Here is a 72089-nt window from a genome sequence, read left to right as displayed (position 1 = left end):
ATGTGTACAATAACTTCCTGCTGGTCCCTCTCCCTCTTTGAGAACATCTGCACCCTTTCTGAAACATCCTTGATCCTGCCACCAGAGAGGCAACACACCATTCTGATTTTTTACTGCTTGCAGCAGAAACATCTATTTGTGCTTCTGACGAGAGAATCCCCTATCACAATTGATTACTTGGAACCCGACATACTCCTCATTGCATTTGAGCCTGTCCCAATACCAAAAACTTAGCTGTTCAGGCTACATTCCCCTGAGAATCCATCACCCCCTACATCTTCCAAAACAGCATATTTGTTTGAAATGGGGCTAGCCGCAGAAGATTCCTGCACTACCTGCCTACCCGTCCTACCATTCCTTGAGCTAATTCATCCATGGCTTTTCTCCCTTCCTATAACTGCCATCTATCACACCCCCAACTCTTGTAAATTACTTATTGTCTCTAACTGTTGCGCCAATGAATCCATGTGATATGATAGGATTCAAAGCCAAACACACTTATTGCAGACATAATCATCACAAACATAACAACTCTCCCTAAACTCCCACATCCAACAGAAAAAGCTTATCACTCTACTAAAAGCTATCATTGCTCCTTCACAATCTACAGACCCAGAAATCAGCACCGGCTTTTTGCTCTAAAAAACAATGCTCCAGTCCAGCTTAATACTTATGGTTTATATTTTGAAAATTTAATCAAGAGTCTGATCTCAATAAAACATAAAATCAAGACCCCCCCTCCCCCCATTCACTACTGTAGACTTACAGTAAGGTTACACATTAAAAACTATGCACTTGTGTGTTCCTGTGCTGTGAGCTCTCCCACACGAGTTCCTCCAAGATCAGATGTGAATTTTGATATTTGTTCAATTTTTTCTAGATGCACTTTGATGTCCAGGGATACATGAACCCAAACAGCAAAGGCAATAATTGCAGATTCATTGCTGTGTCAGTTAGCACAGCAATGCTTTTGTCTGTTTTTGTTCTTTTTAAAAATGCCATTTTGACATTTTTCCCCAAAGTTCCAAAACAATGTCACAGCATATAAAACAGTAATTGCTGCTCCTGAAATTTGAGGAAATCATCTCCAACGCCTATAATATCTCAAAAACATAGCAGTTCTCACAGCCATACTCTTTTTCCCATCCTCCATCTTGCATTAGCCAGAATCCATGTTCCTTTAAAAGAAATTCTGGGATTTACATATTAATGAACTGAAACCTGCAACCCATTCTAAAAGATGAAAGGCTTAACAATAATTAAGAGTCTGATCTCAATAAAACATATAATCAAGACATTTGTTAAATATATCATTTTACTTACATGACACTGTAATCTTTTGCTATGAAACCTGTGTCTTATAGTACTACTCCACAATCACCTGAAGGAAGAGCAGGGCTCCAAAAGCTAGTGCTTCCAAATAAACCTGTTGGATTATAACCTGGTGTTGTGTGATTTTAACTGTCTGTGTAGAATTTGCACATTCTTCCTGCATCTGAGTGGGTTTCCACTGGGCACTCTGGTTTCTTCACATGGTCCGAAGATGTACAGGGTAGGTGGATTAGCCATGTAAATTGCCTATCGTGTTCTGGGATGTTAGGGTAGGTAGAATAGCCAAGGGAAATGCAGAGTGACAGGGTTGGTGTAGGTTGGGTGGGATGCTCTTCTGAGGTCCGATGTCGATTTAGTGGACTGAATGCCCTGCTTCAACACTGTGGGAATTCTAGGATCTATGAATGGTGATGAAAATGGCTGCAAACACACCAAGAGTGGGTGGGGTGAGTATTTTGTTCTGTTGGGGAGGGGGCTTAAACTTCAAGAGACGTGAGACCCTTCAAAGGGCTACAGCATGAACAGACACAGAAACAGCCACCTCCTATATGTGAAAAACAATTTAAGAGATAAGTGTTTTTACAATTCTGACTCATTTAACTAGTTTTGTTTCTATTTGGGAAAATAGTAATTTCAGTTCAAATGGCATTATGGTCACTGTAAATATAGATGAGATATTCAACTTAGAGTCATAGAGGTGTGCAGCATGGAAACAGACCCTTCGGTCCAACTCATCCATGCTGACCAGATATCCCAACCTAATCTAGTCCCACCTGCCAGCACCCGGCCCATATCCCTCCAAACCCTTCCTATTCATATATCCATCCAGATGCCTTTTTAATGTTGCAATTGTACCAGCCTCCACCACTTCCTCTGGCAGCTCATTCCATACACATGCATCCTCTGCATGAAAAAGTTGCCCCTTAGGTCTCTTTTATATTTTTCCCCTCTCACCCTAAACCTACGCTCTCTAGTTCTGGACTCCACCACCCCAGAGAAAAGACCTTGTCTATTTATCCTAGCCATGCCCCTCATGCTTTTATAAACCTCTATAAGGTCACTCTTCAGCCTCTGAAGCTCCAGGGAACACAGTCTCAGCCAATTCAACCTCTCCTTATAGCTCAAATCCTTCAATCCTGGCAACATCCTTGTAAATCTTTTCTAAACCCTTTCAAGCTTCATAACATCCTTCAATAGGAAGACCAGAATTGGCCTAACCAATATCCTGTACAGCTGCAACATGACCTCCCAAACTCCGACACTCAATACTCTGCCCAATAAAGGAAAGCATACCAATGCCTTCTTCACTATCCTATCTACCTGCAACTCTACTTTCAAGATACAATTAACCTGTACTCCAAGGTCTCTTTGTTCAGCAACACTCCCTATAACCTAACCATTAAGTGGATACGTTCTGTTAAAGTTTGCTTTCCCAAAATGCAGCACCTCGCATTTATCTAAATTAAACTCCATTTGCCACTCCTCAGCCCATTTCGCCCATGTGATCAAAATCCCGTTGTAATCTTCGTTGTGCACTACAGCTCCAATTTTGGTGTCAACTGCAAACTTACTAACTATACGCCTGATGCTCACATCCAAATCATTTATATAAATGACGAAAAGTAGAAGACCCAGCACCGATCCTTGTGGAACTCCACTGGTCACAGGCCTCCAGTCTGAAAAACAATCCTCCACCACCACCCTCTGTCTTCTACCATCAAACCAGTTCTGTATCCAAATGGGTAGTTCTCCCTGTATTCCATGAGATCTAACCTCGCTAACCAGTCTCCCATGGGGAACCCTGTCAAACGACTTATTGAAGTTCATATAGATCATGTCCACCACTCTGCCCTCATCAATCCTCTTTGTTCCTTCTTCAAAACACTCAATCAAGTTCGTGAGATATGATTTCCCACACACAAGCCATGTTGACTATCCCTAATCAGTCCTTGCCTTTCCAAATACATGTACATACTGTCCCCTGGATTCACTCCAACAACTTCCCCACCACTGACGTTGGGCTCACTGGTCTATAGTTCCCTTGCTTGTCCTTACCATCCTTCTTAAACAGTGGCCCACGTTAGTCAACTTCCAGCCTTCTGGCACCTCACCTGTGACTATCGATGATACAAATATCTCAGCAAGGTGCTGAGCAATTACTTCCCTAGCTTCCCACAGAGTTCTGGGATACACCTGATCAGGTCCTGGGGATTTATCCACTTTTGTGCATTTCAAGACATCCAGCATTTCCTCCTCTGTAATACGGACATTTTTAAAGATGTCACCATCTATTTCTCTACATTCTATATCTTCCATGTCCTTTTCCACAGTAAATACTGATGCAAAATACTCGTTTAGTATGATCCCCATCTCCTGCGGCTCCACACAAAGGCCAACTTGCTGATCTTTGTATTCTCTCCCTAGTTACCCTTTTGTCCTTGATGTATTTGTAAAAGCCCTTTGGATTCGCCTTAACTCTATTTGCCACGCTACCTCATGTCCCCTTTTAGCCCTCCTGATTTCCCTCTTAAGTATACTCCTACTGCCTTTATACTCTTCTAAACATTCACTCAATCTATCCTGTCTATACCTGACACCTGCTTCCTTCTTCTTCTCAACCAAACCCTCAATTTCTCTAGTCATCCAGCATTGCCTACAACTACCAGCCTTTCCTTTCATGCTAATAGGAATATACTGTCTGTGGACTCTTGTTATCTCATTTCTGAAGGCTTCCCATTTTCCAGTTGTCCCTTTACCTGCAAATATATGGTCCTAATCAGCTTTTGAAAGTTCTTGCCTAATACTGTCAAAATTGGCCTTTCTCCAATTTAGAACTTCAACTTTTAGATCTGGTCTATCCTTTTCCATCACTATTTTAGAACTAATAGAATTATGGTCGCTGGCCCCAAAGTGCTCCCGCACTGACACTTCAGTCACCTGCCCTACCTTATTTCCCAAGAATAGGTCAAGTTTTACACCTTCCACATACTGAATCAGAAATTTTTCTTGTACACACTAACAAATTCCTCTCCATCTAAACCCTTAACACTATGGCAGTCCCACTCTATGTTTGGAAAATTAAAACCCCTACCATAACCATCCTATTATTCTTACAGATAGCTGAGATCTCCTTACAAATTTGTTTCTCAATTTCCTGCTGACTATTAGGGGGTCTATAATACAATCCCAATAAGGTGATCATCCTTTTCTTATTTCTCAGTTCCACCCAAATAACTTCCCTGGATGTATTTCCAGGAATATCCTCCCTTAGTACGGGCTACGGGGAGAATGCGGGTAAGTGGAGTTAAAATGCCCATCAGCCATGATTGAATGGCGGAGTGGACTCGATGGGCCGAATGGCTTTACTTCCGCTCCTATGTCTTATGGTCTTATAGTACAACTGCAACACTATCCCATATCAAAAATGCCACTCCCCCTCCTCTCTTGCCTCCCTTTCTATCCTTCCTGTATCATTTGTATCCTGGAACATTCAGCTGCCAGTCCTGTCCATCCCTGAGCCACGTTTCTATAATTGCTATGATACCACAGTCCCATGTTCCTAACAATGCCCTGAGTTCATCTGCCTTCCCTGTTAGGCCTCTTGCATTGAAATAAATGCAGTTTAATTTATCAGTCCTTGTTCTCTGCTTTGTCCCTGCCCTGACTGTTTGACTCGCTTCTTTTCTCAACTGTACCAGTCACAGATTGATCACTTTCCTCACTATCTCCCTGGGTCTCACACCCCCACCTTACTAGTTTAAATCCTCCTAAGCAGCTCTAGCAAATCCCCCTGCCAGTATATTAGTCCCCTTCCAATTCAGGTGCAATACATCCTTCTTGTACAGGTCACTTCTACCCCAGAAGAGATTCTAATGATCCAAAAACGTGAATCATTCTCCCATACACCAGCTCCTCAGCCATGCATTCAACTGCTCTATCCTCCTATTCCTACCCTCACTAGCTCGTAGCACCAGAAGTAATCCAGATATTACTACTCTCATCAGTCTCCTTTGTAAATTCCTGCCTAACTCTCTATATTCTCCGTCAGAATCTCATCCTTTTCCCTTCCTATGTTGTTGGTTCCAATGTGGACAATGACCTCCTGCTGGGCCCTCCCCTGCTTTAGAACATTCTGCACCACCTTTCAGACATCTTTGATCCTGGCACCAGGGAGGCAACACACCATTCTGATTTTTTACTGCTGTGTCTCGGACTAGAGAGTCCCCTAATATAATCAATCTCTTGGAACCTGATGTACCAGCTCATTGCATTAGAGACAGTGTCAATACCAGAAAATTGGCTGTTCTTGCGACATTGCCCTGACAATCAACACCCCGCTTCTCCCTCCCCCCCCAACATTTTCCAAAACAGCATACTTGTTTGACATGGGGATAGCCACAGAAGACTCCTGCACTACCTGTCTTCCTCTCCTACCTTTCCTTCAGTTAACCCACTATGTGACTGTATCTGTGACTTTTCTCCCCTTGTATAACTCCCATCCATCAGACACCCTTGTTCTTGTCGATTCGTCATTGTCTCTGTCTCTCCAATCGATTCATTCAATCTGATGGGATTTGCAACTAGCGGCATTTATTGCAGATATAAACTTCAGTAACACATAAACTCTCCCTAAACTCCCACATCAGACAAGGAGAGCATAATCATTCCACTAAGGGCCATTTTTGCTTCTTCCAATCTACAGACCCAGAAAATAGTACCGTTTCATTCCTCTACAAAACACTGTTCCAGGCAAACTTAATACCTATGGCTTATATTTTTAAGTTTAATTTGAGACATATCTCAATAAAACATATAATCAAGAAAGAGCCCACGCTACTCACCATTGTAGATTTATAGCATGGCTGCACTTAAAACTATTCACTTATCATCTTCTATGCTGTGACCTCTCCCAAACAGGTTCCTCCAAGATCAGTTGAACTTCATTTGATTTTAACACTTGTGACATTTCATGGCCGAAAAATGTTTTTTAAAAGATTGAACTTTGAACTAAAATGGTTGCTATGATCACCTGACTAAGCTCATGAAATCAGCAGTAAACAAAGGTCAGCCTGAATTAAAGTTAACATTGTTGTGAAAGAACTTTGAAATCTGTCAATGAAATTACAGATCTGTATCTTTTGGTTAATACATATCTTTCTGAACAATGCAACTTGGAAAATCCATTACTTTTGATAAGTCAAGTTATCTGCCACTCTCAGGAAATAGGACAACTAAACCATTAGGACTGAAGTCTAACTCGTGTAATTCAAGGGCTTGAAAAAAAACTTTAATCTTTGTGCCTTCTCATCTACATGGACACTCTCCTATCTGCCCCCTCTTAATTTTAAATTTACTAACTTGTGTGCGTTTATCACATCTCACATTTTCTTATTTTTCTCGGGTTTAATAGGTCATAAAGTACAACTCTCTTTCATCCAAGTAAACATTGAGATTGGCTTTCTTTCTGATTAACTAAGTTTAATTGAAGCCTGTTAGCTATGTGCTAAAATAAAAGTAAAAATACATACCAAATATATTTTTGAGACTGCTGGAGAAACTCAGAAGGTTGGGCAGCATTTGTGGAGAGAGAAACAGTCTGTTTAAGGTCTGAAATGAGTCTTTTTTCAAAAATATACTTTTGAAGGAGGCAAAGGAGCAGCAAGAGAGCAGATGGTGTAAAGGCCCAGTGCAAAAGGCAAAGGTCTTGTTCGTGTTAGTGAAAGAGAGAAAAAAAGAGATGTTAAATGAATGTAAAGTGTGAAAAGGGAGAGAATGGGGTCCCCTCTATGCAGAGCAAAATACACAAAACACAAACAAGACAAAGCTGTGGGGATTGGGTGAAGAGTGTAGTGGTTGCAGAATGTAAGAAAAATTCAGAACAGAAATATGCAGTCAAAATCCAGTGTCAAGACATTGAGGCTGTAAAGTGCCTAAGCAGAAAATGAGGTGCTGTTCCTCAGGCTTATGTTGTACATCATTGGAACATTGCAGCAAGCTCAGTACAGAAATGTTAGCATGAGAGCAAGGTGTTTTGTTGAAAGGCAAACAACTGGGAGGACATTTAGTGTGACTGACTGAAAAAGATTTAAATAAAGAAGACAATGAAATACCCCAGTCACCTGGCTGTAGCAATAGTTTTATCCATTTTATGTTAGTTTCATGAAGTTTGGCTAACCTGTGTGGTCAAGTAACTGCTGTGGCCATTTTAAGTAAATGCTTTTTTTCTATTTTAGATCATTTCAGTACATGAAAATTCTAGGTATTAAAATTAGATAACGGAATTCAAAAATCCACAGTCAATCTTTGATAACCATTGTGATGTACCTATGAGGAGACATTCGGATCACCATGCCTTGATGGAGTGCAGGTAAATGAACAATCCCATCAAAAACCCAGCAGTAAAAAAGGCTGTTCAGTCCCGGAGACAAAGCTTCAGCCAAGAATCACATGGAGGCCTTATCATATGTATGGCCTTGTCTATCAGCACTGCATGATTCAACTCCAGCCTTCATTCCCAAGGACTTTCTGCAAGAGATTTTGGGATTGGGCAAAAATTGCTGGCCAAGCCAGCAACAGCCATGTTTCACCAGTGAATAAACATAAAAGATCGCCAGACTAACAACAATATCTTAGGGACTCAACATTGGTTCCACCAGGTAAAACATCCAATTATTCAATAATTCAAGGCATGCAAATGACACTCACCACAATTGATGTTGTCTTGTGCCAATTGCACCAGGTCTCAGACTCACCAATGCTACTTTGATACATCTTTCAGTGATGCTGGTGCAATATTTACATGTTTATCAGTTCTGAACTATATAACACAACTTATCAAGTCAAAAGTTTGAATACCGTAAGTTCCCTTCCTTCTGCATGTCTCTATGATTTGAACAGAGATGGCAGGACTGACGTATGAGGAGAGGTCGAATTAGTTAGGATTATATTTCATGGAGTTCAGAAGAATGAGGGGGGACTTCGTTGAAACCTTGAACTTCTAACAGGACTAGATAGGGTCGGAAGAATGTTCCCAGTTGGGGAAGTGCAGATTCAGGGGTTCTCTGGGGTCTAAGAATATAGAATAAACCATTGAGAATTGAGATGAGAAAAAATGTCTTCATCCACAAAATGATGAGCCTGTGGAATTTGTACCACAGAAAGCATTCGAGGTCAAAACAATGTACAATTACAAAAGGAATTAAGATATAGTATTTCAGGCTAAAATGTGGGAAAAGTAGGAACAAGTTACTGTGTTGGATGATCACCTATGATCAGAATGAATGGTGGAACAGGGTCCAAGGGCTCAATGTTCTACTCCTGTCCCTATTTTCTATGTTAATATGAACAAAGAGGAAGGTGGCCCAATCCTATTACTATATGTGGTCGTTGCTTATTGTGTTTAAGACCACTTGAATTTGTGATTTCTTTTTCCTTATGTACAGCAAACAGATAATAACTTTATAGGTTATTGGGTGCATTGTTAATGCAGAAGACATCAGCAACAGAACAAGTACTACACTTTCACTTCTTTTGCATGATGGCGTAATTATAAATGTCAAATTCACACTTCCAGTTGATGCACATTATCTGATCTAATTCTCAGTTTTGAAAGTGTCTTCATACTTTATGAGTCATACATATGAAATAGTTGGTAATAGTTACGCTTCACTCAAGGAATCTCAGTTGTTGTGGCAATATGAACTTTGACATAGATGTTGCAATCTGCAGCCACGGATAATGACAGTAGAGAGTTCCAACTTTCTTTTCATCACTTGGTTGACCAGAGATTTCTCTTATGTTTGTTTCATTGGCATATGTCGGTACACATCAAACGTGTGGTGCTGGAAAAGCACAGCCGGTCAAACAGCATCCGAAGAGCAGGAGAATCGAATTTTTGGGCCCAAGTCCTCATCAGGAATGAGGCTTGTGGGCTGGGGGGTTGACTGATAAATGGGAGGAGGGGTGTGGCTGGGGAAGGTAGCTGGGGATGTGATAGGTAGATGAAGGTGGGGGAGAAGGTGACAGGTCAGAGAGGAGGGTGGAGCAGATAGATGGGAAAGACGATGGACAGGTCAAGAGGGCAGTGCTGAGTTGGAGGCTTGGGACTGGGATAAGGTGGGGAGAGGAGAAAATGTGGAAACTGGTAAAATCCACATTAATCCAGTGTGGTTGCAGGGTCCCAAGGCGGAAGATGACGCATTCTTCCTCCAGGCATCGGGTAGTTAGGGTTTGGTGATGGAGGAGGCCCAGGATCTCCATGTCCTTGGTGGAGTGGGAAGGGAAGTTGAAGTGTTCAGCCATGGGGCGGTGGGATTGGTTGGTGCGGGTGTCCCAGAGATGTTCTCTGAAACAATCCGCAAGTTGGCGTCCTGTCTCCCCGAGGTAGAGGTGACCACATTGGGTGCAATGGAAACAGTAGATGACATTTGTGGAGGTATAGGTAAATTTCTATTGGATGTGGAAGGATCCTTTGGGGCCTTAGGGGGAGGTGTGGATGCAGGTTTTGCATTTCTAGCAGTGGCGGGAGAAGGTGCCGGGAGTGGTGAGGGCTGGGGGTTGGGGGGGGGGGGGGGGGTGTGTGATCTGACAAGGGAGTCATAGAGGGAATGGTCTCTCTGGAATACTGATGAGGGTAGGGAAGGAAATATATCCTTAGTAGTGGGGTCTGTTTGTAGGTGGCGGAAGATGATGTGATGTATATGGAGGTTGGTGGGTTGGAAGGTGAGGACGAGGGGGTTTCTGTTCTTGTTGCATTGGGAAGGGTGGGGTTCAAGGGCAGAGGTGTGGAAACTGGAGGAGATGCATTGGAGAGCATCGGCGATCACATGGGAAGGAAATTGCAGTTTTTGAAGAAGGAGGCTATTTGAGATTTTCTATGGTGGAATTGATTTGACTGCATTATAAATACAGCTTCCTTGGCCATTATGTGCTGGTGCAAGACTTTAACCTACAGCTTCTCATTCAGAGGAAGGGGTGTTATCCACTGTGCAGCAACACCTATGCAGTTGTGAAAAAAATATTTGAAAATAAATAACTGTTGAAAATAATTATTTTCTGCAAAACTATATTTTTAACATATTTTTCAAAAAGCAAGATGATTGTTCTCTGTGCATAATTTCTTCTGAACATTTAGGATTTTATATATGTATCTCAGCCAATGAAAACAAAAAGATTGGGACTGTGCATAGAATTAGGTAGTAACAAAAAGTGAAATTTTGAACTACTTCAGTGTGTGGGTAGCAACTTAATAAATAGCTCAACATGATATTTTAAGGTCAACTAAACATTTGTTGTAATGTGCATTACTTGCAGATAATGCATGAATAAAAAGTGCTTGTAAATGTTCTAAATTATAAATGAAATAAAAACGATATCCATTTATTGTAGAATAAAGGTGTAAAGAGGCCTGGATGTGAAAATGTTATTGAATAATTTCTGCATAATTTTGTACAGTACAATTTTGAAGAAATATTATCTTCCTCAAAAAGAACAAGTTATTTCCATTAGCAAATTCACATATACTAAAGATTTGGTGCATCATTTTGATCAAGTTGAGAACAGGCAAGAAAAAAGACATTTATGCTCAAAATAGCACAGTACAGAAAATTTTAGAATGAGGTCTTCCTTTTATGCAAAACATGCTTCTTAATTGCCAGTTGTGTGGTGATGGCATGAGACCCAATAAAATAAATTCCAGCAGGATAAATAAGATATAAAATAGAAAATTTCAAAAATGACATGAGGTGAGGAGACACACATACAAACCAACAGAGGGACAGAGAGCAATTGAAATTGCATGAAGAAGAAATAAAAAGAAACAGCGGCCGAAAGAAAAGATGTACAAACTGGGAGAAGTAAGAATTAGTTTTGGCTGATGAATGCATATTACATTTTATTATGGGAATTAAGCAGCAAAGCCTTAGGATTGCCTCTCAGGAGTATGGAAATCAATCCATTGAATAATGCTTGGTTTCGGTTTTAATGTATTAGTTTTATAACCTGTAATATATTGTTTAAAAAGTTCAAGATTGTGCAAAAACTTTAGTTAGAAATTACTTACATAAATAATGTTTTTGTGCAACTGAAAGAACTGCAGATGCTTTAAATCAGAAACAAAAATAGAAATTGCTGGAAAAGCTCAGCTGGTCTGGCAGCAGCTGTGGAGAGAAACCAGAGTTAATGTTTTGGGTCGGGTGACCCTTCTTCAGAATGGAATTTACTTGTGTTTTACCCTATAGTCAATACTATAAAAATAGCAAATAAATAACTTTATAGATTACCTGTCTTTTGGTTTTTATTTTACTTTGATATTTTGATTTGATTGATAAATTATGTTATTTATCTTGTTATAAAACAGAAAGTCAAATCTTTGTTCAAAGCATGGTGATACCTAGACACACAATAAGGGCATGCAACAATATTTGCACGCATCTCACATGATTAATTGCCATATGATTAATTGCCACATGACCAGTGTGTTACAACCAGGTCAGGAGGGGTGAATCTGTTTCCCTATTTTTAACAATGGTCAGTCGAAAAATATATTGTAAAATTCTTCTTAACATAAAGCCATATCACACTTCAACTAATATGAAACAGTAGTCAAAATTAAGAAGCCAATTATAAAGTTTTCTTGAGGGCAGCAATCAGAATTTTATTGGTTCCTAACCATGAGAAAACTAATAAAAAGTGACATCAAAAATACAAACAAATGTATAAGATTAACAAGGGGAGAGTAGGTTGTTACACAGGAAGATAAGGAATATGTAGTTTAAATAATTCTTGGAGTCCTTGAATTGTTGTAATTACACTTGAAATCATAACCATTTAGTTGATGTCTGTTATCACAGGTTTGAGAAACTTAGAGGAAAGTGGAATTGGGAGTTACTGGGGTCAAGGGGGCTGCTGCTATGAGAAGGAGACCTGGAAACCAATTAGTAGGAATTGCAGGAGGTAGGGCTGGGGGAATAACAACTGTGAATGGGAGGAACTGTACTTATAAGTGGAAGATACTAAAGTATGGACGGCAATAGTGGAGACCCAACAAGTGAGGCCTTTTAGAGGATAGCAACAATATACAGACTCATAAACTGTACAAGATACAACCTGCAGGTTCCCTAACCCCGGAAATTCTGAGGCATGTCCTCACTGTGTGTCGTACACCTCCTTGCCCCAGATATTGCTAATCACTTCATTCACACCAATGTTTTTGGAGACAGAGGCCAGGGAAAGAATATGTGAGTATGGGAGTCAATGGTGTCAGCAGAACCTATGCCCTGTACACCTTGCTCATCTTGCTTCTTCATGCTGCAGCAGGCTCTTAGCATTGATGCATGATACATTCCGTATGGACATGAAGTTAGGCAGTATGCTGGCACAGCTGTAAGAATGGTACATTTTAGGATACTTTTTAGCTTGCTTGAAATGGATATAACTGATATGTTAAACAAAATGGTGTCGGGGCACGGTGTGGTTAGCTTGGACATGGCCAAGTGTAAACAAAGAAAATAAAGAAACAAAGAACAGCAAGATAATGAGTGCATGTGACCAAAGGTTTGTCCCAACATGTCCCAGCAGTAACTGAATTTGGGGCAGTTGCACATTAAACTGCCACAGTCTTTAAAAAAAAGGTATAAAAAGCTTTGGTTTGTGTAAGCACAAAGGGGAGCACTTGCAGCTTTGCCTATTGTGCAAGCACACACTTGGGATTGCTGGGCTCCCCCACCACGTGGTGAGAAGCAATCAATAAAGGATCTTTAGTACTTTAATTTTTTCTTGTTCTCTCGTTTTTAGTAGGAAAGCCAAGCTAGCTTTAACACAGCTACATTTGAGGCTTTACAGAAACGCAAACAAACAGATGTACAGTCAGTCCTTGGATTGTGAACCAATACCTTTCGCAAGATTTGTATGCAAGTGGGAAAAAAATGAAGGAAAATATTTAAAAAGCCATTCGTAAGTTAAGAAAATGTTCATATGTTAGATCTTTAAAATTATACCCAGCAAGGGATCACTTTCATAAGTTTGAGCATTCCTAAGTCGGACATTCGTAAATCGGGCACCCCCTGTAGTATAAAACCAATCAAATTCATAGAAATTTGGTATTTTATATAGTCTGATATCACCTATACCATTAAATTTCCTTTCATCTCCACCCCCCACGCCCACCAACTATGTTTTTGTGTTGTCCCAGGTTTTACAGTTGGGGTGGAAAAAGCCTGCTCGATAGTGGATCCTGATAGGTTTGGTCAGGCTACCCCAGAGGCATTTGTGAATAACAACCCTGACATGCTGACAGTATTATCGGAGTGAAAGTTTTCCAAATGGTGAACAATTTTGGTGATAAGTCAGCTGGAAAATATCACAAGATCAGAAAAATTACCTGACATTGAGGGAAACAAATCCCAAAAGTTCAACTCACCATTTTAGCAATTAGACAATATTCTCCTTAATAAATGATGAGAAGTTGATTTGTATACATTACCTTCACGCCATTACCATAAAGATTAGTGTGAATGGGTTTTAGTTCGTGAGTCACACTGACACCAGTACTGGAGTAGAAAGGAGCTGTTCTGGGTGGATGAGCTTCACTTGGACCACGCTGGGACCAGTGTCCTGGCAAATTGAAAATCTAGGGGTGTAGGTAGGGCTTGAAACCAATTGGGAGCAGAGGTGATTGATTTAGGAGTGGGGAAATGTGGCTTATAAAGCAAAAGGATATGGCAAAATTACAGGACAGGCATTTGGATAATGATACCCAGAGACATAAAGGGACATAGCACACAAACATAAAAGAAAAAGGGTCAAATGGGGCAAATATAGTAAAAGGGCTAAACTAATGGCTCTCCACTTGAATCTGCGTGGTATTCAGAAAAGAATATGACTTAATGGCATAAATACAGATGAACAGGTATGATCTTATAGCCAATACAGAAACAATGTTACAGAATCAAAGCATAGCACTTCTGCGGAATAAAACCTTTTGAAAGGACAGGCAGTAAGAAAAGGGTGTGGGTGGCATTGTGCCCACTGTATCAAATAAGAATGATAGCAAGAAATAATCTTGGATTGGAAGACACAGAATCTATGTCAAGGCAAGAAATAAAAAGGTAGACACTGGTAGTAGTTGTCTACAGTGTCATAATATCTCTAAATAGGTTAAAATATTCCATATCATTATCTGGGGTGAAGGCCACAGTCAGTCTTAGAGGGCCAATGGAACTAGTCAGGTAATTAATTAGTGGTAAGTCAGTTGGGGAGCTGCACAAAGATCAGTCATCAGTAAGGGCTGTCCTTCCTAGTTGGTCAAGAGGCTGGGCCATGGTGACTCCTGCAGATCCAGTGCAACCAGTCAGGAGATTCGAAGTAAATCAGTTGCACAAATATCAGTCAGGTGTGCTGTAAGGTGTGCGGCATATGAGTTTCCTGTGTGTTTGAAAGAGTTTAATGATTAACTTATAATTGTTTCTATAGTCATAGTGATTTTTTTTAAAAGAATATGAGGGAAAGACTTCCTGTAGAGTAAGAGGTTTGTGTTTAAATTGGAAGAATTTTACAAACCAAGGAAAAGTACTTTCTAATTTCAGTTTGGCAGTTCTGTAGGATTCTTGGATGAAGTTTGATGTATTATCCAGATACTCCTGGGAAAGAAAAAAGATCATTTAGAAATGTTAGCAGTTTAAAGAGATCAGTAAAAGTTTCAGACCAGAAAGTATTTGATTAAACTCTGACAGGGTTATTTAAAGCACAGGATTGGTAACTTGTATAAAGGCTTCAGGCACAAGTTATCAGATTCTCAGGATTAGGAGTTGAAGTTAAGTTAAGCTTTGTAGTGGTGATGGAGAAGGGAATTCTCTCAGCTATGAGTACTATAAAGGGATGCTTTTGGAATTAACATGATTATATTTTTACCCTGCATTTCAAAATCTTTATTTTAATCTTCAAATTTTTCACATAACAAACTTCTGTTTTATTGTGAAAAAGAAATCTCCAACATTGCAAGCTCATGTTTTAAGGAGAGACCATCTGTTAAAACCAAAAAGTATGAGTTCTGAAGCCAGATTTCAGGCTGACGTCTGACATGTCCAGTAATAACATTAGCTGCAATCAAAACACAGGAGTGTGATCAGTCAACTATCAGGGCTGTCAGTGAGGTCGCCCACCATAGGTTTATTCACTGAAAGTCAAGGTGGGTAATCAAGCCCCACTGCAGTAGTAGGGAATCCGGGGAAGTCAATTGTGGAATTGGAAGCAGCATGCTGGGATGCAGAGAGGCCAATAATTGTGATTAAAAAGTAACTTGAGACGTAAGTGTAAGAGGTATATTGGAGGACATGGGTTACTGTGGGTGATTGGGAGAGGCGTCATCCACAGTGACTACTTTGTCTTTGATGGGCAGTCGGCATGGCTAAGCTGTAAACTGGAGGAAGCAGTGTGTAATGTTGGGACAGCAGTGTTGTCTTGGTTTTAAATAATTAACTGCTCAAGACTGTATATAGGTTTTCACAACTGTTTTATTTGAGTAATGCAAGGAGAGATCTGCATCAGATACTAGACTGATGCTAAACTCTAAAGCATACAGAAGTGATGATCTTCATATTTTTTAGCATCCTCTAATCCACATTCCAATTTTCCTCCATGCACAGCAAATAAAAGGCTACATTTGCTCACACATAGGAGCAAGCAAAGTATGCTCTGGACAGATGCTTACCTTGCGCTAGGAAATTAAATTTATTGAACAGATTCAGCCATGTCTTCATTTTCCGCACATGCATGGTTTCATTGGAGTGTGTGGGAAGATCGGAATTTGGGGACAGGGTTGGTTAATTGGGACTGGAGGTACGGAATTGATCAGGACTAGGGTGGGGGAGATATTGTGACCCAGATAGGGGTTATTACAACCTGATGAAGAACTAGTGAGGAGTGTGGATGGGGGATAGAGAGCCTGGGAGAAGAATGCTCTTGGGTGGGGGGATAATGGGAGAAGATCCTTCAATCACCAAACCCCTAACCCCAGTGGCCCAATCTCACACCTTCTCTCACCTGTTCAATCTTCTCCCACTACTACTACTACTGCAGTGGGGCTTGATTACCCACCTTGACTTTCAGTGAATAAACCTATGGTGGGCGACCTCACTGACAGCCCCGATAGTTGACTGATCATACTCCTGTGTTTTGATTGCAGCTAATGTTATTACTGGGCATGTCAGACGTCAGCCTGAAATCTGGTTTCAGAACTCATACTTTTTCTCCCACCCTCTTTCAATCCCCCTTCCATAAACATGTGCTTTCCCTCACCAATCCTGAAGATCTTTTCTGCAACCGAATCCCGTTTCAATATCGCACCCGTTCTATGCATATGCGCAGTGTGCGCACTTTGCATTTGATGCAATGAAGTAAAAGGTCTGCAATCATCTGCGTGTGTGTTTCCAGGCATGTGTGCAGGGGCAGTTTCCTTGCAATTTCAGTGTCACCAAAAACTACCAATGCCCTTTTTGTGTTGTAGGTTAATATTTTAAGGTCTCCTTCACTCAAGTTGGGTCTAAACAATCAATCATTCAATGGATATTGCTGTCTCTTTCTTTATCAGTGTCTGTCCAACATTGTGTCCTTCCAAGCCATTCATAGAATGATTTCATGAACATTTTCTCCTGTTTGCACAGATGCCTACAGGAAATCTACTGACATTAGTCTCGAAGTTGCATAGGCTTCACTCCATACAAAGTTGAAGCCTGCCTTCCACACCTACTATAAAAGTATAATTTAACCTTGGAGCCTAAGAATCAATATTTCCTCTATCAGTCCCCCCTTTTGGACCCTTATGCTCTGGTCAGATATCCAGCTCCAGCTTGTAAAAGCAACAGGTTAAACCAACTGTACTATTTGATCCTTCAGTTGAGGTTGCTTGACCTAATGCCCTATTGTCCTGAATCTCCTCTACCATCTTCTGTATGATCATCTCCTGGGGCAATAAATGAAATTGAATCCACACCTTGCTTCTTCCAATACATATATCAGGTGAGGACATATGACTGGAGTGGTTTCTATACTACCTCCCTCCTCAGTACTATTAATTATAGAATGCCTACAGTGTGGAAACAGGCCCTTCAGCCCAACAAATCCACACCAATCTTCTGAAGAATAACCCACCCATACCTATTCCCTTACCCTATGGGTCCTTTCTGTTGTGAGGCAGCAGTGCTAACCACTGAGTCACTGTGCTGCCCAAAAGATTCTAAGAACAATACCATCCTCTATTTCTACTGCATACAATTAAGCTGCTTCTATCATTAAACTTCCAGTTAAAGTAATATACGCTATTTAGTAGAGTCGAGCATTATTAAGACAGGGTTTTGTTGGACAGGTTTATAACTATGGGTACCAGGTCATACTGCACATTATCATACAACACACAAGTCAATTTTTTCAGATAATCAAAAATATTGTTACATTTGGAAGCTTAAGACATGACCCACTCAACCAACGAGTTCCCACAAATCAATCATGTGTGTTAAATGCAAGAATACTTGTTCTCCTACTGTGACATTCAGTGAACTATGTTGAATATTGAACTCTGCATTGTTTGTGGTGTAATACAGTTCATCTTTAGTGTGGGTGTATGTTAGGTGGTGATTCTCATTGCCTCTCCTATAAACATAAATCCTACAAGTATTGGAATGACAAATAACATTCTGTAAATTAAACAAATAACTGTCCCAGTTATCAGTGGTCAGTTGGATTAGCTCTGCAAAACAAAATGAAAAATTAATTAGTAAAATGCTTCAACAGTGACCAGTGTTTCCAGCGCACTTTTCTTTTTATGTCCATGGAAGCTCATACATCACTGGTTATAATTACCTTATATAATCCCACCAACATGAAACCTGTTTCCCACACTGGATGCCTCAGCTTATTCTATTTTCACCTCATGCAAAAATTGCTGATCTCTAATCTCTTGTCGCAGTTATTTGCATAGCTCTTGTACGATTGTCTCCCCCTCTCAATGGTCTTATCTCCTCACTCCAGTTGCTGCTGTGGCCAGCTGATACCCTGGCCACAAGTGCCTGAGTGGCTGTCTCTGTCTACTGATGGCCCACTTTGATGGAGTCTGCCATCTTCTGGTGTGTGTTGACCTATATTACTGTCTAATGACAGTTTTGCACCTCCACTAAATCCTTCATTATTGTTTCATGCTGGATGAATTCCCTTTAACTCCATGTGACTATACAATCAGATATTTCCTCAATCGTACCATTTGTCTGTGTAAAGGTTAGCCGATTGAATCACAGAAGTCTTATGGCACAGAAGGAAGTAATTTGGTCTGCCATGCTTTTATCAGCTCTTCAAATGAGTGCCATTGTATTGTGCCTGATTCTTGCTTTTCTCATAGCCTTGCACATTATTTTTATTCAGATAACTGTTAAAAGCCCTCTTGAATACTTTGGTCTAATATATATTGTGTATGATCATAGAACTTAGAATAGAGCAGCGCAAAACAGGCCCTTCGGTCCTCGATGTTGCGCTGACCAATGAACTAATCAAATCCCATCATCCTATACTATCCCATCATCATCCATATGGTTATTGAAGGATTGTTTAAATGCCCCTAATGTGGTTGAGTTAACTACATTGACAGGCAGGGCATTCCAATCCCTTACCACTCTCTGAGTGAAGAACCTGCTTCTAACATCTGTCTTAAATCTATCACCCCTCAATTTGCAGCTGTACCGCCTCGTACAAGCAGACGTCATCATCCTAGGAAAAAGACTCTCACTGTCTACCCTATCTAATCCTTTGATCATCTTGTATGTCTCTATTAACTCACCTCTTTGCCTTCTTCCCTCCAATGGGAACAGGCCCAAGTCCCTCAGCCTTTCCTCATAAGACCTTCGCTTCAGAACAGGCAACATCCTCGTAAATCTCCTCTGCATCTTTTCCAATGCTTCTGTATCTTTCCTGTAATGGGGCAACCAGAACTGCACATAATATTCCAAGTGAAGCCGCACCAGCGTTTTGTACAGTTGCAGCATAATATTGCAGCTCTGGAACTCAATCCCTCTACCAATAAAACCTAACACACTGTATGCCTTCTTAACAGCACTATCAATCTGAGTGGCAATTTTCCGGGATCTATGTACATGGACACCAAGATCCCCTGCACATCCACGCTACCAAGAATCTTTCCATTGACCCAAAGTCATTATTCCCAAATAGCCCCTGTTATTATTCCCAAAGTGAATCACCTTACATTTATCTGCAGTGAACTCCATTTGCCACCTGTCAGCCCAATTCTGCAGTTTATCCAAGTCTCCCCGTAACCTGCAACATTCTTCCACACTGTCCACCACTCCACTGACTTTAGTATCATCTGCAAACTTACTAATCCATCCACTTATGCCTGCGTCCAAATCATTTATAAAAATGACAAACAGCAATAGTCCCAAAGCAGATCCTTGCGGCACCCACTAGTAACTGGACTCCACGCTGCATATTTTCCATCAACCACCACTCATTGCCTTCTTACAGAAAGCCAGTTTCTAATCCAAACTGCTAAATCACCTTCAATCCTATGCTTCCCCTTTTTTTCCAGTAGCCTACCATGTGGAACTTTATCAAAGGCTTTATGAAGTCCACAGCAATTCAGGCAGCATCCGAGGACAGGCAAAATCGACGTTTCAGGCAAAAGCCCTTCATCAGGAATAAAGGCAGAGAGCCTGAAGCATGGAGAGATAAGCTAGAGGAGGGTGGGGGTGGGGAGAGAGTAGCATAGAGTACAATAGGTCAGTGGGGAAGGCAATGAAGGTGATAGGTCAGGGAAGAGAGGGTGGAGTGGATAGGTGGAAAAGGAGCTGGGCAGGTCGGACAAGTCCGGACAAGTCGAGTTGCTGGAGGTTAGAAACTAGGATGAGGTGGGGGAAGGGAAAATGAGGAAACTGTTGAAATCCACATTGATGCCCTGGGGTTGAAGTGTTCCGAGGCGGAAGATGAGGCGTTCTTCCTCCAGGCGTCTGGTGGTGAGGGAGCGGCGGTGGAGGAGGCCCAGCACCTCCATATCCTCGGCAGAGTGGGAGGGGGAGTTGAAATGTTGAGCCACTGGGCGATTTGGTTGATTGATGCAGGTGTCTCTGAGATGTTCCCTAAAGCGCTCTGCTAGGAGGCGCCTCCTAGCAGAGCGCTTTAGGGAACATCTCAGAGACACCTGCACCCGCATCAATCAACCAAATCACCCAGTGGCTCAACATTTCAACTCCCCCTCCCACTCTGCCGAGGATATGAAGGTGCTGGGCCTCCTCCACCGCCGCTCCCTCACCACCAGACGCCTGGAGGAAGAACGCCTCATCTTCCGCCTCGGAACACTTCAACCCCAGGGCATCAAAGTGGATTTCAACAGTTTCCTCATTTTCCCTTCCCCCACCTCATCCTAGTTTCTAACCTCCAGCAACTCGACTTGTCCGGACTTGTCCGACCTGCCCAGCTCCTTTTCCACCTATCCACTCCACCCTCTCTTCCCTGACTTATCACCTTCATCTCCTTCCCCACTGACCTATTGTACTCTATGCTACTCTCTCCCCACCCCCACCCTCCTCTAGCTTATCTCTCCATGCTTCAGGCTCTCTGCCTTTATTTCTGATGAAGGGCTTTTGCCCGAAACGTCGATTTTGCCTGTCCTCGGATGCTGCCTGAATTGCTGTGCTCTTCCAGCACCACTAATCCAGAATCTGGTTTCCAGCATCTGCAGTCATTGTTTTTACCACCTTTATGAAGTCCACGTCAACTGCCCTAATGTCATCCACATGCTTGGTCACCTTCTCAAAAAACTCAAAAGGTTTGTGAGACACGAACTGCCCTTGACGAATCCATATTGACTATTTCAAATCAAATTATTGCTTCCTAGATGAGTATAAATCCTATCTCTTATAATCCTTTCCAAAACTTTTCGTACAAAAGACGTCAGGCTCACTGGTCTATAATTACCTGGGTTACCTCTACTGCCCTTCTTGAACAAGGGCACAACATTTGCAATCCTCCAGTCCTCTGGTGCTAAACCTGTGGACAATGATGACTCAAAGATCAAGGCCAAAGGTTCGGCCATCGCCTTCTCACTTTCCCAGCTTCCCAGAGAATTCCCAGAAAAATCCCATCCAGCCCAGGGGACTGACCTACTTTCACACCTTCTAAAATTGATAACACCTCCTCCTTATTAACCTCAATCCCTTCAAGTCTAATAGCCCATACCTCAGTCTTCTCCTTTACAATATTCTCCTTTTCCTGAGTGAAAACAGATGAAAAATATTCATTTGGCACCTCTCCGATCTCCACAGGGTCTACACACAACTCCTTACTTCTGTCTTTGACAGGCCCTACTCCTATCCTCGTCATCCTCACATATCTATAGAAAACTTTGAGGTTCTCCTTTATTGTACCTGCTAAAGACTACTCATGTTCCCACCTTGCTCTTCTTAACTCTCTCTTTAAATCCTTTCTAGCTATTCTGTGACTCTCAGTCGTCTCATCAGAACCATCTCACCTCAACAGCACATAAGCCTCCCTCTTCCACTTAACAAGAGACACAATTTCTTGAGTAAACCATGGTTCCCTTACTTTATCACTTGCTCCTTGCCTGACAGGGACCTACCTATCAAAGACACGCAATATCTGTTCCTTAAACCAGCTCCACATTTTGATTGTCCCCATCCCCTGCATTTTGCTGCCCGATTTTATGCCTCCTAAGTCTTGCCTAATCATACTATAATTGCCCTTCCCCCAACTATAACTCTTGCCCAGTGGCATATACCTATCCATTTCCATAGCTAAACTAAACGTAACCAACTTATGGTCACTCTCTCCAAAGTGCGCACCTATCACTAAATCAAACAAATGTTCATTACCAAGAACCAGATCCAATGTGGCCTTTCCTCTTGTCGGCCCTTCAATATACTGTGTCAGGAAACCCTCCTGCACACATTGGACAAAAAGTGATCCATCCGACGTATTAGAGTTATAGCATTTCCAGTCAATATTGGGGAAGATAAAGTCCCCCATAATTACCACCCTGTTCCTTTCACTCCTGCCCAGAATTGATTTGCCAATCCTCTCCTCCACATTCCTGAAACTTTGTGGAGGCCTATAAAAAAACTCCCAGCAGTGTGACCTCTCCTCTCCCGTTTCTAACCTCAGCCCATACCACCTCGTCAAATGTTCTTTCAGCCACCGTTATACCGTTCTTGACTAACAAAGCCAGACTTTGCCCTCTTTTACCACCCTCTCTGATCTTAATGAAAGATCCAAACCCTGGAACCTGCAACATCCATTCCTGACCTTGCTCTGTCCATGAATCAGTAATGGCCACAACATTGAAATCCCAGATACCTATCCATGTTGCAAGCCCGCCTACCTTATTCCGGATACTCCTGGCATTGAAAAAGACACTCTTCAAACCAGCTTGCTGTCTGCCAGCACACTCCTGTGACTGTGAAATCCTGTCCATGTCCTCCCTACTCTCATCTCCCTATGTACTGGAATTACAACACAGATTCCCACCGCCCCTGCTGAGCTAGTTTAAACCTACCCGAATAGCACTAGCAAATTTCCCACCCAGGCTATTAGTACCCGTCTGGTTCAAGTGAAGACCATCCTGTTTGTAGAGTTCCCACCTTCCCCAAAATGAGCCCCAACTATCAATAAACCTGAAACCTTCCATCCTGCACCAGCCCTGTAGCCATGTGTTCAGCTGATACCTCTCCATGTTCTTCGCCTCACCATCAAATGGCACGAGTAACAATCCAGAGATAACAACTGTTTGTTCTTGCTCTCAGCTTCCACCCTAGCTCCCTGAAATCCTGCGTTACACTCCTAACACTCTTGCTATCTATGACATTGGTACCTATGTGGATCACGACTTGGGGCTGGTCACCCTCTCCCTTCAGGATCCCAAAGGCACAATCTGAGACATCATGGACCCCAGTACCTGGAAGACAACACACCAACCGTGAATCTCTTTCGTTCCCAACAATCCTTCTATCTGACCCTCTCACTATTGAGTCCCGAGTGACTAACACTCTCCTCCTTCCCCCCCTTCTCTTCTGTGCAACAGGAATAGACACTGTGCCAAAGACCTGCACCCCAGTGCATACCCCGGTAAGTCATCCACCCCAACAGTTTCCAAAACGGTATACTTGTTTTTCAAGGGAACAACCACAGGAGATCTCTACATTGACTGTTTTTCTCCCCCTTCTAACAGTTACCCAGGTTTCTTCATGCCTAGGAGCAACTACAACCCAGTAACTCTTATCTATCACAGACTCTCCCTCCCAAATGATCCAAAGTTATTCAGCTCCCGCTCACTTATATAGCTGAGGGGGGACAATAAAATCCCTCCTTTCCCAGAAACCTCTGCTCTCCGAGATGCTGCAGCTGTTGATGCTCGAGGTAAGCTTTTAAAGTTTTAAATCAGTGACTCACCTTTCCTGACAGGCCCCTGATCCAAGCTCCCGCTCTTCCTACTGGTGGCAACTAAAATAGACCCAAAGGTTAAATTTGTTTCAAGGTTTCTGTATTTTGGGCATTTAAGTGTAAATGCATTACTTATCAAATCAAATGAACTTAAAAGATAGTTCTCCATAACCACAGTTCTTGGCCGGTACCATTTCACAGGCTTTAAAGTCTGTTTCTCTATGGACTATATGTCAGTACCTCAAAGTATGTTTTCTTGCTTTTCAGGTTGGAAGATCAACCTAAAGTGGTGCATGTGCATCCTCCTCATTTGGTCCCCATGTTTCAGGTGGTAGCCAGATCAATCCAGTTCTGTAAAAAGGATTTTGGTTAAGGGCATGCACACCTACTAAAGAAAGATGTAAATTAATTTTTCATCTACACTTTCTTTTCTCATGAAATATCAATTTAACTACAGCTAAGGTGAGTTATTCACATTGGATGTTGTCATTTTCCTGTCACTATTCCTGTCACAGAGTTGGAATAGCTGAAAATGTGTTGCTGGAAAAGCGCAGCAGGTCAGGCAGCATCCAAGGAAAAGGAGAATCGATGTTTCAGGCATAAGCCCTTCTTCAGCCCTTCCTGAAGAAGGGCTTATGCCCGAAACATCGATTCTCCTGTTCCTTGGATGCTGCCTGACCTGCTGCGCTTTTCCAGCAACACATTTTCAGCTCTGATTTCCAGCATCTGCAGCCCTCACTTTCTCTCACAGAGTTGGAATAGTCTTGTTTGTGTTTGGGATCAAAGAGGAATGTTTGAATTCTGTTTTAAGAGTATTATGAGAATATTCCAACTCTCGCATATTCCTGCTTTACAATTAAGTATCTCAGATTTCCAAAAGTAATGTGCTAAATTTCTTAAGACATTCCACCTCTCAAAATATTCCAGACTCAAACCAACAGGTTCCCTTCCAACTTGTTGCTTCCCTGGAAACTACTTCCATCTGGTATTCATTCTTGTTCTTAATGAAACATCTAACTACAAATGTTAATAACCCCTTTAGCTCCATCCAACCTTTCTCAATCCTTGTTATTTGGTGAAGTTTTTTTCACAAAAAGGGCCTACAATAATTAAATAATTCCATGGCCTGTCTTGTGCATTCACAGGCCTTGACAGACTATTGTCCTTTCAACTGAAGGGAAATTCCCATTGTTTATTTGAGCTGGCTTTAAACCAGGCTGCTTCCAGCAGTTCAAGGATTTACAGCAGAGCCCATATTTATTGTGCTGGTTCTCTTAAATTTCATGTAATTTTTCCATGGAGTGCCTGAAATAACAACTTTTAGCAAGTTATTTATCAATTCCAATTTCAAAAACATTTAAACCCAGGTTTAGTGGTTTTAAATAGTTCTTTTAGATCAGAAACCTGAGTGATTGGAGTCAGTTTAGGGTTCATCCATTCTCAAACACTTTGGCTCAGAAGATAACATATGGCCTGACTGGTCAAGACAAAGTCTCTAAAAGCCAAAGCCTTAGTCCAAATTAATTGTCTGTAAATTTCCAAAACTACACGTCCAGAAATATGGCAAATGTATGGTGAAACTAAAAAAAGCTGCTAGCAGAGTTAACTCTCCGCTGGCTTGAGAAGAGGTGGAGCCACAGCCACCAAGTTATGTCACATAGTAATTTTACTTTGTTTAGAAAACTACCAAAATCTTCTGAGCATTTCAAAATGACCCTTTAAATTAGAGAGTCATTTCTTTGACTTTAGAATTAGTTTTCAACTGTCTCAAAAGCCTTTTCGTATTTTTAAGATCACTTTCACAACAGAAGCATACATTTCATATCTTTACCTTTTCTCAAACATTTTTTTCAAAAGCTGATCTCAATTGGATGTTTGCCAAACTACAGCTTATCTATGCTTTTAGAACAGCTTGAGCTTGTATAAAAACTTGTTTTCAAATTAAAATTTAAAAATATAGTTCACAGTATTTCCAAAAGATTTGTAGAAAGTTGAAATCCTTTGTCCAACCAATTTTGAATCTTTGCTGTTGTGCAAACAATGCCCTAATTTTTAAGGAGTTCTCTTTAACTATACAGTGAGCTACCAGTTTCTTGCAGTATTGGGCAGTGGACAGTTGTGATTCGTTTTCTGGAGATAGTCGTTTCCTCTCCCATATTTCAGCTGTTTCTACCTCATCTTTACGAATGCCTGCTGAACCACTGAGTTGTAGTTTCTTCTCATATTAGCATTAACTCATCTGCACAATTGCAGATATAATGTGGTGATGATCATTTCCCCTTTTGTTCTTTACCTTTATTCTGACCATTGACCTTTTTTAGCCTCTGGGATGCCCTGTGAGTTCCACCATCTCTCAGCCTTCTCTGAATTATTCTTGACTTTGTCTTGCCATAAACATAGTGATAGAGCCCTCCAGCACCAAAGTTGACAGCTTTTTCCTCCTTTATTTCTTCTGACTGCATTTTGATTGTTTCATACGCAGCGCAGATAGCACTAGCACAGCTCTTCTTCAGCACCTGCATGGATTCGGCCAGTATAGATTTGGTTCACTTCAGTCCCTGCACAGATACAACCAATACAGAGCCCATTCTAGCAATCTCTCTCTTGGATGTAGGTCTGCTCGCTGAGCTGGAAGGTTCATTTTCAGACATTTCATCACCATACTAGGCAACATCTTCAGTGAGCCTCCAGATGAAACACTGCTGATGATTCCTGCTTTCTATTTATATGTTTGGGTTTCTTTGGGTTGGTGATGTCATTTTCTGTGGTGATGTCATTCTCTTTTCAGTGCTTCTACATTCTGTGATTCCTGACCAAACCATCTCGGACCAACTAACTATGTATGGGTAGTAAGTGAAATGTACTCACCTGTTGTGCAGTGCTGTTCTGATTGAGTGAAATGAATATCCTGTTTGTGATGTAATATGTTGTCTTGATTTTAAATAATCAACTGCTGGAGACTGTAAGTTTTTACAACTGTTTTATTTGAGTGTTGCAAGAAAAGAACTGCCTGAAGCAAAACTTTACAGCATATGGAAGAGTTAATTATCCTTATACTTTTAGCATCCACTTATCCACATTCTAATCTTCTTCCACACACAGCAAATAAAACTAATGCTCCTGCCCTGTCATAAGTTAATGTCTTCTTCAATCAGCGTGGGTGTAAACAATCAATCTCACTCTGGAAGCTGCCAAGGTCTACCCTACATCGTCTGCTCTTAAGCCATTCATAGAATGTTTTCATGAACATTGTCTCCTGTTTACAGATGCCTACGGAGATCCTACTGACACTGGACCATAAGCTGCATAAGATCCACTCCATGCTAAGTTGAAACCTGCCTTCCATTTTGAGTATGATAATTTCATTTAATCTTTTAAGAGTTTAAAAATTGGGATTTTCCCTAAGAGCAGCAACAATCTTCTCCAAAAGAAGATAAGAGAACATTGAGCAGGAGAAACATCAATGCGATAGAGCCGTGCAGCATCGATGCAACAAGAAGACTGAACTTCATTAGACGCAAGTTGGGTGATGATGACCATTCTTTGACTGCAAATTTATTATTGCTCCAAAGAAAAGCCACCCAAGTTTATTCGCAGAAACAAATGCAGGATTTTTTTTGTTTGATTTTACTGTGCTTTTTTTTTCTAAAAATAGTGAAAGAACTATGCATGCTGGAAATCAGAAACAAAAACAGAAATTACTTGAAAATTTCAGCAGGTCTGGCAACATCTATGAAGCGAAATCAGAGTTAATGTCTTGAGTTCAGTTCTGTTTTCGCTTTTTGTTTCTGGTGATAAATAAAATTTAACATTTTGATCTGTTTGAAGGCTTTCTCACACATGAAATTGAACAACGACAAGTTATTGAACAAGTTATACTGTGCTGAATATTAAGGCAAGAACTGTTTGAAAAGATAGTAATATGGTATGGTGGTAAGGACGGGTAGCTTCTGTTTGTAGCTACAAGTAAAGCAGCAGTTGATTGGACAAGTGATTATGTAAAGTAGCAATACATTTTCAAATGTGAAATTCTATTTCCAATGAAGTGTTACTTATGTCTCCAGAAGTGTTTATTTGTCATTTCCCTCTCACTATGGGTACTGTGAAATGCTGTTGTTGCTTGCACTGATTGACCTGGTGCACTGTTGGGCTCTAAATATGATGCTGGCAGCAGTGAATATTTCTGCCATTGATGAGCGTAACAGCAAAAGCAGTGCCGTAGAAGTGTGACATATGCACAATGAGATGAACAGCTGAGAATGATGTGAGATAACTTGTGAGAGGTCACAGACTGAAATCCCCCCCCCAAAAAACTGTCTGAAATTGACACACCTTTTGGTATAGTTCAGCCCAAAGTATTTGTTTGAAATTTCTGTCTTTTCTTTGTTCCCCATTAAATTTCTTCTGTATCAGCCTGTAAAGTACCCACATTTATTTTTGCTAAATAATTTTGCTAAATAATTGCTATTTCAATTTTACGTACTTGAAAAATCTTTTACAATCTTCTTTATGCTCTTTGTTAGGTTGCGCTCACATCTTATTCGGTTCCTCTTTATCAATTTCTTGGTCATCCTTTGCTGATTATTAAAATCTACCCTATCCTCAGAGTTGTTACTTTTACATTGTAAACCTCTTAACATGATATTATTCTTAACCATTTTTAGGTACACGGAGGTGTGTCACTTTTCCAGTAAAGTTTTATTCTTCAAAAAGACTGTTAAATCAGCAAAATCCAATTATCACACCCTATGAATGAATCTCCAGAAACACAGCAACTATTAACCTTATTATGTGATTCATCTCATTGAATTACATCTCTCATCATTCATTGAAGTGAGGAAACATTTTGATATTTTATAATTAATCTGTTCATTGATGTGACAATTTAAATTTAAAACCTGTCTTTTTTACACAATATTAGTTCTAAAATGAGGTGAGGAGAAACTTCTTCACCCAGAATGGGTGGAATTTTATGAATATTTTCAGGGAGGAATTAGATCTTATGTCTTAGGGGTAAAGGGATTCAAAGGGTGTGGGGAGAAAGTTGAAACAAGGTACCAGGTTGGATGATCAGCTGCAATCATACTGAATGGCAGAGCAGGCTCAAAGGTCTGAACAACCTACTCCTGCATCTATTTTCTATGTTTCTAAAATAGGCTGTTCCCTAGTTGGAAGACAAATGTTGTCTCAAATATATTCTATGAAGTCATTAACGAGTCTCATGTAAAAATTTATTTTGTGCTGTCTAGGTGAAGATTAAAGGCTGATATAATCATTACATTACTCTTGTTATACGGTCCAACTTCCTGATTTATACTCAGACTAAGACCATGATTACTGTTACTGAGACTATATATTATACCCATGTTTTTCATCTTAGCTCAACCCATACTGATTCTACATCTTAATTTTGAGAGTTTTTTTTCACTTTTTTCCATCTCTCAGGGCTACACCCCTTTTTCATTTTGTCACTTTTCTAAAAGTACACTGGAATATATAGTTCTGCACTTCAAACACTCCGCTATCATTTCTCAATAACAGGTTGTATAAAACACCCATTTACTTTCTTGCATTTTGTACGTTTAGATATATCATTTGTAATTTTAATATTTTACAATTTTCCCTGATAGTGGTCTTAGTTGATAATGCTTTGTTACTGTTGTTAAACTCTGTCTTGTCCTGACAGGATTTGTTTGATTTTATCCAAGTGACTGTTTTATAGACTTGACTTTTGTTTTTAGACCATTAAATCACCAGAACCCTCTTGTCGTACCCTAGGATTAAACCTCTAGAAACACATCAAATCAATAACCCTATGGCATGATTCATGCAATGTTTATTACGTTGAACTACAATGAACAAGAACAAAGAACAAAGAAAATTACAGGGAGAAAGTTAGGACTGCAGATGCTGGAGATCAGAGCTGAAAAATGTGTTGCTGGAAAAGCACAGCAGGTCAGGCAGCATCCAAGGAGCAGGAGAATCAACGTTTCGGGCAGAAGGGCTTATGCCCAAAACGTCGATTCTCCTGCTTCTTGGATGCTGCCTGACCTGCTGCGCTTTTCCAGCAACACATTTTTCAACAAAGAAAATTACAGCATAGGAACAGGCCCTTCGCTCCTCCAAGCCTGTGCCAATCCAGATCCTCTATCTAAAATAGCCACCTATTTTCTAAGGGTTTGTATCCCTTTGCTCCCTGCTTATTCATGTATCTGTCTAAATACACTATTGTTCTCACCCCTACTGGCAACGTGTTCTAGGCACCCACCACCCTTTGCGTAAAGAACTTTCCATGTAAATCTCCCCTAAACCTTTTCCCTCTCACTTTGAACTCGTGACCCCTAGTAATTGAATTCCCCCACTCTGGGAAAAAGTTCCTTGCTATCCACCTTGTCCATAACTCTCATGATTTTGTAGAACTCAATCAGGTCCCCCCTCAATCTCCACCTTTCTAATGAAAATAATCCTAATCTACTCAACCTCTCTTCATAGCTAGCGCCTTACATACCATGCAACATCCTAGTGCACCCTTCTCTGCACCCTCTCCAAAACATCCACATCCTTTTGCTAATGTGGCAACTAGAACTGTACGCAGTATTCTGAAGGGGCCAAACCAAAGTCTTGTACAACTGTAACATGACCTAACAACTCTTGTATTCAATATCCTGTCCAATGAAGGAAAAGCATCCTGTATGCCTTCTTGACCACTCCAGCGACCTGTGTTACCACCTTCAGGGAACAATGGACCTGAACAGCCAGATCTCTCTGTACATCCATCTCTCCACTTCTCCTGTCAGTCCTTGAAGTCAGGCAATATTTCAGATATTTTGTAATCAACCTGTTCAGAGATGCTGTTACATACCTCTGGAGCAGGTCGGGCTTGAACCTGCGGCCTCCTGACTCAGAGGGAGGGACTCAGAGGACCACAAGAGGCAACATTTACAGCAATGTCTGTGCCTGTGATCAGGGAAAGGCGTGGGTCTTATTTGGGGGGGGGGGGGGGGGGATGCCACTGGGAATTGAAGAGCTTGTAAGGGATGCCGTGGCATTTTTAAGACCTCAGAAGGCGACAGATCATTACATCGGCCTTAAGTTTGAAAAAAAACTTGAGTATGTTTGTCCGTGCGAACGTGATAATCAGTGAGTGCCTGTGGAGGAGAGTCTCCACCCTGCAGGGAGGGATGTCCTGGGGGGAGGGGAGGAGGATGTGCTGATGATGTAATCCCGTCATGCCGTGCAGCCGGCCCTCGACGTGGACTGACAGGTAAACACGGCGGCGGAGGCAGAAGAAACAGCAGCGCAGGATGAGCCGCTACTGAGATTAATGAGCTCGCGCAGCAGCAATAACAACAACAACCACCACCACCCTCTACCAGCTTCGGCGCGGACGTCGAGCGAAGAATTCGCCGCTGTGTGGGAGAGGGCACCGAGGTAAGAAGTTGCCGGAGGGTCGGTTGAGCGGTGGCGGGAGCGGAGACATTTACTTGAGGCCGCCTGTCGGACGGCAGTCCCCCGCCCTCGCGGGCCCCGCTGCGGCGGTTGGCCCAGAGGCAGCGCGTGGGGGAGGTTCCAGAACAATGTCCACGAGCACCTGTCGCTTCAGCGCAGCTGCGAGCGCACCCGTCCCAGGGGCAGTCAGAATGCTCAGCCCACTCTCCCTGCCCAATCCCCTGTACTCAGGCTGGTCAACAGCGTGCAGTGTCATTGAGGTAAAAACAATGACTGCAGATGCTGGAAACTAGATTTTGGATTAGTGCTGGAAGAGCACAGCAGTTCAGGCATTGAGTTGAGACTCTCTGTTTAATGTGTTTTTGGGCCTGTTCAGACCTGTGGAGCGCACTTTTATTTCACACTACCAGATTAATTTATGAGAGATTTGCAATCTTATGTTAACGTTATGTGTTATAAACTTTGGAAAGCTTTTTTTTAAAAAAAATAATGTAATGCTTAAGGTTCATATTTCCCTGCTGCTAGTGCAGTTTTATTGGGGAAGTGTTGAACAAAGCGAATACTTTCTTACGACCTCATTCGTCTAGTTGTGCCCTTTTTATAAATCCGGATGTTTCAATCGTAAAATGAAAATCTGTAAACGCTTGGGTGTTGTACAACGTATTTGCTAATACAGCATGAAATGATGTGGGTGTTTTGTCTAGTGCATGAGAGTCCCGTTCTGCATGCAAGTTTGCCCGTTTAGTTTAGCTGCCCAACATTGGCATTCTAGAATGCAATAACAAACTACTCAAAGAAGAAATGCTTTAGAGAAGTTGGTGTAGGTCGTTCAGCTCTTGATTGTGCTCATCTGCAGGCGATTCTATCTCATGACTGATCATTTACTTTCATTCAGTCTCTGCTAATCCCGTATTTCATGATGTCAGTCAGTGTTATTTCGAAATCTGCTATGCCTTGATGGTATTCAGTGACTGAGTTTTTGCAGTCCATAAAGGGTAATGAATTTCAAAGGTTCACTCTCTAAATGAAGAAATTCTTTCCCATCGCCACCCTAAATGATTTTCTCTTTATTCTGAGAATGTCCCCTCAATCCCATTCAGGGGAAATAGAGTCAGTAGTCTACAGCATCAATACAGGCTCTTCAGCCCAAATTGCCCATGCTGCCCAGTTTTCACAATTTAAAGTAGTCCCATTTGCCTGTATTTGATCCATATCCCTCTCTCTCTATTCTATCCATGTACCTATTAAAATGTTTCTTAAATGATGAAATTGTACTGGATTCCACCACTAGCCTGTTCCAGACACTCACCCCTCTCTGTGTGGGAAAAGAATTGCCCCACTGGACCCTTTTGTATCTCTGCCCCCTCACCTTAAACCTATGCTCTTTAGCTTTAGACTCCTCTACCACGGGGAAAAGCTGTTGGCCACCTACCTTATCTATGTTAAAAATCACACAACACCAGGTTATAGTCCAACAGGTTTAATTGGAATAACCTGGTGTTGTGATTTTTAACTTTGTACACCCCAGTCCAACACCAGCATCTCCAAACCATACCTTATCTATGCTTCTCATAATTTTGTTGAATCTCTGTAAGATGACCCTCGGTCTCCAACACTCCTGGGAAAAAGTCCCAGTATATTCAACCTCTCCTTATAACTCATACCTTCCCGTCCAAGTAGCATACTATAAATCTTTCCTGCACTTTTTCCAGTTGAATAATATCCTTTTCTTTAGTTGAGAGACTGACATATTTTCTTTGTCCAACTAGCCCATCTTTTAAAAAGTTGACCAGGAGTCAATGCTCCCAACCTTAGAGAGCTTAGAAGTTGCTCAGAATGACTGTTAATCTGAACCTGCTGCTTGTAATTCAATTAATAACTTTAGCCTTAGAAACATACACTTGTTTTTACCAGCAGAAATATAGATAACAGTATTATATACTATAAAAAGCATGCATTCTGACTTTCTCAGATGTCTGGAAGTGTGTATTACTATCTCCCTAATTAGCAAACTAGTCAATGAGATGAGTTACCTTCCACCTAGAAAAACATGATCATGTCTCCAAGCAGCAGCTTGTAGTATTAACAAGATAAATCCAGATTGCCTGATGTTTAGAGACTGTTAGTGATGATTGACAAATTAGCAATCTTTTTCAACTTGCTGTCTTTTTTATCTCAAATGTACTAATATTTTCTTATTGTATTCCATTGATTTGATTGTTATTTTAAGATTCTTAGACTATAACTTAGAAGGGACACATGATTAAACCAATAGTCTGTCATGGTGAGGTAGGGTGAATTTGTTCCCTTTTTTTTTTCCAACCTCCCCGCTGATCTCAGCAAAAGTTTACATTCCTTTTTAGCCACATGGCATTCTTGAATTAAAATGTGCATTTTTTAAAACTCTATTACTACAGTGATCACAAGACTTTGAGTCTGAGACAGTTTATTGCCTGCTAATGCCAAGAAAAATAATAAAGACAAGGGCAAACATTTGGCCTTCAGGCAGTTGCAAACTTGCACAGCAGTGGCGTCCAGTTGGTTCAAGGATGCCTCTGAGAGGGTACAGGATATTCTCCCAAGGGGAGAGTGACCAGCAGAAGGTCATTGTACATGTTACGAATGACATAAGAGAATTTAGGAAATTAGACAGGAGGTTAAAAAGTAAACCTCGAGGGTAGTAATTTCTGGATTACTCCAGGTGTTATGTGCTAGTGAGAGTAGGAACAGAAGGATAGGGCAGATGAATGCGTAGCTGAGGACCTGGGATTCACATTTTGGATCATTGGGATATCTTCTGGGTAGAAATGACCTGTGTAAGAAAGATGGGTTGCATCTGAATTGGTAGGAGATCAGTATCCTGGTGGAGAGATTTGCTAGTGCTCCTCAAGAGGAACACCTTGAAACAATGTTGTGGATATTATTAAATCTGGAATAAAAACAAAGTGCTGAAGCAACTCAGCAAGTCTGGCAGAATCCTCGGTGAGTGGAACACTTAATATTTTGAGTCCAGTGACTTCTGTTCAGAACTGAAATAGCTTGTTTGTCTATTCTGTCTGTGGACATTGTTTTCAGGCTTGATAAACATAGGCAGGTATCTATGTTGGATACTAAACTAGACAATGGAAGTCATAAATGAATTGTCCAAATTTTATATAATTCTAACACTTTTATCTTTTTCATCTTAATTTCCAGCATTCTTTTTATTCTTAAATTAATCAAAATGGTGACAGCTGAAACTTCTCACTGCATGCTACTTTATTATTAAGTGAAATGCAAGTGTCAAATCAAATCAATTCTTTTTTTACACTAGATGCATCTACATATGAAGCAGTTTTAATTTAATCTATTTTAATTTCGGAGATTTTCATGTTTGTCATCAGTAAATATATGCAATTTCTTGAACTTCCATATTAAATAGTTCATCCACAATATTGTAAATTCATTTAATAAAAAAACAGAATAACTGGATGCTGTAAATCAGAAACCAAAACAAATTGCTGGAAAAGCTCAGCAGGTCTGACAACTCTGATTTGTCTCCACAGATGCTAATGTTCAGGAGCTGTTTTGAGGAAGGGTCACTTGACCTGTAACATTGTCTGATTTCTCTCCACAGATCTGCCAGGCTAGCTGAGCTTTTTTTCAACAATCTGATTTTGTTGTTCTTGTAAATTCCTTTGCAGAAACCATTCCAATTGCTGTATAGTTAGTGGTTGATTACAGATGCTCAGTCTCTCCTGAAATCTAACTTACTGGATTTTGCTTTTATTTAACTTCTATAAATTTAGTTCTTTTACTAAAGCAGAGCTCCCCTTTCCCCATATAAAGAAAACTTTGAAACATGTAGAGGGAAAATCATAATAATTGTGGGCTGGTAGTAAGGATAAATTTCAGTCATCAAATTTTTTATGCTCTGACGAAAGTTTACAGACTTGGAATTGTTAACTGTTTCAGGCTCCAATATGCTGCAATAACCTGACTTTAGCCATTTCTATTACCATCAAGGTTTTAATGATTTCTAGACTTGTTTGACCTTTTCAGTTATTTTACCCATCCAGTATTTTTAAAAGAGCTTTACATTTATTGTTACAGTGAGGAATGGTTGGGAGGGGGGGGGGGTGGAGAGTAGAAAGAGAATGCTTCCTTTGTGGAAGGCATCAGACTAGTTTTGAAGTACTGCTGAACATATTGTAGTTTATAGTAGATGAAATTTAGCTAATAATGTATGTATTCATTCTTCAAAACCAAATACTTTATTACGGGTTTAGTTGAAACACAGTGATGAGATGGTTAGAATTGATAACTACAAACTCTTAAAATGAAGTTTTTGATTGCTTACGTTTTTGTGCACTTATCCGCACTGTTTGAATAAAATACGCAGTGAAGTTGACTTTTATGATTTATGCACTGTTAGTATAACGCTGACGTACAAAATGCTGCAAAGTATTAAGTCTGTGTTTCTTCCTTTTTAAAAAATATTTTGCTGATCTTTTTCTCTTGAGAAAAAATTACCGTACAAACAAACATAATTACTTTAAGGTGTTCCACATTTGATGTGAGTAAAGCAAATAATGTGGATTCTGGAAATTTGATATTAAACAAAAAAAGATAGACACCATCTGACCTGCTAAATATTTCTATGACGAGAAAAATAGGGTTAATGTTTCAAGTCAATGTCCTTTCATCTGAGCTGATAAAAGTTCTGATTAAAGATTATCAACCTGAAACTTTAAAACTGTTTCTGTCTTCACAGATGCTGACTGACCTGCGTATTTCTAGCATTTTCTGTTTGAATAATATTTTCTGTTTTTGCCAAGCTAAGACTCTGAATTGTAGAGATTTTAAATTTAAATGTTTTGTATCTTCTGTGCTTATCTTTTCAAGTGTATTTCTACCCTATCCTTATTTGAAACCTTTGTTCAGATACTCAAATGTTCCCATTTGATGTACACGATTTAATTGAGCATTAAAAGGGCATCATTTCCACATTAAGAACATTACCTGTTAAATTAGTACTATTTATCGCTCAGTCATGCGCCTGCTGTCCTACATTGACTCCCAATCAGGCACTGTCTTGAGTTTAACATGCTTAAACTTGTTTTCAAAACTCTGGTTTTGCCCCTTCCTATATATCATCTCCAGTCCATAATGCAAGAAGTCAATGTTGCTCTAATTCTGAACATGCTCAGCTTTAATTGTTCAACCGTTGGTGGCTGTGCCTTCAGTTGTAGAGCTTAAGCTTTGGAAATCCTTTTGTCGTACCTCCTTACCTCTCTACCTTGTTTTCATCTTTTAAGACATGCATTAAAAGCTGCTGGGGCTTTGATTGAAGTCTTTGTCGTCTGGCCTAATATCCCTTTATGTAGTTCAGTGTTATCTTTTGTTTGATAATGTTCCTTTAAAGTGGAAATTTATCACAAGGAAAATTTATGTAGAAAACTTCAACTGAATTTGGCAGCAGATTTGTCATAGATTTAGAGCCATCTCAAGACAACCTTATGAAAAGTATTGGTCTAATTTTTTGTTTAGAAAATGTTCACTTTAAGTTCTTTAACAACACTTTTTTGTGTTCAGGTTTTGAATTCTCATGTGCTGCTTTGTCATGTCCTCAAAATGCTGCTTCATGAAAATTGGATTCAAGTAATTGCTAAGTATCTTAACTTAAAGCAAAATATGTTGGAAAAAACTCATCTGGCAATATCTAGGGACAAGGAAGTTCATTTATGTTTTTGCAACCAGTACGTCAACTCTTGTGAATAGCCATATTCAACATGAAAGATTAACTTCTACAATCTGCACAGATTCTGCTAGACTTGGAGTCATAGAGCTGTCCAGCATGGAAACAGATCGTTCGATCCGACTCGTTCATGCCAACCAGATATTCTAAATTAATCTAGCCCCATTTGCCAGCATTTGGCCCATATTCCTCTAAACTGTTCCTACCTCCTATATCCATTCAGATGACTTTTAAATGTTGTAATTGTATCAGCCTCCACTACTTCCTCTGGCAGCTCGTTCCATACCTGTGCCACTCTCTGCATGAAAATGTTGCCCCTTGGGTCGTTCCCCCTCTTCCCCCTCTCACCTTAAATCTATTCCATCTAGTTTTGGACTCTGCTACCCTGGGAAAAGAGATCTTGGCTATTTTGCTAGAGTTTTACCAGAAACGTGTTTTTATTTCAGGTTTACAGCATCTGCAGTATTTTAATTTAAACCTAAATGTTTTGGTTGGAGAATGCCTAATGTGTTAATACCTGATGTTGCAAAATTGAATGGAGTCACCTGATTTCTAATCCCAATAATTTTAAGTTTGTTAATAAGAAGGCATATCATATCTTTCACATTCTCAGATTAAACCAAACTTTGTCTAAAACCTTCTAATTAAGCTTTTGGAATCAAACTATTTAAATAATTCTTCCTGTACAGTTCACCTATACAGTGGTAGAAATGTTAAAATGGATAAAATTTCAGAGACAAAGAGGATGATAGAGGATTGGGTCTTGGCATTCCAACACCAGGCGCTACCATACCAGGGTGGTTACAGTGGGGAGCACTGAAAAATGTTGGTGATAGGTCAGAGTAGTCTGGGAAGAATTCTACAGATTCTAAGAATTCTTAAATTCAAGACTGTTTTCATTTAATTGTTATAGCTTGACTAAGGTTTCTGACGAGTCTGAGACACAGTTGAGCCAGCAATGTACCATATATATCACTTTAGTGGAGCAATTGTGTTGATGACTTTCAGCCATAGTAATGATGCCTCTGCTTTTTGTTTTTGTATGTTATTTTTTAATGTAGCATCAGTTTCAATTATTTTTAATTGAAAGCTCAGTTAGTGATGCAAGTGATGATTTTGTTGCTACTGGATTTATAGGTAAGAGTTTCTGAGGTCCATGTGTATGTAAGCTAAATTACATTTCATTCTTTTTTCCTCTTAGAGTTTATTGAACCATGGGGAAAAATCTATCTCGTATATCGCTGCACAGACCCATGAGTGAAAGTTATGAGTCCTGCACATCAACAACGGATAGGGACAAACTAGATATTTCAGCTGATCATGATGAGGACTGTAGTAGAAATGGGGATGTTTCACAGTTTCCATATGTGGAATTCACTGGTCGCGACAGTGTTACTTGTCCAACATGTCAAGGAACAGGAAGAATTCCAAGAGGTGCGTACTTCTAAATATTTGCACTTGCATTTGAGATTTTCATTCAAATAGTACAGAATTTTTGTATTGATGAATAGTTTTAAAAAATCTTATAAATTGAAACTGTTTACGTTAGTAGTAAGAAAGAGCTTTAGTTGTTTTGTCTGGTGATTGGTAAAAATACATATTTGTGGAACATAATCCTGCTGTTCTGTTGCAGGTACTTAACTTTAAACATCAGCTGGAGATGGACTTTAGCATCTCAACGTGCAGTCTTGGCATTAAATTGTCATTGTGACCCATTATTATGAATTTAGTTTTCAAAGATATTATAAAAGTATTTGAGAGCTCTCAAGACTTAAATGCATTGTAAAAGAGGTCATTAAAGGTCTACCTCTCTGGTATTTTACATTTGGATAGGTTAAACTGGTATTGATTTATACAAATTCAGTACACTTTAGAATTGGATTGAAAAGAAGATTTATTTACGAAAAAGTATTGATTTGAAGATATGTTCTAGTTTATTACTTATTTGTTGAAAATTAAGTATCAGTAGATAAATTTATTTATACCAAAGAATCTAATTAACAGCACTGATCGAATGTATCATGTAAAGTTTTAATTTAACCTTTCCAGTAAAAGTCAAGTTTGAATAATAAATCCTTAAGCTGCAACAATTGTCTTTTTTTGACAGTCTCTGGTTTTATGTCATTGTCTGTTGGCTCTAATCCCAAACTTAAGATACAAAAAGACACTGGATAAATGCTTCAAAGCTCCTAAATAAAAACAGAAAGCTGCTGGCATCTGACTACATCTCTCTGGTGAGTTTATCACCTCTGAGATCTTAAATTCTTGGGAACAACTGCTGGCAGTTGAGTGCCTAATACTCATTAATATGGTAAGGTTCCTCCTACAGAAGCAATGAGGGACTCTTCCCAGCTCTCTAATCAGCAGGTGAGCCCCTTGTTGCTTGGATGGTATTCCATCAATGTTTTTGATCTAAAGTTTTTCTTCAGATCTGCAACTTCCACAACGTTTTGCTTTTGCAATTGCGTTATTCAGAAAGGGTATTTCTGCAGTCAATAAATTTTTAAGCAGGCTGAACAATTTTCATTGCAAGTGTAAAGACAGCTCAATTGATCAGAATTTCATACTGAATCTTAAGATATTTATGGCAACATATGAAATGCTGGACAGTTATGAATAAACCATGACCTCTAAAGGGGAAGAGATTGAGTTATGTTAACGTTTTAAAATCTTGTCAAAGAAGTATGAGATCTATGTATCCTGTATAAAACCTGACTCTCTTTTTGGCTATATACAGTCACCAGTGAACTTTTTATTAGTGGTTTGTTTGTATCTCCATTCAGCATTTATGGAATTTATTTGGCCAACAGTAATCAACTGCTGTGTGTGTCATTAGTAACTGCAATTCCAAAGTAATCCATTGGTTTTAGAGTGCTTTGAGATGCTTCACGAAGTAATGAAGTCCTTTTACAAAGCTTTAATTTTTGGGATGTGTACTGTACTGGCATAACTATATTTATTGTCCATCCTTGGTGTCCCTTATAATGTTAAGGTCAACATTCTGTGTAGACCTGATTGGATGTGTAAGTTCAATACTTTTTTGGAAGAATGTTACTAAGCCCCTTGTGTTTTATTACAGTTTGGCAGGCTTTGTGGTATTTGTCTATTGTTAGCCTACAAATTAACTTGTAAGTTTGTCCTTCTAAATTTAAGTGAAGAAATTGAATATACTATCTTAAATGGCAGATCAGGATAGCTGTTTTTGAAATATTTAATTTAATATCATATCAATCATAAAATGCTTTGCACTGAGCTGAGAAATTTTAAGAAACGACATATTAATTCTTTCCAATTTGGAGACTGCCAGATTTCCTCAAGTTTTTTGAGATGGGACTTTTAAGATGATTCTGACATTTTTCTTTCCTTTTAGTAGTGTTTCTTGGATTTCTTGTATTGATTTGTTAAACACTGGTTTTGTAACCAAAGTGGTGCCAGTGAATGCAAATTTCGGACATTTTTCACTATACTGTTGTATTCCTGTACTTGAGGAGAAAGTGAGGACTGCAGATGCTGGAGATCAGAGCTGAAAATGTGTTGCTGGAAAAGCGCAGCAGGTCAGGCAGCATCCAAGGAGCAGGAGAATCGACGTTTCGTTTCCTGAAGAAGGGCTCATGCCCGAAACGTCGATTTTCCTGTACTGGAGTACAAGTGACAATAAGATTTAATTCTAAAGCAGTGCTTTTTTAAAAAAAGCGAATAATTAGAAATACCTTCTGGGGGGGAAAAAAAGTAAAAGTAACACGTAGTAATGAAAGCACTCTACTGTATGCTGTTTTGAATAGGTTTTGCTTATTTGCTTTTAAAGAATATTACCCTCTTCTAATTCTGCCCTGAATTTGATGTTTTTTCTCTATACAGATCAAGAAAACCAGCTCGTGGCCTTGATTCCTTATAGCGATCAGAGACTGAGACCAAGGCGAACGTATGTTCTCTTAAAACATTTTGAAAAAATAGTACAGCAAATATTATGCATGGTTGTTAGATGCTTTGTGCACAACAATTAAAATTGAATTGGCTCGCAGTTTGCCAAGTAGGAATGTAAAGGTTGGTCCTACAGTGTTGTCTTTTAAGGTCATGCTTTCTAGCCAATTTCCATAATTTACAGAAAGGATTTGTGTCCTGCCATCGCACTGGTACATGATGTTGATTGTGCTGGAAGTCATTGTATGCCTGGAGTATGAATTTAGCATCCACTCTGCCAAAAGACACATGGTACTAATGTAGCTGATGTGTTATGTCTGCAGCTGCCCTTGCTTAGCCATTCGGCTCATCATTCCATTCAACTGTGAGTAGCCGTGATGTTAGGCTGACAGAATAAGATCTCAAAACATTTAAGGCTGCACATCATAGAATAATTTGAAAAGATTAAGCATTTTATTGGTTCTGCAATTAAATAAATTTGAATTGCTCATTGCTAAGGGTGGTCTGATCTTTGCAGGCAGCTGCTTGTGACATCTCTGGCAATGTCACAAGTACTGCAATTCCTGAGTGAGTGCGCCACCTACTGTTGTGGTAGCAAACACAGCATTCAGGAAAATGCTTTCTGATTGGATTTCCTGAATTTGTACATCTATTAGCAAAATGTAATGACTTGTCTCTCAGTGACTACCTGAGTACCATGACATGATCCTGGCTGTGATTTGAATCCAAAAGCTCTTGGTGATTTTCTTATCTCCTTCATTTTTAATGGAGTTTATTGTAAACTAGGGTACAGTTCTATAGATGCTAGCATTTATTTTCTGTCCCTAGTTGCCCGTAAGAAGGTAATGAGCTGCCTTCATGAACCACTACAGTCCACATGCTGACTTTGACCCACAATGCCCTTAGGGTGGGAAATTTCTGGATTTTGGCCCAGTGACAGTGAAGAAATGGTGATATATTTCCAAGTCAGGGTGTTGATTTGAATGGAAGGGAACTTGTAGATAATAGTGTTCTCATGTATCTACTGTCCTTGTTCTTCTAGATGGAAATGGTCAAGAGTCTGGAATGTGCTGTCTCAGGATCTAGGCAAATTTCTATAGTGCATCTTTAGATAATACACACTGTTTCTACTGGGCATCAGTGGTGAAGGGAGTGGATGATTTTGGGTGTAACACCATTTAAGTCAGCTGCTTTTTCCTGGATGGTGTCAGGTTCCTGAGTGGTATTGGAACCGTACTCATCCAGGCAAATGGGGATTATTCCATCACACTCCTGACTTGTGCCTTGGAGGTAGTAGATAGGCTTTGGGTAGTCAGGAGGTGAGTCACTTGCTGTTATATTTCTAGCCATTGACCTGTTAGAACTATTTTTATTAATGAGTTCAGTACAGTTTCTGATCAATGGTAGACCCAGAATGTTGTTAGTGGGGGATTCCGTGATGGTAACTTAATTGAATATCAAGAGGCAGTGGTTAGATTGTGTCTCTTATTGGAGATGGTCATTCCTTGGTGTTTGTGTGGTGTGAATGTTACTTGTCACTTGTCAGTCCAAGCTTGGTATTGTCCAAATCTTGAACATGGACTGCTTCAGCATCTCAGAACTCTCGAATGGTGTTGAACATTGTGCAATCATTATTGAACATCCCCACTTCTGATCTTATGATGGAGGGAAGGTCATAACTGAAGTAGCTGAAGATAATTGGACCTCAGGCACTACCCTGAGGGACTCCTGCAGAGATATTCCAGATCTGAGATGAGGTGAGCTCCAACAACCATAACCATCTTCCTACGCAGCAGGTATGACTCCCAAAGCAGCAGAGAGTTTGCCTCCTGATATCCATTGATTCCAGTTTGTGAGAATCGAACTTCAACCAATTAAACTTGCTGCAGACTTGATTCAGATAAACCATCTCAGAAGACTAATTTCAACTCTGGAACTAATAAAGCAAAACATAGTGTGGAATTCATATTTTCTATGGAAGGGGTTAAGATTACCTGAGTTATATGATAACTTGTTATGCATTCATTTAATCATCAGAACAAGTTGGGGAATCTTGAACTAAGGGCTATAGTTATAGTATAAGGAGACACTCGTTAAAAACTGAGAAGCAAAGCAATTTCTACACCTGAGAGAGTAACAAACACCTGGAATTCTTCACATCAGATAGTTGTGGGGATTAGATCACAAAGTATTTAAAGAGATAATATCTAGAATACCAGGCAGTTCAGGGCTTTGAGGAGCCAGTGCAAAAGAGGAATTGAAGCCTGGGCAAATCCACTATGATCTTATTGAATAGTGATTCATGCTTAAGGGCTGTTCTGATTGATTTAATTTAATTAGTTATTATGATGTTTGTTCTGCCATGAACACTGCCCTGCGTAACCCCTGTCATATTGTCCTGTGGCTGAGATGATTGAACTTGAACTACCATACCATCTTCCTTTATTCTAAGTGATGCCCTTTTGTACTTTGATACATGATGGTCCTTAAAATATATGCTTTAGATTCTCTCAATTAAATACTTGATGTTTAGCTACAATATTCACTGTTTAAAAGCCCACAATATCAAAGACTTCCATGTGCTATCTAGGTTCAGCGCTTAATGTTATTGTCCATTAGACACGATTGATTGACTACACTGACTCCATTGCACAGAGAGAATAACTGAAGGTGAATCAATTGCATTAATGCCAAAAAGCCATCTGTCATGGTGTCACATTAAAGGTCTTGTCTGGAATTTATGCCATAATACAACATCCCTCCTTTTCCCTTTGAAGGAAAACCCTTTGATAATAATATGATTGTTTGTTTCTTGAGATTGAGCTAGCATCTTGCTTGAATGTTTGGCATGATGACCTGATCAATGTCCTTATTAATGCTGAGCTAATATTTGAATTCATGCACTAACCTTTCAATTTTTCTGCAACAATGTGACGTATGTGACGATCATGTGGAGGTGTCGGTATTGGACTTGGTTGGTCAAAGTTTAAAAATAATTCTCAAAGCCAGATTATAGTCCATGTGATTTTCAACTATGTGAATAGTCTAGTATATCTTAACATAGAGCTTGTGGAGTTAAGACTTACTGCCCATTTGCAGATTAAATTGTGGACAAATCTTAATTTATCTGTAAATGGCCAGAGAGAACATACCACCTTGGGTATCTGTTGGAGGCATGCAGGCCACTGCTCGATCTTTTTGAGCTATTGCTGCTGGTCACTTTCTGACACAGGTTCCTGGATCTGCTGTGTTTAGCTATCAAAATGATCCAGTTCAGACATTAAGACTACCTGACAATTCCAATTTGGTGTTGTGCCCGTTTAGGCTGACTTTACTTTGCAGTTTATGCATTTTCTCTCTTTTTTTTATTTCAGTAGGATGAGCTCTAATACCAGTTGGTGAGTAGGTTGAACTGAAGAATTTGAGTTGGCTCACAATGAATTGACATTTTTAGCGTTTAAAAACAAGACCATGTTTCCTTGATGCTGTCAGGAATGGATGGAGTCAATTATCTGCTGATTCATAAAATTACTTTTTTTTTCTTTAATCCATAATTAAATGCATAATTAAGTGTTTGCTAACTATCCTTTTGCTCCTTAAAATACTGGTGTAAGAATCTGTATTGCAGTGTGGTCTTTTTTGCGCTTTTGGTTTCTCCATGCATGTTTTTAAATAATATGTTACTGCTACTTTACAAAAGTGTCCTGATTTTGTTAACTTTCTGTTCGAATATGCTTCAAATTTTGCAACCAAGATATCTCCTCTTCTTGATCTTCTCCACAAAACGCACCATACACATGACAGGAAGCTTACATTTCAATCTCTCAAAAATGATCCATCAGCTTGTAAATGTGTACTTCAATATTGTGATTCCATCTCGGCTACCACAGTCCTGTTTTTTTAGTAGATTGAATCCACAGAACACACAGCACTAATAGTTGGATTCTGTGAGTGAGCAACGTGAAGTTTATTTACCACACCAACTTTTCACGTTGCTATGATATCACAATCTGAGTCACTTCCAACAAAACATATATGGTGCACAAAAAAGTCTCCAAGGGTACTTTAAGCAGTTTGTGAGAATTCAGTGACCAGATTAAGATCACACGATAACAGATACCGCAGGTTGTTTTAATATTTTAATATATAATTTATATATGGATATGTGGAATAAAGAATGGCACAACTACTTAACAATTAAGTACTGAAGAAGGGACAGCACAAGAAACTCAGTTGATTGATAGATTGAATACGTCAAAGGATGCTGAGCTTTAATTTGATTTATTCTAATCGCACAACATTTTGTGTGCTTTTGTTTTAAAGAAAATGAATTCTTATGTCTTGCAGGAAATTGTATGTGACCTCATCAGTAGTCCTTTGTTTGCTACTTTCTGGACTAGCAGTATTTTTCCTCTTCCCACGATCTATTGATGTGAGTTATGTTGGTGTGAAGTCCATTTATGTCAGTTATGACCAAATCCACCGGGTAGTTTATCTCAACATCACGGTAAGTCCTGAACTGTTAAATTGTAAATCTGCTTTTATCAATTTATTTCATGGAACTATGCAATTTATGTGTTCCTTGGTGTGTTTTGTTATGCTCCTGCCGGTAATGATTTAAATGACAAAACACTTGTTGACATTTCCACTTAATGGCAAGAAAAAGTGCTCTTGATTGAGTTATTACAACTTGCATTTAAATTTCTCATTCCTTCTTAAATAATGGAACCTTAATATTTAGTATGTTTTTCAAACGTTTTTTCCTTAAACGGAATAGCCTACTTTGTTTACTCATTGCAAGAAAACTTTAGTCCAGTTTTGTTCAGAATGCTATTTAAAAAGAGATCTCCATCCTTTTGTATTATTAGTTGGAAGAATGAACTGTTGATTGCTGCCATGCCTTTTTAAAAAAAACTATCTTACCCATTGACTTTGGTTGGGAATGCTTCAGTGCTATGAATATCTAGAGCATGACTTTTATGTTCATGACCAATTCTGTGGTCTCCGATTTCTTCTAAAGTTGGTTAAATCAGCTCTCTTTGTCAAACTAACCTGGTTGTTTTGCTGCAGTTGACTCGACTAGTATTTGATTTAAAATGTCACTTATTAGCATTTGTCACTGTTCCAACAAAATAATTGTTGGGCAGCGTTGTTCAAGGTTTTCTGCATAATCTTTAAACTTGCCTGTCCAAACTGAACTAGTATTTCACAAAAGGTAACCCACCCAATCACCTTTTCTTATCTCTTTTCACCTTTCAATCCCAAGGGGTAAAATAAGCGCGGGAGAATATTCTGACGTACAATTTGATTGTTCACGTAAAATCAGCAACTTATTGGTTGGTACTAGCCTTCAATCAGAATTATCTTTGTTATTAATGCTGGGCAATTCACTTAATTTTGAGAGTTTTTGAAGTTATAGTACCACTATGCCTAATACTGAAATTAAAGTTGCTTTCCACTTACATCGAAAGTAATGAAATGACAATGAACAATAGTAGCTCTGGGTTGACTTTATTTCTTTTCCTAAGCTAAGGAAAATGAATTTTGCACACAGAGACACTTGCCATATTGGTATCAGGGCAATTTGAGACACACAAGTTACATTAAACAAAAAGTGGTCAATGTCTAGGTAAAATGCTTCTTACTTCTCACTGATTCTACCAGCTACAATTGGCTTGTTATTTCTTTCAAAGTCTATGCTTTTTATTCCTGCAAATATGCTGCCACGTGTGTTCTGATGTTCTTATCACATTTTGATCATCTTATTTCATGTGTCTAGATGTTTTCCAAACACCCTGTTCAGGGATATTATTATATCCCTCTGGCCACAGCTCTGATGCAGGTGGGGCTTCTATCTGGTTCAGAGTTGGGAACGTTACCACTATCATCAGAGTCCTCATTTCCTCTATCTGTAATTAAACATTAACTCATGAATTGTAGTGACAACCTAAACAGAGGTCCATAGACAGCCCATTGTTAACTTTGACCAGATCTGGTTTCCTAACAAGTCACTCTTTTTGTCTCACTTCTTATTCCCACTCCCATACAGGCAACCCTTGCCAATTTCAAGTACTATGATTAAAGCTATGCAATTCAAAATATCATTATGTGGAAAGTTGAAACTGAAGTTAAACTGCTAATAGCTTTCAGTTACAGATGTGCGAAGTTGAGTTTTGTATATTCTAAGGATATATGGAAGTGAAGTTGGTTTTCATTCTGTTGTTTTGTCCTTTTGCAGAGCACTTTAAATATTACAAATAACAATTTCTATTCAGTGAATGTAGCAAACATTAGTGCTCAAGTGCAGTTTTCGAAAACAGTTATTGGGAAATCACGGATAAGCAATATTACCCAAATTGGACCTCTAGATATGAAACAGGTAATCTGCAGCAAAACTTTTTTTCCTTTTATTGTTTTCTTGATCATATACTATCCTTCTGAAACAAAAGAAATTTAATTGATTTGGTTTGCCATTTCCCTAAATGAGTTGTGAATTTGGTGTATAATCTACTGTACATGTTCTGAATGGCAATTCCTTTGCAAGCCAATAAAGATGCTGGCTATCCTTGCTCTGTTAAAACATTTTTGTGTTACTTTATTTTGGAAAAATGTTAGATTACTTACATTTGGTGAGATGGAATCTGTCACTCCAATGAGTGTCTGTAATCTGGCCTTGGCACGGAAGCCATTTATGTATGAGGAGTTGAAAATAATGTAGTGGGAGAAGACAGTATAGTGAGTTTGATGCTTTTTTTCTCGCAACAGTAGCGAGAGCCCAAAAAACTGTGTTGCCAGCCCAGTGCTGAGATTCAGACATCTGTTCAGGGTCAACAGTAGGAAAGATTTGATCCAGTTTTATCCTCCATGAAGGAACCAATGACATAAGACAGGATGAGGCAAGGGTTTCAGCATAGGCAATATGAGGAGCTGTGCAGTCCATCTGTATTCTTTGATTCACCATGTCTTTCCAAATTTGATCCCTTGCATCCACTATTTATTTCAAAACCCTCTCACCCTCCTTAACTATGCAGTTTGCTGAAACACTTGCCACAGCCCTGTTCAGCTATAGACTGTCCGAATAATAGATCCCACTTTCCCCAGGATTGTTTCTGGTGGCCCAGTTGGTGATTATCTGTAATGCATCTTGCAGATAGTACACCCTGCTACTACTGAGCATCGATGGTGGACTTCAAAAACAGTGGAGGAATCAGACACAGTCCGCATGGAAATACAAAAGGGAAATCATGCCTGACAAATCTACTGGAATCCTTTTGAGGATGTAACTGGTAGAGTTGATGAAGCCAGTGGATGTGGTTTATTTGAACTTCTAGAAAGCTATCAACAGAGTCCCATATAAGAGATTAACGTGTAAAATTAAATTAACTAGGATCAGATTAGTGTTTTGAGATGGACAGAAAATTGGCTAGCAGACGAGAAACAAGAAGAAGGAATAAATGTCTCTTTCTGAATTCAGGCAGTTGACTAATAGGGTAATGCAGCGATTGGTACTGGGACTCCAGCTATTAGCAATATATGCTAATGATTTAGATGAGTGAAATAAAGGTTTCAGTCAATGTTTCTGATAATGCAATGAGATTTGGACAAGCTGAGTCCTTATTCTATCATGCCAGTGGGACAGGACACCTCTTGGACTGGTTGGTGGTGTTGGCACACTGTAAGTTATGATTCCTTGAATATGTAAATTCCAGTGCCTAGCTCAATGCCAGGTGGCTGGTCTTTGAGACTTCATAGCAACAGATACAACTGAATGGCTTGCTAGGCCATTGCTGTGGTCTGGAGCCATGTGTACACCAGAGAAGGTGAGGATGGCATTTTCCTTCCCTGAAGGGATTAGTTTTTGCAACAATTTTTAGTTCCACATGTTTATGTAATTCAGATTCCACTGTTTACAATGGCATGATTCAATTCCGGATTCCCAGTATATTTGCTGAGTTTCTGGATTAAAGATCTGGCTATGGTACCACAAGGCCATCACTTCTCCAAAATGCATAAGTATTCCATTTATACAGGGCTTTGGTGAGACCACATCTATATTATTGTCAAGTATTGAACTGTTTATTTGGGGCAGGTTGTCAATACATTGAAATTGGTTCAGAAAAGGTTTAGTAGGTGAATACTAAGAGTGGGTGTGTTATTTTGAGGGTAAATTAGATAGATTTGGAATTTATCCACTGGATTTTCAAAAAGTCAGAGGAAACTTGATTGAAACATACAAGGTCCTTGGGAGGTGGGGGTGCTAAATGGGGTAGATGTGGTAATGATGTTCCCCTTGGGAAACTAGAATTAAAGTAGTAGGTTACCCATTTAAGACAGATGAGGAAATACTTTTCTCCAAGTTCTGCATCTTTGGAACTCTGCTGCCTCCACTTCTCCAGAAGAGCCTTTAAATATTTCTAAGGAAGAATTGGGTATTTCTTGTTAAGAGAGGAGGTAATATGTTATCACGACTAAGTGGGAATGTGGAAGTTTAGGTTACAATCAAGTCTGCAAAGATGTTCTTAAGTGATGGGGCAAGCTCAAAGGGCTAAATGGCTCAAACTTATTTGTTTATTAAAATAATCTTCTAGTTCATCTGTTTCCATATTAGGTTAAAATGCTTTTTGTGTTGCATCAAACCTAGTGTAGAAGAGTTTTATGCGACATCGTTATGTATTTTGAATAATTTACTTTCTTTCTTAGATCGACTATTCTGTTCATACTATAATAGGAGACCAAATGAGCTACATGTAGTAAGTAGCATTTCTCTCAAATTATCATAGAACTTATTTTAATCAACTTATTTCAAGTGAATATGATTATGTAATTTGGCAAACAAACATTAGACTTTGCGCAAGTTCTGAATGCTGGAAACTTGCACTGAGACATGTAAAATTCACATGACCAAGTTCATCATAAAAGAAATTTCTTTTCCTATCAGTTCTTGAAATTTGCAAAATCTTAAATTCATTCCAGAAATGTTGAGTATGATTCATGATGTGATTACCTGGAGTCCTTTTTTTTAAAATTGATTTTCATGGCAATAGAATTCTGAATGGTTCAAGTTTGTGTCTAGCAGTTCATGACCACCATTTAAGTCATGTCTACAAGAAAGAAATGATTTAATCATAATTTGGGTTAACTTTTCTCAAATAATTTGCAAAATCACTTCTTGGATTTCCTCATTTTCAGATTGAAAAGCTCAGGTCCCTTAAATCGTGTCATAGAGTCATAGAGATGTACAGCATGGAAACAGACCCTTCACTCCAACTCGACCATGCCAACCAGATATCCCAACCCAATCTAGTCCCACCTGCTAGCACTCGGCCCATATCCCTCCAAACCCTTCCTATTCATATACCCATCCAAATGCCTCTTAAATGTTGCAATTGTATCAGCCTCCACCACTTCCTCTGGCAGCTCATTCCATACACATACCACCCTCTGTGTGAAAAAGTTGCCCCTTAGGTCTCTTTTATATCTTTCCTCCCTCACCCTAAACCTATGCCCTCTAGTTCTGGACTCCCTGACCCCAGGGAAAAGACTTTTCCTATTTACCCTATCCATGCCCCTCATAATTTTGTCAACCTCTATAAGATCACTTTTCAGCCTCCGAAGCTCCAGGTCAGCCCTGTCTTGCAAATAAAATCCTGACACTAAGGATGAATCTCATTTACTTTTTTTTTTGCATTTAAATGCCTCCCTTGTTTCCTAGTCATCAGAATTTGATGTGTTATTAATAGTATGGGCTGATCAGCTCATGTATTTTATTATGGCTATACAATTCAATTGGCTTTGATTTTTGTTTTGTAGTAAGCAGATCCACTGAATATTAAATCTACAAAAACAAGATCTCTTTCAAATTACAGTTTACATACATTTCTATGTGCAAACAAGGTTATTCGGTTGAATATCAGCAGTTAACTTTAACATAAGCTAATAGTTCTAATCACATTGAATTGTCCTGTTCTCCCTTCCTCGCCTTTTCTGACCTATCGGGTCTCCTCAACCTGAATATTTTAACTTTGTACGTGTAGTGAACCACCTCATATTTCTATGTGAAGAAGTTTATTTTGTATTCTGTTCGAAGTCTGTTCTATTTATTTTTTTAATCAATAGTCCTTCATTCTAGACATTAGATCACACATGACAATAATATTTAATTATAGTCATGTGTGATCTAGTATAGGAACACGGAAACAGTCAAAAGTATACAAAGTTGCCATTCATCAGCGCCATCTTGGTTACGAAACTAGTACTTAAAAAAAGGAGAAATAAAAGAACCAAAAAGACAGAAAAATGTCCAGATCATTTCAAAATCCCATCACATGCTTTAGAAGTCATGACATTTTATAACTTGTCAAAACTATCTCAAGACACAGTGGGAAGTTGTAATTAATTGAGCTGTCTTTACATTTGCATTGAAAATTGTACAGCCTGTTTAATTGTTTTACTGACTGCTGAAAAGTTCTTTCTGAATAACGTAATTGCAAAAGCAAAATACTGGAAGTTGCGCATCTGAAGAAAAGTTATAGATCCAAAACATTAGATGGAATTCAATCCATGCAACAGGGCACCTACCTGCTAACTAGAGAGCTGGCGAGAGTCCTACTTTACTTCTGCAGGAGAAACCTTGCCATATTGTATTTGACACAACTGGGCAGCAGTGAGTGTTTCCAAGACTTTAAGATCTCTGAGACAATTAACTCACTGGATAGCTTTGGTCAGATGCCAGTAGCTTTGTTTTTATTTTTGAACTTTGCTGTAGTTATCCGGTGTCTTTCTGCATCTTAAACTTGGGATCAGAGACAGTAGACTAAGTTTATTTAAAATCCATTACAATTTTTTTTTAGATGCAGGAAAAAACAAGAGATTGTGTGAAGAAAAATAGTTGCACCTTAAATAAGGACTTATTATTCAAATGAAATCTGACTTTACTGGGAAGATTAAATTAGAACTTTACACTGTAAATTAGACCAGTCCTACTAATTAGATTATTTGGTCAAATAATTTATAATTTTCAATGAAAGGGGTAATAAACTAGAAAATAACTTTAAAATGTTACTTTAAGTAAATAAATCTGCAACTGAACCCAAAGTTAAAATGTATTGAACTCCTAAACTAATCCATTTGTAAGATACCAGAGAGGTAGGTCTTTAATGATATATCTTGCAATGCGTTTAAGTCTTGTTGGAGCTCTGAAAAACTTTTATAATATCTTTTGAAAACTAAATTCATAATAATGGTCACAACAATGACAAACGAATGCCAAGACTGCATGTTAAGATGCTAAAGTCCATCTCCACCTGATGTTTAAGGTCAAGTATCCACAACAGAATTGTAGGATTTTGTTCCACAAATATACGCTTTACCAATCACCAGACAAAATGAGTCGAGAGTGTGGTGCTGGAAAAGCAGAGCAGGTCAGGCAGCATCCGCGGAGCAGGAGAATTGACGTTTCTGGCATAAGTTTTTCCAGTATCATACTTTAGACTCCGATTTGGGTCTGGTGGGTTGCTCTTCGGAGGGTCAGTGTGGACTTGTTGGGCCGAAGGGCCTGTTTCCACACTGTAACTAATCTAATAATCTCCAGCATCTGCAGTCCTCACTTTCTCCTACAGACAAAACAATCAAAGCTCTTAGTTACTGCTAATGTGAATGGTTTCACATTTTATAAAATATTTGTTGAGCAGACATGAATACAAAAATTTATATATAGTACTTGAATGAAAATCTCATGGTAAATTTGCCAACTACTGGAAATCAGTATCTTATCTCATCCTTTGATAATCTTAAATACTCGCAGACTGTGAGTAAATACAATGCATTGTTCTAATTCCATAAACAAAACTGAAAATTTTCCAGTCTTTCTTTCCTCGTATCCCTGCATTTTCTCAAAATAGACAGCATCCTATTGCATCTGGATTGTGCACAATTTAAAGTTCCAATTTTCTTACTTTAGTGTGGAGCACTGAACTGAATGTAGTATTTAAGGTTCCTTAGAGTTTTTATATTTCACATCTCTTCTGTTTTAACTAAAACACAATTTGATTTATTCAAAATAGCCTTATTTTGGAGTGATTTAGCACAGAACCATTTGGTGGACTGTGCTGGCTGATTGGAAACACACCAGAAATCCCTTTTGATTTCTCTTTTCCTATCGTCCTTAAAAAAAACTTTTTCCAAGTATTTATCCAATTTGTTTTGAAAATTGTCGAATCTGCTACCACTGCTTTCTCTGGCAGTGTAGTTTAGGTCATCCTAACATGCTGCGTAATTTTTACTACCACTTCATGGTTTGCCAGTTGCCTTGAATCTATGTCCATGAATGTCATGGACCGAAAATGTGCTCACTTATTGCCTGTAATCAATATATCTTGGATAAAAAAAAAACAGTTTATGTCTACTCTTGGAGCGTGTATTCTCTGTCACATCCTAAATTAATGCTGTTAAATGCCAGAGTGGGGGAGCAGCCTGAACAAGAATACAATGCACATGAAATAATGTTTTAGCTAAAAATTACCTTGTCTAATTTGTCTACTATCATAACCTCCAGTTATTTCTTCATTATTACAGTGACTACTGTACATTGACATCAATCAAAGTACATAATATTGTGATTATGATGCAGTGAGTATATTAATAGCATGTTATATGTTAAATGTATGAATTTGATCTAGAATGTGCTTTGACCTCTTGTTAAAATGTGTTAAACAGAATCCATATTGTGTAAATTTAGAAAAGTATATTCAGAAGCTGTTATGAATTGGGTGCAGGCACTTATTATTGATTGGTTATGGGCCTTAAGGGCATATGTCATAGAATGCCGAATAAATAGTATAGCCAAAATCACAGTCTTTCTTGGATATTGTGCCAAATAGCTTAACCATTGCAAAGATAAATATAAAGATTGTCCATTATTTTGGCAGCTTTCATGACTTCTATGTAAGTGCTTCTGAGCGATTGAAGCATTTTAGAATTGTGATTGCTATTGTTCTTGAAGTAAACAAGATCACTAATTCATCCTTACAAGAGTCCACAACAAATGAGATGAATGATCAAATCATCTGTTTATTAATGGCATTGGTTGAAGGATAAACATGGTGGGTGAGTCCAGAACCAGGGGGTCACAGTCTAAGGATGCGGGCAAGCTATTTGCAACTGAGCACAGAAGAAATTTCTTCACCCGGAGTGTGGTGATACTGTGGGATTCAATACCATAGAAAGCAGTTGAGACCAAGACATTGTACAATTTTAGTAAATTAGACATAGCACTTGGGACTAAAACGATCCAAGGATGGGGAGGTAAACGAGGAAACAGACTGATAATTTGGATGCTAACCGTGATCGTAATAAATGGTGGAGCAGGCTCAAGTGGCCTACTCTTATTTTCTATATTTCTGTGTCATTGTTGGGCAGACTGCAGAACAGAATGCGTACCTCCTTCATTTATCTTAAATTCAAAACTACAGTCTCAAAATATAAACTCATAAACATCATTATTGGAACATTATGCTAACATAGCAAAAGAGATAAAATGTATTTAAAGATCGAGCTTTAATTATTCAATTCTTGTGCTGTTAAATATAGCATTTGAAACAGCACAAATAAAGCTAGGCTAATTGTTACTGTGGTCTGAAGTTGAAGTGTTAATTAGGTACCCTGCTATTTTCTTTTTGCAGCTGCATGTCTATGCAAAATGGTTGTCACTGTGAATACAAGTAAAATTAACTTCGGAGACTAACAACTTTAAAATATGCAATGAATGAACAATTCACGCTTTCAATATAATTCTGCTCCTGTACCTTATGGTCTTTTGGTTTTCTTCCTGGTTCAGTTAAAGTAGCTAGCTTGCAATGATGAGACATGCATGTAACTCTTGGCGACTATTCTAAGAATGGACCCGTGTAGAAATCTGGAAAAGATTCTTTTGCTATCTTTCAGCGTTTGTTCTCTCCTATCCTTAGCTTCACTGAGTCATATTCTTGTAACTTAAAATAAAGTAAATCATTGTACAGGAGCTATTACGTTCTATGACAAAATAGGAAATGAAAAAAAAGTTGACTTGAAAACTTATTCATAATTAAGTACCTTTTTAAAATTAATATAATTTGCACGTCTATTTTTAAAAGTTATGGACTGCATTGTTTCACTGGTGATTTCTCATCCTTTCAGAGCAACTGTTACCACATCTTACTTTGGACATACAGAACAGGTTTCACTTGAAAAGTATCAGTATGTGGATTGTGGAAGAAACACCACCTATCATTACAAAAGATCTGAAGATCTCAACCTTGCACAACTACACAACTCGCCTTGTCTGAGTGTTTAAAGTACAGAAACAGTCAATAACCAGTAAACCATTGATAGAATAATTGGGCACACAAGAAGTTCTAAGTGAGAGAAATTAATTTGATTTACAACTGTAAAATAATGACTAACTGTACAAACTGCATGATATCTGTGTATGTTAACTAGATTTAAGTAAATAGTTATTTTCTTCATTTGAAGTTTCGTATGTTGTAAATTAAAGGAAATATTTCAACAGGGTTTTATTAGATGAACCAACTTTTTCCATATTATCCCTCATTTTGCTATGTGAGCTCTCACTGTATTAACACATTATCCAAATTAGCACATTAAAAATTAACGAAGGAAGTTGTAGAGATTTACTCTGGTTCAGTCTATTGTAGATACTTAAATAGGGATGCCAACTATCATTTTCACATTCAATTTTAATTCTAACTGAGGAATTAACTTAAATTCACTGGGGTAACATATTTGTCACTTTTTGCCCTCTTTAGGAATGTGATCATGTAATAATTAAGGAAAGTTTCACTTTAAAACATTTCAAACATGGATTCTGTGCAAGAATAATTGATGTAAGATATTTAGATTTTTCACTTTTGTTGGCTCACAACTTTATAATTTGTCATGTAAGGCAATCTGATTTAATGTACTAAATATTAGATGCATGTTAGAATCATTGTTAGAATGATTGTGAGTGTTCATTGAGAAAAGTCATGCATCAGTTAGCTAGGTAGGTCATAAATTAACTGTTAGGTTTATTGTTTACCAGACAAAAGTGCTTAGGTTTATTATTTTAATTGAAATCTTTGTCTTTAATTGGCTTTTGGTTAATTAATTGAATAGTAATCTAAAACAATTAAGTGAGAAATTATAATTTGTGAAACCTGTTTAAATACTTTTACCCTGTTCTTTTAGTTGGTTAAAGCATATTCCCAAGGCTTGCGACATCTGAACATGCAGTTGCATATGATGGTCATTGAATCTTATTGTTTGACTGACATTTGCTGTTATTTCTAAATCCAATGACATTACTTCAGAATTATGCACTTTTTAATGTTTAGAACTCTAGAGGCCAGATTGGGAAGAATTGAAATTCTTAATCTGAATAGCAGAAATTAGAAGCTTGCTTGGTATCTGTGGTAAACTGATAAAACTTGTAAGTCCAAACATAAATAAAATCAGCTACTTGATGAATTTGTTTTACTTATAAATAGATCAGTGTAATAACAAATATGAATAGAGTTTAATTCATTCTATTTCTGCCTTGTTTAAGATGTCCTCCTACTTTCAACTTTTATCTCTAAATCAGATTTAGGAAGTTGAGACAAACTGACTTTAGTTGATCATATCCCTATTATCCATGTTGTCTGATACTATAAATTTGAAACAAAAGTGTGCAAGTAGTGATCAATTAGCTTCAATTGAAATTAAAAATAGTTCCTTTTTTTGCTGGATTGCAGTATTAAGAATTTTGCTAACTCTTTTTCATTGGAAGCTGTTTTGTAGTAGACTTTGCAAATGGAGGTTTTTGTAATCTTTGTATGTTAATTAAGATGAAATCCATCAGTCTTCTCAGTTATTTGGGTTTTGATAACTGTTTAAACTTGTTCACAGCAAAATGTTTAAACTGTGTTAACTATTTTCTTAGTTACAAATATGATTACTTGTAATTAATTAATGTTTATGCCAGATTAGTGAATGAATCACTTAGCTCAATATCACACTGCTCTTGACACCTTGGTGGGTTTTTTTTGCGCAAATTAATGGTGGCATTACAAATGCTTGCAGATGGCTCTACATTTCTAAAATTCTGTTAATATCTCCCAAGCCTACTATTTTGACCTGAAAATATTGTGTTAATATAAATTTGTTTTTACAAATTTGATTCATTTTAAAATTTCTGCATTAGAAAGGGATATTTTACTTCCTTGCTCAAAATAAACTTTTTAAAGTTTGACTCGACTTTACTGATCACCTCAGATTAAAGTATTTCATTAAGTGCAAGAAATATTGAGGCTTTGATATTATGAATCTACAGCAGATACTTCATGCTGAAAGCTTGAAGAATTTAAGACTGATGAGGCATTGCTAAATTCTAACTTTTCAGAACTTTTCACAGCTTAGATTGAAACAATGTACAACAGCACTTTCAAGAAGACCTAATAGAAATTTATGAATTTTCAGTAAGTTGTAACTCTAACTTTGAAGTCTAAATGCAAATATTAAATTCTGGGGCACCAATGATATACTTGAAGCAGAAAATTTAAAGCCATAGTTTACACCTTCATCTCAGTTTGAACTTTTAACACATTTCATTTACAGCACTTCTATTCAATATCACTTGCCCAATATGTACAATGCTTAGTAATCCTTTCCATCATAGCATGTGGTTTCATTGGTTCCCTGCACCTTCCTGATTTGAAGGGTTTGCTGTAAATTATGCAATAGATATTTTTGACACTCCATGACATTGCTACAGTAATGTGATATGATAACTAATTTATATAATATCTATAAACTAATTAACCTAATTTATAACATTAAATTCACTGAACCATTTTAATGTGCCATTTTAAATGTATTTCTGCTGTGACAAAGAACTTCCTAAATAAAAAACAAATTGATTCTTCATATAGTCTACAATTATTAATGTATATTGGCTTATTCTGTAGCCTAGTTTCTCTGAAGAAAGAGAAGGCACTTGTTTTACCAGCTCAAAGGAAGCTATTTCTCGAGTACATTACCATGGGAGTTTTTCAATCCAAAACTAGTGAACGTGGCAATGTCAAACTTTCATGTTGGCAATGGAAGAGTTATCAGAGATTATAATTTTCTCTGCTCCTTGGGGTAGCATGTGTCAGAAAGGAAGTGGTGAGAGAGAAGAGTCCACTAGCTATAATTTTTCTTTGTGTACAATGCCATACCATCTGAACCGTGGCAGCTGTCTGCTCACTTTAAGTGGTACTTTATTTCATCTGGAGTCTGTGCATGCAAATTGAAAGATTGGACTGTGCAACCATTGTCGTCCTTAAACAAATACGTGAGCAGCCAAAACAAGACCAAAAAGGAGTATTTTGCCCCAAGCAGTTTGAAATTTATCTGACCTGATTTGATTTCTGTAAGTTACATATTCATTAGCACCTTATCTGATTCTATAGAAATATTTTTTTGACATTACCCACTTGGATAACTTTGATTACAAACAGTGATTTGCAATTTTATGGTGACTTAGACATCCTCAGGATCTCCTAAAACACTTTAAAGCAATGAAAATGTTTTGAAATAGTCACTACAATCTAGTAAATGTCTGCAAGTTGGCCACCACAGCAAGCCATCAAAAATATATATAGTTATGATTACAATCTGTTCTTGTGCTTGTTTGTTGGAAAGCTAAATATTGTCCTAGATGAAGTATGACATGCTTCTTACTCAGATTCCTCTTTGCAATTCTGCTAGATGATCTTCTACATTCTCCTTGGTAAGCAGACACCGCCTCAGTTTATCATACCGGAAATACAATGTCTCCAACGATGTAGTACTCCACCAGTACTTAACTGGTATGTCTGTCTATATTTTGTCCTAAAGCCTCTGGAGCAAGATCTGAATCTAACTTTGTGACACAAGAAGAGAATGCTTCAATATGAAATGGTTACTGCTTCAATACTGTATTGATGCTTTTTTTATATAAGAAAAAACCTGCAATCTAGCGCACAAAATCCATTTGATTTTTACTTTATTTGCTTGTCTTTGCAATTTGAGGCAGCATACAAATTATTGGTAGTTTGCTTTTCTGTTGGCATCAGAGGGTATGCAATGTTGCATGCCCATGAGTCCACCACCCACCTATTAAAATAACATTTGGAATGTATCTGTGATGCTTCAGGTGTTAGACATTCAAATCTCTGATTGAGTTTCTCTTTTGACAAATTTTAACATCAAGATCTAAACAAGTTTTTAAAACATTTTAACTCTTGTTATTGCTATGCCTTCCTGAAGTCAGTTATATCTCAGAAATGCTTTTAGCGATTATACCAAATTGTCATTGCTGCCTTCATAAAATCTAGTAATTCCAATGTGAATAATGTAATAGTTCTGCTAGAATTCTAATCCCAATGCATTAAAGCAATATGTATTAAACCCCTTCGTTTTTGCTAATTTGGGAATTCAATTTTTAGTAGTTGCTACGTTAACAGAATCTTGCTGAGGTTTGATTAAAATTACCATCATTAGTAAGGATTCATAACTGCCCATAATTCCTGTCTGTGATTCTGTTAAGACTTTCCATTATTTAGACGCATAAACACAATTTCAGGTGAATTGCAAGCGTGCAGTTAAATTCAAACAAATTTTGTCTTTGCTGTGTTGCCACACCATTGGCTTAATCTGCAACGCCACTAAATTCATCAGATGCTATGAACTAAGCTTGTCACAAAATTTATCACAGCTGCTGAGGGGTGCTTACATTGATTAGTGCAATTACTGCCAAATGACCTAGCACTAATTAACTTTTGTTTCATTACTTTTCCTTTTCGTTGTTTCTGTACCTGATTTGTCATTGGATTTATCCTTTCTAATTTACAATTCTTTCAGTCCTTTTTCTATTAATTTGTAATCTGCTGATCTGTTAAAATACTGTTACTTTTCATGTTTTACATGAACACCGGTCCCTTAAGGTACCAGGACAGGTGGATTAAATAGTTAAGCCATTTTATATACTTGCCCTTATTAGTCAAGGCATAGAGTTTAAGAGCAGGGAGGGAGATTGTGCTGGAACTGTATAAAATGTTGGTTGGGCCATAGCTGGAATATTGTGTACAGTTCTGGAATCCACATTATAGGAGGGATGTGATAGCACTGGAGAAAGTGCAAAGGAGATTTACCAGGATGTTGCCTGCATTGAAGAGTTTGTTATAAAGAGAAATTGACAGACTGGGGTAATTTTCTTTAGACCAGAGGAGATTGAGAGAGGACATGATAGAAATGTATAAAATTGAGGGACATAGGGTAGACAAGAAGCAACTTTTCCTTTTGGTTGAGAGATCAATGATCGGGGACAAAGGTTTAGGGTAAAGAACAGAAGATGTGAGGGGAAAAAAATTAGAGGAGATGTGAGGGGAAAGCTTTTTCACCCAATGGGTGGTGGATGTCTGGACTCCTGATTATAAGGGTGGTAGATGCAGAATCCCTCAAAACATTTCAGACATATTTAGACAAACACGTGCAATGCCGAGGCATACAAATCTGTGGGCCAAGTGCTGGAAAATGGGGTTAGAGTAGTTAAGTTGCACAAAGAAAGGACCTTTGGTCCATACTTCCTGTGCTGTTGATCTCTATGGCTCTATGACTTATTGTAACATTAATCAGCTTGAATTTTTAGCAACTTGCCCTACAAAAAATTAAAAGCCTGATTATAAAAGGGCAGCTCTGGCTTTCAGCAGACTACATGTAAAACATCTGCCAAAACAAATTATTGGATATTCATTTTGCCTTAATGACAAACATGCCATAGTAATCTCCTGAAAATGATATACAGACCCTTATTCTTCCCCTACCTCAGTGGAAAAACAGCTAAATTAGTGTTTCCTAGGATAAGGGGAGATGGTGGTGTAGTGGTATTGTCACCTAGATAATAATTGAGAGACTGAGGTTAATACTTTGAGGGCATTGGTTCAAATCATACTACAACAATTGGTAAAACTTAGCTTTCTTGGCAGTCTGATTGTGAGGATTAGGCATTCTCACTACCATGGCCTGGTTTTGATTCTCCATCAGGGAATTAAAGTTTTAATATTGAGGGAAACAGGTAAGCAGACATAGAATTGAGGCTATGATCATTAAAAGTACACTGTTAGGCTCCTGGGGTAAAATGGCTCTTCCTGCTTTGAATACATTGGATCTCACAATGAGCCACATTGTGAAAAATTTGCAAAGAGAAGCAAAGGTACTGAATTTCCTTACCTGGAGTAGAACTTGAGTCAGTGCCAACAGCTTCTCTGGTTGTATCATGAATATTGGCAATGTGCTAACGAGTGAGGGAACTAGCATAAAGGTATAACCTACTTGATCACATCAGCATTGTAAATGTGACTGTGCATGTATGCTATTAATAAAATTGCTTACTGCATAGACCTGGAAAGATGTGGGGGTGCTGGTGTTGGACTTGTGTGATGTTTTGACTTTGTCCACCCGAGACAGAGTTATAGCCCAACAGGTTTATTTGAAACTGCGAGTCGTCCCCACCCCGCCCAACGCCCCTTCCTCTGGCAGCTAGTGAGAGCCTGAGGATGGAACCGGGCACTGAAAGCTTGTGGTTTCAAATAAACCTCTTGGACTACAACCAGGTGTTGTCTGATTTTCGACTTAGACCTCTAAAGACAAGTATCATCTCGGTGAGGACAAGTTCACCTACATTCTTGCTAATAGCACAAAGAATATATTTAACAATGGAGAATTTGGCATCCATGAAATGCTTACAATCGTTTTATTCAAACTTGCAAAGTGCCAGAGGGAAGTGAGAGTTGCTGCTCTTGACTGCGAAACAGCATAAAAATAACTAACACCTCCAAAATTACTCAGTAAAACGGGTCAATGGCGAACCACAGTAGTTAGGCATGCCACGTACAAAGAAAAGTAGCCGTGGGTATTAAAGGTCACAGGTCAGAACTTTAATGCAATCATTTTTATAACTAATTTTTATTTTTTTCTAGATAAAGATGTTGGCATTACTTTGGGAACATTATACTTTTGTCATTTTCTCCTTATCCTGAGGGGGGAAAAAAAACTGTTATTAAAGAAAGATGTAATTGTCTTTGTCTTTCCACAATATGAATTCCACATTAAAAATGCAGCAAGTGGAAAAATGAAGATTTTTCAATAGTTTTTAAGTTAAATCATCCTGATCATATGAGTTTATCAGTGTATTGGGAAGAGAAAAATCTTTTTTTTTACTCTTTGTAGTCTATTCCACCTAACTAATTCACAGCTTTGTTTATCATGAGTTATGAAGTTGGCCTTAGATACATTTAATTCTTGACAAAACAGCATCCTTTCACAGGCATGTCTTAAAATACTAAATTATAGACACTTGACCTACACTATTCAGCCCACTAACTAGTCAGAAAATATGAAGGAGTCATTCTCAGTGAGTAAAGAATAGCTAAAGCAGTCTCCAATGGAAAGTCGTGAGGTAATTAGTGAGTAACTGATAAGTAAATAACTGATTTTTCATTCATATCAAAATGAAAACTTAAATTTATTTTAGTGAAAGTATCTAATTATAAATAGGAAAGGTGGCAGTGTGTTTTATTACCCTGAATTGTGGATCCTGGGTCATGTTACATGATGTTCTAGTTATTTCTTTATGTCAACCACATGCAGGAAGTGGTGTAAACTGGAGCTTGAATGCTGTTTGCGGTGCTCTTTGCCTTTCCTTTCTCATTTAGCCTCTGAACTTTGCATATTTGGCTGGTTTGTGTGTCATATGCACCCTTTGTTCTTCATCTTACCCCCTGTATCTTTTTGTCATTGGAGGAATTATGGCTTCAGTTGTTCTACCATTCTTTCTCTCCCCCCCCCCCCCCCCCCCATTGGGAAGTCCATTGACTTTCTGAAACAGATGTGTCTAGGTTCAAAGATTCACCACCATGTATGTAGGTTAGGTACTTGAAATAAAAATACACTGCTTTGTTCCTTTGTATGAATTCCATTCCTTCCAAATTCAGGGCTGTTTGTAATGTACCTTTGTCTAACTCCTTTATTGAAACAACCCGTCGGAATTCCGACAAATAATAAGAGAAGAATACTGCAGATAATAGAGATCTGAAATTCAAACCAAGTGCTGGAGAAAGGAGATCTGGCAACATATGTGGAAAGAGAAACAGAGTTAGAGTTTCAAGTTGAATATAACTTCTTCAAAGCTATAAATAATTATCAGAGTCGGCTCATTGGAAAAGCAAAGTACTAGGCTCCTGTTCCAGAAGATAGAAAGGGTAAACAGAAAAGTTTTTGAATCTTAACCTCAACTTTTCTAATGATAACCATTGAGTAATTTTCCCTAAAAAGACAAGATATTGGGGACCAACTTAAACGAAAGAACAAGGCTCCAGAGGTTGAGGGAGGAAATTCTAGAACATGTGCCCTAAGCAGCTGAAAGCATATCTGCCCAAGGTGGAGAGTTGAAAACTGAAGAGCCACAAGAAACCAGAACTGGAAAAGTGCAGAAATCTTGGAGTGGATTGGAAAATCTGAATGAGAACTTTTAAGATGGAGATGTTGTCAACCTGGGAGCAAATGCAGGTCAGTGAACACAAGGGCAATGAATGAATTGGACTTGTAATGACTCTATTGCACATATCCCAAGTCCAAGTTTATGTTGTGCAGAGGATGGGAGGCTTATGTTCATATAGTGACTTTCACAATCTCTGGAAACTGAAAGTCCTTTACAGCTGTTAAAGTACTTTTTGAAGCGCAGTCACATTGTGGGAAACAATCATGACCCGATAATCCATATTTGTAATCTAGCATGAAGGATAACTCCCCTGCTCTCCAAAGGAGTGCTATGGGATCTTTTACATCTGCTGGAGGATATAGTGTGACTTAAATGCACCTCCTGCAATCCCTCAGTACTACTCTCAAACAGTAGCCTAAACTTTTTATTTGTTCTGAAATGCAGCAAGGGGGTTTGAGTCAACAACATTATCTGGAAAGCTGTGGATGATGATTTGAACAACAAATGCGCTGAGGCAGTGGCTGATTTAAATGATATTTTACAAGTAGAGATAGGTGATCTTGGTGATGGTTTGCATAGAAGCTCATCATGGTGTCATTTTCTGGTTTGTTGATTTCTGTATTCAGAATGATTGATCCTGCGCCAACTTGTGGAGTAAAGCATTTCAAAGATCTTCTAGCATCTAACTGAAGAAATTTCTCTTTAAGTGATTCATGAATAATGACACCCAAGGTTCCTAACCTCTCACCATGTAAGGACTGTTTTGCTTTTGCTTTTCTCTTCCAAAATAAATAATTCCACACTTATATGCTGTGGTTCTGTTCGAGCTGGAAGTTTTTGTTGCAAACGTTTCGTCCCCTGTCTAGGTGACATCCTCAGTGCTTGGGAGCCTCCTGTGAAGCGCTTCGGTGGTGTTTCCTCCGGCATTTATAGTGGCCTGTCCCTGCCGCTTCCGGTTGTCAGTTTCTGCTGTCTGCTGTAGTGGCCGGTATATTGGATCCAGATCTATGTGTTTGTTGATGGAGTTTGTGGATGAGTGCCATGCTTCTATTAATTCCCTGGCTGTTCTTTGTTTGGCTTGCCCTATAATGGTAGTGTTGTCCCAGTCGAATTCATGTTGCTTGTCGTCTGCGTGTGTGGCTACTAGGGATAGCTGGTCGTGTTGTTTCGTGGCTAGTTGATGTTTGTGGATGCGGATCGTTAGCTGTCTTCCTGTTTGTCTTATATAGTGTTTTGTGCAGTTCTCGCATGGGATTTTGTACACTACATTAGTTTTGCTCATGCTGAGTATCGGGTCCTTCGTTCTGGTGAGTTGTTGTCTGAGTGTGGCTGTTGGTTTGTGTGCTGTTATAAGTCCTAGTGGTCGCAGTAGTCTGGCTGTCAGTTCAGAGATGTTCTTGATGTATGGTAGTGTGGCTAGTCCTTTGGGTTGCGGCATGTCGTTCCGTTGTCTTTCCCTTAGGCATCTGTTGATGAAATTGCGAGGATATCTGTTTTTGGCGAATACCTTGTGTTGGTGTTCCTCTTCCTCTTTTTGCAGTTCTGGTGTGCTGCAGTGTGTTGTGGCCCTTTTGAATAGTGTCTTGATGCAACTTCATTTGTGTGTATTGGGTTGGTTGCTTTCATACAAATCTTCTCACAAACTTTGAACTTATAATATATCACTTGCATTTCACTAATCATCACTATCGACGTCCTGGGGATATCATCAGATACTGAAGACTTCCATGCCTAAATACAGCAAGACCTGAACGCTATCCAGGCTTGGGCTCAAAAGTGTCAAGTAGCATTCACTTGACCCAAATGCCAGGTAATGACTATAATCAATAAGAAGCAATCTAACCATCATTTATTGACATTCAGTGTTGTTACCATCACTGAATCTTCTACTATAAATATCTCTTTCCATTGACCAGAAACTGAATAGGACCAGCCATATAAATGTAGTGGCTATAAGAGTAAGTCAGAGGCCAGGAATCATGCAGTGACTATCTTACCTCCTGACTTTCCAAAGTCTGTACACCATCTACTTGGCAGAAATCAGGAGTGAGAGTGTATACTCCCCACTAGCCTGGACAACTCCATCTCCAACAAAACTTAAAAAGTTTGACCAAATCAAGGGCAAAGTAGACTGGTTGATTGGCAACACATTGACAAACATTCCCTCCTCCACCACTCAGCAGCAACAATGTACCAGCTATAAGATGCATTGAAGAAATTCACCAATGCTCCTTTGACAACATCCTTCAAACATCTAGAAGGTCAAGGGCAGTAGATACATGGGAATGTCATCATCTGCATGTAACCCTCCAAGCCAATCACCATGCGGACTTGGAAATATATCACTGTTCCTTCAGTGACACAGGTTCAAATCCAAGAATTCCCTCCCTAACAACATAGTGAGTCAACCTATAATGCAAGAAGGCAGCTCATCACCACTATCTCAAGGACATCTAGCAACAAGCAATAAATACCAGTTGAAACTTTATTGCTGGAACAGCACAGCAGGTCAGGCAGCATCCAGGGAACAGGAGATTCGACGTTTCGGGCACAGGCCCTTCCTCAGGAATGAGCAGAGAGTGTTCAGCAGGAGAAGATAAAAGGTAGGGAGGAGGGACTTGGAGGAGGGGCGTTGGAAATGTGATAGGTGGAAAGAGGTCAAGGTGAGGGTGATAGGTCGGGGTAGGATGGAGGCGGAGAGGTCTTCTGTGCAGAGGAGATGACCTGGGGGGTGCAGTGAGAGAGGGACTCACTGAAATCTTTATAGAGAGAGGCAGAGAGCTTCTTCAAGGAAGGCATCCTTGTAAGAGGATTCGCAGTAGGTTGAAATCTTCCACCTATCACATTTCCAACGCCCCTCCTCCAAGTCCCTCCTCCCTACCTTTTATCTTCTCCTGCTGAACACTCTCTGCTCATTCCTGAGGAAGGGCCTGTGCCCGAAACGTCGAATCTCCTGTTCCCTGGATGCTGCCTGACCTGCTGTGCTGTTCCAGCAATAAAGTTTCAACTTTGATCTCCAGCATCTGCAGACCTCACTTTCTCCTCGAAGATTTCAACCTACTGCGAATCCTCTTACAAGGATGCCTTCCTTGAAGAAGCTCTCTGCCTCTCTCTACAAAGATTTCAGTGAGTCCCTCTCTCACTGCACCCCCCAGGTCATCTCCTCTGCACAGAAGACCTCTCAGCCTCCATCCTACCCCGACCTATCACCCTCACCTTGACCTCTTTCCACCTATCACATTTCCAACGCCCCTCCTTCAAGTCCCTCCTCCCTACCCTTTATCTTCTCCTGCTGAACACTCTCTGCTCATTCCTGAGGAAGGGCCTGTGCCCGAAACGTCGAATCTCCTGTTCCCTGGATGCTGCCTGACCTGCTATGCTGTTCCAGCAATAAAGTTTCAACTTTGATCTCCAGCATCTGCAGACCTCACTTTCTCCAGCAATAAATACCAGCCCAGCAAGTCTTGTCCACATCCCATGAGTAAATTTTCAAAATGTTCTGTGTGGACAATCCACTTAGCCGCCTCCTGAGGTGCCCAGCATGATATCAATCAATTCGATTCACTTTGTGAGACATCAAAGCAATGGCTGGAGTCACTGTATACTGCAAAGGCTATTGGCCCTGGCAACATTTTGACAAATTTATTGAAGACTTTTCAACTCGTGATCAAGTTATTCCAGTCCAGTTATAACCTGGGTGTTTACTCTGCAATGTGGAAAATTGTCCAGGTCTGTCGTTCTCCAAAAAAAAAAATCCGCATGGGTTTACTTTATATACCAGTTAAGCTGAGTGTTGCTTTGAGACTTCGTTTTCCATTTAATAGAAGGAAGGTCGTGTCCAAAGTGATATACAAAATGAAATTTTTTTTAGATAAAATGAAACCTGTTTCAAAGCAGTAATTTTGTTCTGCTTGTTTTAAATCAGATATCAGTGCCCGGTATTTCAGGGCTGCTGAAAATGGGAGGTCAGAACCCAACTGGGATTGCAAACTGAAATTTTGGAGTCACAAATTCAGAGGTATTAATGGTCACTGGATAGCTCTGCCACTCTCCCTCACTGGTCTTCACTCCTGCTGCCTTATCCTCAACCCACTCTCATAGTTCTCACCGAAAGGTTATAACAATATAAAAGCCTCAAAACAGGAACAGTGGGGAAAAAGTTTAGGAAGCACTGCTGTAGTTGGGAATGCTCTGTTTCCCTTATCCACCAGATGGTGTTGTTGTATTATTTCTCTGTCTGCAAACTTGCAACAGCAGTATGAGTTGTTAATATGCCATGTGGCTATATGCATAGAGACAGAATAGCTTTTACTTGTCATTTCTACCATATACAACTGATACAGTAAAAATGGGACAGCCAGGACTGAGGGTGCCACATGGGCAGCACAAACTACACAATCATACACAATATAAAATGCATGAGAAGTGCAAAACATGCAAGTTACAGTGTAGAAGAATGATAAATGACAGTGATTGTCATAGCAGCAATTCAAAGTTATACAATGAATTTCAGATGGAAACAAATCTGATCATACTGTGTTATGGCTTGGGGGAAGAAACTGTTGCACAATCTGGCCGTGAGAGACCAAATGCTCCAGTATCTTCTGCCAGATGGCAGGAGGGAGAAGAGTTTGAGTGAGGGGGTGTGTGGTGTCTTCCACAATGCTCTTAGCTTTTCAGATGCAGCGTGTAGTGTAAATGTCTGTAATGGAGGGAAGAGAGACCCCGATGATCTTCTCAGCTGTCCTCACTATCCATTGTAGGGTCTTACAATCTGAGGTAGTACAATTCCCAAACCAGGCATTGATGTAGCAGCTCAGGGTACTCTCAATAAACCCTCTGTAGAATGTTTCAAGGATAGAAGAGGGGACGGTGGGAAGTGGGCTTTCCTCATCCTGCACAAAGTAGAGACGCTGCTGGGCTTTCCTGGCTATGGAGCCGGTGTTGAGGGTCCAGGTGAGATTCTCCACCAGGTGTACGCCAACAAATTTGGTGCTCTTCACAATCTCCACAGGGGAGCCGTTGATGTTCAGCAGAGGGTTTCAATGAAAAATTGCAGTTTCATGCTTGTCAAGAATATAACTAGACCATACATGCATTATACAAACCAACAGGTGTACTAGCACAAGGCCCTAAATCTGCTGCTGTGCTAGAGCTGACACATTGCTACTTTACTCTTCCTGTGGTTTTTGAGTGATGTTCTTTCAAATGAAGGATTAAAGCAAACTTATCTGCCCTCTGAAGAGAGCATGCAATGCTCTCAACACAGGAAAAGACAACCACTCCCAATGTCCTGTCCCACCAGATTTGAGAAGATTTGTAGCTCAGGTTGAGGTTTTGGATGTAGGTTTGCTCGTTGAGCTGGAAGGTTCATTTCCAAACATTTCGTTACCCTACTAGGTAACATCTTCAGTGGTTGAAACTTTATTGCTGGAACAGCACAGCAGGTCAGGCAGCATCCAGGGAACAGGAGATTCGACGTTTCGGGCACAGGCCTAACATCTTCAGTGGGCCTCAGGTGAAGCAATGCTGAAAATTCCTGCTTTCAATTTATATTTTTGGATTTCTGACATCACCAACCCAAAGAAGGGTAACAAAACGTCTGGAAGTGAACCTTCCAGCTCAGCGAGCGAGCCTACATCCAAAGGTCCTGTCCCACATTTGTCCTTCAACTAACACATAAAACAATTGATCTGATTGCCATTGTTTGGAAAGCTTTTTACTGTTTAAAAAAAGATTAGCTGACATGGTTCCTGCATTACAAAAGTAACTACTTTTCAAACATATTTAGTTGATTGTAAAGTGCTTTGGGATATCTGGCGATGAAAGGTACTACATGTATGCCAGGCTTTCTTTTGTTTCATCCTGTATTTTATCTCTGGGTGATTCATTAAATTAATTCAATGTTTTTCATCAAATTACATTGCTATGAACATACATTACGCCTAGGTACCAGTGTAATTGCTCTACTGTTTATGTGCAGACAAGTCCTGGTGAGGCCATCACATAACATGGTGAAGCTGACTACTCTGTTTGCTTTGATCACTTGGAGTACATGGCATCTCTGAACTACATAGCAATTTTGTTTCATGACAGAGGAGACTGGGAAGTTCAGGAAATCTAATGTGATCTACATCCATTTAAACAATACTTTTGATGATATCAAACACATGGTGTTTTTTTCTAGTTCAGAGTGCTTTCAGTGATTGGACCTTCTTGACCTTTCTTGATTACCCAATGCTTACTAAGACCTCAGAATTTATTGAAATTAGTGTTCCACTATATTGAGCACCCAAGCATGCTACTTCCTATGAATGTTAACAACAGTCACACAAGGTATATCCAGGTGAGCAGACTGGATTGAGTTGCTCAGGATGGTCCTCCACTTTCAATCGAGCCACTAAATTATTTACTGAGAGCCACCTTAACAGCCAACTCTCCAGGGCTTTCTATTCAGAAGCACTTTACTGAACGCCCCATATTTTAAAAGAAATATTTCTCCTCCTCCAAATCTGCCAGGTCATTCTATCACTTTTTCTTCTCAAGTGACTTTAATCAACATCCTTCCTCCACTTCCCTGTCCCCATTATTTATGTCATGTCCATGATTTATGATGACAATTGGTGCTGTATGACCAGGCTAGCTCATCACGCTGTATGACCTGCTGCTCATGATGAACATTGCTGTCACTCTCCTCTTTAAGAGGGCCTACTCAATCTAATGTGGAAGAGGACAGCATTTTGTAGTCTAATTCCAAAAAAACAGGCAAATTCTGAACAGTGAAATGCAACTTTTACTTAATCATAAGCTTCTAAGTGTTACAAAATTAATTTCATAAACCTCATAAGATTTTGTCAGTCAGGGATAATGTTTTAACATTCTAAAGATTATTGAATTTGGATTCATGTGTTGCATTGTGTAACATACACACTCAGCCACTAACACTTTTGAATTAACTGTAAGCTGAAATAAAGCACTAATTGATCAATTTGGCAGTTGTTCCTTGCTTTCATGGGAAAATGTTTAGATGGATGCTTTGAAGTTTTACAAGTTAACAGGATCTGGGCACTTACCTGTGGTGAAAACAGCAAAGGTTTTGACCTTACAGCCTTTACAGGACTGAGGACTTGATTCAGAACAGTTGTTTTAGATCAAGTATTACCTCAGCCATATTGTGGTGAAGTTGTTGGGTAGTGAAATGTTGGTAACTGATAGAAGAATATACTTATGTCACTTTCTTTTTCATACCAACCATAACATCATTGAGGGACACCAGCAAAACCCTATGGATTTTTAAGAGAAATTTTAGAAACTTGGCCTTGGTGTTACCTTTATATCCATTATTTTTACTACAGTTTAGATGTAAAAGAAAACATACGTAGGTGAAAAATTTCCACTTAGCTGCTGATATTCCAAGATTTTTAACCTGAGAAGGAGTTAATCTGCCATATTGTTGTGGGTTTTACATCCAGTAGATCATTTGTACCTGTTGCAGTGATGCTTATCATTGCTCCCATAATATAAGAACTTGATGTGGGTATCATGATATTGAAAGAATCAACAGATTTTTATTACAGCTCATGGGCTAACATATTAAGCTAGTTGATTGTAAAGTGAAGCCTACTTTCATCGGCATGACATTCTCAAGTAGCTCCAGTTAGAATGGCATCTGCGGCTACTATAAGGATGGCATGGTGGTTAGCACTGCTGCCTCATAGTGCCAGGGACCTGGGTTCGATTCCAGCCTCGGACGACTATCTGTGTGGAGTTGGCACATTCTCCCTGTGTGGGTTTCCTCCGGGTGCTCCGGTTTCCTCCCACAATCCAAAGATGTCAATTGCCCATAGTGTTCAGGGATGTGTAGGTTGGGTGCATTAATCAGGCCTGAATATAGGATAATTGGGTATGGGAATGAGTCTGGGTGAGTTACTCTTCGGAGAGTTGGTGTGGACCTATTGGGCCGAAGGGCCTGTTTCCACACTGTAGAGATTCTATGATACCTTCAGATCACATGCATATCCCTTAAAGGTATATTATGTACACATGCAGCATAGCATTAGAAAGGTGGAAGTGGTTTTATAGCACTCTTGGCACTACATCGGTGAAGCTGAGCAACTCCAAGGAAATTCACAGACATCATCCATTTATATGAGAGATGTTCAACTTACTTTGCAGCAATTAGTTTGTATGTATTATAAATGTTCAATATTCCAATTATTTTCATTAAAGTTTTCATTGAAAATTGGTATTTTGTTGTAACTGAGTAATTCCAGTACTAGTCGATAAAGTGTGGCGCTGGAAAAAGCACGGCAGGTCAGGCAGCACCTGAGAAACAAGACAGTCGATGTTTTGGGCTTGACCCTCCCCCAGCCTATCACCATCACCTCCCCACCTCCATCTACTTATTGCCTTCCCAGCTACCTTACCCTCCACCCCTCAAATTCCTGATGAAGGGCTAATGCCTAAAGCGTTGACTCTCTTGCTCCTCAAATGCTGTCTGACCTGCTGTGCTTTTCCAGCGCTGCACCTTTTGACGCAGAATTTCTTATTATTGTAGAGGTACAATGTTTTCCAATACACAACACTTCAATGAGTGTTCAGTCTCAAATGTTGGAAAATGTTCAATTACTTTGTATTTTCTATGAATGGCAGACAAATAACTTTCAA

General features: G+C 39.1%; 1 protein-coding gene across 1 annotated transcript; it reads left to right on the top strand.

Annotated features, from left to right (window-relative positions):
• Positions 1-31028: 31028 nt before the first annotated feature.
• tmem106ba (transmembrane protein 106Ba) lies at positions 31029-57824 on the top strand. Its single transcript, XM_043689851.2, has 8 exons — positions 31029-31212; positions 38169-38401; positions 40826-40889; positions 45236-45395; positions 47127-47267; positions 49589-49638; positions 53462-53515; positions 55061-57824. Exons 2-8 carry the CDS (start codon positions 38182-38184, stop codon positions 55215-55217), a joined length of 846 nt encoding a protein of 281 aa, XP_043545786.1. The 5' UTR covers positions 31029-31212; positions 38169-38181; the 3' UTR covers positions 55218-57824.
• The last annotated feature ends 14265 nt before the right edge of the window (positions 57825-72089 follow it).

The sequence above is a fragment of the Chiloscyllium plagiosum genome, unplaced genomic scaffold (genome assembly GCF_037043375.1).
Source record: "Chiloscyllium plagiosum isolate Xiang-an unplaced genomic scaffold, Cpla_swu_hap1 HiC_scaffold_5, whole genome shotgun sequence".
Classification (NCBI taxonomy): Eukaryota; Metazoa; Chordata; class Chondrichthyes; order Orectolobiformes; family Hemiscylliidae; genus Chiloscyllium; species Chiloscyllium plagiosum.
The sequence above is the reverse complement of the archived record's forward strand: the minus strand, read 5'-3'. Positions and strand labels throughout refer to the sequence as shown.

Excerpts from the sequence above, each read along its gene's own strand:
- tmem106ba (XM_043689851.2), top strand. The coding sequence starts at position 38,182 with ATGGGGAAAAATCTATCTCGTATATCGCTGCACAGACCCATGAGTGAA. Across the intron at positions 40,890-45,235 it reads AGACTGAGACCAAGGCGAAC|GAAATTGTATGTGACCTCAT; the intron begins GTATGTTCTCTT and ends TATGTCTTGCAG. Across the intron at positions 53,516-55,060 it reads AATATTGTGATTATGATGCA|AGCAACTGTTACCACATCTT; the intron begins GTGAGTATATTA and ends TCATCCTTTCAG.